This window comes from Pristiophorus japonicus, unplaced genomic scaffold, assembly GCF_044704955.1.
Source record: "Pristiophorus japonicus isolate sPriJap1 unplaced genomic scaffold, sPriJap1.hap1 HAP1_SCAFFOLD_219, whole genome shotgun sequence".
Classification (NCBI taxonomy): Eukaryota; Metazoa; Chordata; class Chondrichthyes; family Pristiophoridae; genus Pristiophorus; species Pristiophorus japonicus.
In genome coordinates this window covers 369,729-441,817 of record NW_027251897.1, presented here as the reverse complement: position 1 = coordinate 441,817, position 72,089 = coordinate 369,729, and the positions used below count along the sequence as shown (strand labels likewise).

At 47.5% G+C, this 72,089-nt stretch overlaps 2 non-coding genes across 2 annotated transcripts; one reads left to right on the top strand and one right to left on the bottom strand.

Annotated features, from left to right (window-relative positions):
• Positions 1-41,811: 41,811 nt before the first annotated feature.
• On the bottom strand, positions 41,812-41,883 carry trnaw-cca (transfer RNA tryptophan (anticodon CCA)). Its single transcript has one exon. It is a non-coding gene; the product is annotated as a tRNA-Trp (tRNA).
• A 10,137-nt stretch (positions 41,884-52,020) lies between these two features.
• Positions 52,021-52,094, top strand: trnan-guu (transfer RNA asparagine (anticodon GUU)). Its single transcript has one exon. It is a non-coding gene; the product is annotated as a tRNA-Asn (tRNA).
• The last annotated feature ends 19,995 nt before the right edge of the window (positions 52,095-72,089 follow it).

Sequence of the window (72,089 nt, the reverse complement as noted above, 5' to 3'; positions counted from 1 at the left end):
TATGAGGAGCTGTGAACAGTGGTTCGGGAGCATCTTAACCCGAGGGAGAGCTTGCTGATGGTGCGGTATCGGTTCTCCAAGTGCCAGCGATCTGACGGTCAGGAAGTGGCGAGCTACGTCGCCGAGCTAATGCAACTTGCAGGACAATGTGAGTTTGATGGCTGCCCGGAGCAAATGCTCAGAGACTTTTTTGTACTAGGCAAGAGACCATCCTACGAAAAATTTTGACTGGAGAGACACCGACCCTCAATAAGGCCATTGCGACAGTACAGGCGTTTATGTCCATCAGTGATAACACCCAACAAATCTCTCAGCACACAAGTGCTAGCAATGTTCATAAATTAACTGGAACTGTGTTTGCGAGCAGAAATGTACAGGGCAGAACCCACGAGTTTATAACTGCCAGCAGGCCTCAGGTGATCCAGATGACTCAGAGTCCCCAACAAAGAATAAATGCAAGGCAATTCACAGCTTGTTGGCGTTGTGGAGGCTTCCATTCAGCCTATTCATGACGCTTCAAAGGGTATGTTTTCAAGTGCTGTGGAACAATGGAGCACCTCCAATGAGCTTGCAAACGAGCTGCAAGCTCTGCAAAACCTGCTAACCACCACGTGGCGGAGGAAGATCGTTCCATGGTGGATCAAAGCAATTTAGAGCCTTCGAGAGAGGAGGCAGATGCTGAAGTACACGGGGTGCACACATTTTCGACGAAATGATCGCAGCTTATAAAGTAGTCCACGGTCCCTGCCAGCAACAAATCAAAAGTTTAACCCTTGCTCTGTCCAAGGCAAAGGCAAGGTATTCCTAATAAACCCAGGTACGGCCCGGGTAAACCTGGAAGAGAAGGAGGAAACTGTTCAACCACCACCTGTGGTGCCGGTGACTATTCCGGTTCGGCAGCAGGAGGGGTGAACGAGTTGTGGGGCGGACAGAGATAGCGGACCACCACCACCTGTGGCACCGAGTTTGAGCTTGGCTTGGCAGCAGGGAGGAGGGGCAGGCGAGCCAGAACAGGAAGGGCCAGAACCAGGGCCAATGTGCGCGGTCCGGCAACAAACGTTTGGCCCGCGCACCGGTGCTGGGGGTGTGGGGCCCCTTGAAAGTCAGTTTGTGGTTCCCCACACGACCCAACAGCTTAGGGCTATGATAAGTCACCTGGGAAAGCTCACCCCAAAGGGGGACACCTCGGTCCACTTTATGGAAGTGGAACAGGCAGGGGATATTAACGCGTGTGATGATGCCGAGATAGCAAAGATGCACCTCCTTTCACTGGACAGCAAGCTGTACAGGTCCCTCTCTGCCGAGAGCAAAAGGGGGCAGAGGATATGTGCCGCTGTCCAGGAAGATATTCGAGAAGCCATGGTCTGTAATGACGGGAGTCCCTTCTCCAGACCCATGGAAGTGTAGCGCAGGGAAGAGTTCTCCAGCCCCTGCCCAAAAGACCGAGGCTGAGAAGCCAGCCCCTCCCCACCCGTTTGATACATTTCTGACTGCGCTGCGAACAATGCTGGATGGCTCTGGGAGGGTAGCCACTGCCACCGGTACCGAAATTCCATCTGCCCCATCCCAGCCAAAACAGTGACTAGAACAGACACAGCCTGTCCACCTGTGTTCCCTCGAGTACGATGCGTGGGGGAGACCGACCGTTCAGATGGAGGTGGAAAAGGTGAAAGGGACTGACCTGCTGGATACCGGTGCATCAAGCACCCTTGTCTATGTAAATAACCCCGCCGCCTCACCTCTGTCTAGCGGGGTCCCCTAGAGCTTAGTGGATTTCACAGGCACCGAGAAGATTGGCTCTTTCTCCGTTCCGTTCTCTATTCGTTTCGGAACACTCCACACCAAATGGACTTGTGTCCTGATGAAGTGGGAACAGGAAGGGAGAGGGATCCTGGGGGCTGACTTCATTCGAGGCCATGGGATCCTCGTGGATTTAAGAAACCATTGTCTTTCGGGGTCAGTATGTATGGGACAGGAGAGTGATGTGATGGTTATCCCAGAAAAATGGGGAAAAGGGACGGTGTGTACCATGAAGCCAAGGAGTGTTACAACCTTGAATCACTGGTCAGTAACACTCCAATGGAGTACCAAGAGTATGTGAGGGCAAACCTCGCAGCTTTTGCCACTCACAAACATGACTGTGGGAGGATAAACGGGGTCGAGGTTAGCATAGATGGTGACCCTATAACCCGACCGTAGAAACAGTATAACTTCCCTAGGGAGGCGGAGGCAGACATGGAAACAGCCTTGGGTTCTTTAGTGAAACAGGGGTATTGAGACCAATAGCTACCCATGTGAACTCTCCGTTGTGGCCGGTTAAGAAACGGGACAACACCTGGAGAGCCACGGTGGACTATCGAGTACTCAACCGTAACATCCCCGACTGTGCACCCACGGTTGCTGCCGTTGGATGACCTCATTGGAAGTATCCCAGCCTCCGCGACCACCTTCACAGAGCTGGATATTTCCAACGGGTTCTGGTCCATACCTTTAAGAAGAGAAGGTCAGTACAAGTTTGCTTTTACCTTTAAAGGACAGCAATACACTTGGAACTGTCTCCCTCAGGGCTTCCACAACAGCCCCAGTATTTTCCATCAATGTCTGGCCAACTGTTTAAAGAGCTTCAGCAGACCCCAGCAGCTGGTACATTATGTGGACGACCTGCTCCTGTTCACCGATGAGGGGGAGGAGCATGGTCCACTGCTGGCTGAACTGCTGGAGCTGCTGAAAGAAGAAGGGTTTAAAGTGAATCCCACAAAGGCACAGATCGGTCTGAAGGAAGTAAAATTCCTGGGACTGGCTGTGCGCGCTGGGGAAAGGGCCATTGACAAAGCTAGAAGGGAAGCAGTGCAGAAGTTACCAGCTCCCGACACAGTAACAGAAGTAAGATCTTTCCTCGGGCTAACCGGGTACAGCAGAGGCTTCATTGAGGATTACGCAGCCACAGCAGCCCCTCTGCTCCGACTCCTACACAAGGGAGTGGAGTGGGAATGGGACGAAGGTTGCGAGGCAGCATTTATCCAACTCAATAAAGACCTGAAGACCGTGCCAGCTCTCGGGGCTATTGATGGGGGTAAAGAGTTTTCCTGGAGGTAGCAGCCAGTGGGGACAGCCTGAGTGCAGTACTGCTCCAAGAGCGGCACGGCCGGCTGAGACCAGTGGTCTACTCCTCCAGGATACTCATGGATGTGGAGAAGGGATACTCCAACTTTGAGAGGCACCTCCAATTACTCACTGGGCTGTGAAAAGATCACTGATCTTCACAGGGGATCCCCTATCACACTCCTTACCCACCATACGCCCATCCAAATGCTCCTGGATGGGAGAATCAAGGACGGGACAGAGAGCAGTGCCCGCATTGCTCGCTGGACCCTACTCCTCTCCCAGATGGACTTAAGGGGTAAGAATCTCTGCGAGCCAAGACTCGCAGCCAACATGATCTATCCAGGGATCACCCACCGGTGTTCAATAGAAGGGGTATGGGAAATTAGCATAGGTTTTCGGGCTGGGTTACATCCCACAAGCCGAGAGATCTTTGTGGACGGTTCAAGAACGGATTTGCAGGTGAACGACTCACAGGCTGTGGAGTTTATGACCCAGAGGCAGGCATTGCCCTGGTGATTAAACTCACCAGTACGATGAGTGCCCAGCACGCTGAACTGTCTGCGGTGGTGTATGAAGTCACACACCCCGAAGAATTCCCCACCCGACACACGATTTTCTCGGACAGTATGTTCACATGCAATTCGTGTCTGGAGTACTTGGCTATCTGGTCCCGTCGCGGATACACATCTGCAGACGGGAGACCCCTGGCAATTAAACCCCGACTGGAAAAGATCATGACAGCCGAGGGGAAGGAAGGGAAGATCTATATACATAAAGTGAAGGCACATTCCACCACTGAACCCTGGAGCGAGGGAAACCAGCAGGCTGACATGTTGGCCAAGCAAGGTGCGCGCACGGGCAAGCTCGACGATCCGTACAACTCAGGCCCCATCGCAGCAGTCAGGGGCAGGATTGGGATGACAGGGAGGGCAGGGGTAGCATTGTCTCCGGACCTAAAAACGGTTCAGATCCAAAACCCCGTCCCCAAAACTGTCCTGAACACGCTAGAAAAAGGGGATAGCGTAGACAGCCTGTACAGAAGAAATGCGTTTCAGTGGGGAGCAATGGGTAGTTCCCCAACAACAGCGGAGAGAATTCCTCCAGCTGGCCCACGAGGGTCCAGGAGCAGGACACCCTGGATCTGAGACCACTTGGCAATGGGTGGTACAGGCAGGGTGGTGGCCAGGACTCAGGGAAGACGTCCGCGAGTTCTGTGCCAGCTGTCTGGTGTGCGCTGCCAACAACCCCGACGCCCAGAAAAGGAAAGTGTCTATGGGACATATGGACTACCCCAGTACGTGGATTCTGACCAGGGGAGCCACTTCACCAGGCAGGTGATGCAGGAGACCATTAAGGTGCTCAGCATCAAAGGGAAATGGCATGTCGCCCACAACCCGCAGTCATCCGGGCCTGTGGAGCATTTAAACCGCAACATCAAAGAAAGACTGCGAAAAGAGACAGGGGACTCACCCAAGAGGTGGGTAGAGGTCCGACCACTGGTCCTCATAGGGATCCGGGCCAGCCAGTCAAAGATCACGGGGTACTCCCCGTATGAGCTCATGACCGGCAGAGCCAGGCGAACCCCCACCCATGTATTAGCCCCGGTACTCACGGAAGGTCAGCTTTGGGAAGCGAGCCGGGACAGCTTTGTCAGGAACCTGTTTGAACACATTAAACAGATTCACTGGCAGGCTGCTGACAATATGGGAAAACAGCATTGGAGCAACTGACTGCTGCTGGAGCCCCGCAAACACCACGAATGGGAGATAGGGGACCAGGTTATGGTCAGCAACTACGCTCGAGGAGGGTTTTATGAGGCACTGTAAATTGGGCCGTACCACATTGTCGACAAGGCAAGCCCCATGGTCTGTGCCGTGAAAATGCCTTGCCGTACAAAGTGGTTCCACATAAACCAGTGCAAACTTTTCAACCCCGGGACAGCAGCTAAACGTAAGGGACAGCCAGGAACAGGGAACCGTGTTAAAGGCAGGGACCCTCAGCCAGCAGCCCCCGACTGTGGAAATCCCACAGGGGACATGGCAGACCCACAGACTGTACCCAGAGTGGCGATGGACTGAGTTACTGGAGGAGCTATCCCCCCAATCATTTGGGACTTGGACGCACCCCAGGGGTCAAAACCCTGAGAAGGACTCTCCGCACACCACTGCCTAAGGCACCGTGGTCACCAGCGCCCCAATTTAAGTGGTTCAGCCCCGGGAGAGGGACCTACCGTGAAAGGGTACCTAAGATCAGGGACCAGCCTGCGAGCAGGGACACCCAGCCGGTAGCCTCGGGCGACGAGGGACCCCCAGAAGAGATAGTGGTGGACCAGCCACTAATTGGGGGTCTCCAGCCCACGGCCCTCAACCAGGCAGAACCCCCAGGGGACAAAATGAACCAGGCAGCCACCCCCAAAGGAGCGGTGTGCTGTATCACCGGAGGGGACATTCCCCCAATAGTGTGGGACTCAGACCCACCTCCGGTCAGGACACTCCAGGTCCTGCGGTACAGTCCGACCTACTACCGGCCTCGCTGGAAACACAGAGGCCAGGGAAGAAAAGAGAAGGACAGGAATTTACCTGGCCACCCGGAGATGGGTGGCAGATGTACATAAATAATACGATATGTGTTAAGGGATGTTTAGTAAGAATCTAGCGTAGTGTAGATTATGCGTGTAATGATTTCAGGGTACCACAACCGAAAAGAAACCACACGTATGGAAGGTGTGAAACGAGTAGAATAGGATAAGGATGTTTATATGAATATAGAAGTTAAGAGTTTCAGCCGACAGCCGGTGACTAAATAGTGACATATGTATTGGGGAAAGGAAAAGACCCCACCTTGTCGGCAGTAAAAGAGGCACTACAAGATCGATAACAACATGAACAGGGTCCTGTTCCTGCTCACCCTGACAAGGATGAGCAGTGACAGCTGAGGAGACGTGGAAGAATCCCCCATTTATGGTCTCAGGAGAGAGAGCACCGATCGTGACTGCAGGAGGTGGCACCCCGGGTGTGGAAGAGCTCGCCGTGTACGCCCACGAGGGAAGGTGGCCAGGGTGGATGGGGTCTCATTCCACCCACTACTCCAGCCAGGAAGGGTTTACCTCTGGGGAGGCCTCCGTTCCATGCCCCAGGATACGGGTCGTTGCTGCGTGGGTCAGTGTCACGGAGGGAAAACGTGTCTGTTTGACTTGTAAAGGAAAGATTCCCCTGGGTAGATGGTGCTGGCTCAGGAAGCTGAGCAAGGATGTGGGGGATCAGCACTCTGACTGGGAAAGACTCGGGAATGACATGTACCGTACCATCACGGGGACACGGGGAGGAGTGAAGGTGTGTTAGAACAAGTGGTAGGAGTCTGAACAGGGAATTTACGTCTGCCTGTGGTGGTCAGAGGAGATCTGTCCTGCAGACATATCAATCGCCTTTGCCAGGCAATGGCAAGATGAGGGGGAAGGGATGGGGTGGGATTCCAGCCTACACGGGTGTGTGGTCCCACACACCCCGCTCCCAATTAACACCACCGAACTTATAGCACACATTATGAAACCCCTGCCCACGACCCCGCCAGTGAGAACAATAATAGAAAGGTGTCCGACCACCACCAAGTGACCAGGGAACAGATTATTATTGGTACCAACCGAAAAGGTGTTATACCAGGGGCTACATTATGCAGTAGCTTCAGTTATTTTAAACTTTACCGAGGTGCAAATACCAGACTGGTGCCCGAAGGAAACAGAGCAGCTATACCAGGCCCTACTCAGAGAAATGTTCAAGAACTTTTATGAGTTAGAATTTGAGAATGTAGACAAAACAGATATATACATCCTATACGCTAGGGACACCATGGGCACGGGAAGACCTAGAAGTGGCACCTTGAACGACATTTTAACTGCATATCATGCAGGATCCTCTGTGATAAATAGCCTGGACGATATAGAACTACACATGCAGATAAATGGTCTAAAGAACCAACTGAGAAACATCATGAAAGAAGAAAACACAGGAGAAGGCTCAGAGCTACAGGAGGACCAGGCTATGATGATCCATTGAAAGGAAATCGTGGTTGAGCTGGAAAAACATGCACAGACAGGGAATGCACTCATATGGGAGGATAGGAATGCTTCTGACCAGGTTGCACAGAACGAGGTGTGTGTGCTGTACGGGGCATGGTTGTTGGGCGAGGGCCGCAACAACCTGGAGGATTTAAAACAAGGTTTAGTCCCCTACTGGATCAGTAACAAGCACCTCGCAGCCCTCCACCCGTACAGTAACTCACTAAGCCCGTGCCAACTCGGCCTAGCTTCTGAAACTTACCCTGTCCCAGTCGATCGCGATGTTCTAATCACACCATCATGGGGATAGTACTATGGATGTCGGTCATGGGTGGGACAGCCCTTCCCACACTGTATACAGGGTGGAGAACATTGGAGTCATTCAAGGAGGTGCACATTTTCATTTCACAGCAGTCCCACCCTATGTCATAAAGTGGGAACACGCTGTGACGGGTACTGACCTCTCCGGGTGCACACATAATACTGTGTCCCCAGCACTTGAACACCTATTCTAAACCACAGTGTGGGTTTAAAGCTGCTGGTGCACAGTCTATCAACTGTACCATGGAGGTAATGGCACAAAACCATGTCTCTCCACAGGGAGCATACATCGGGGGTGGGACATATTGTGTCACCACAAGTGCGCCCCACTACCAACATGGTCACTTCTGGTGTCCGGTCAGTGACAGCAGTTTTTGCTTTCAACCCGAGGCAGAAATTCAAGTGTCCCAGGAACGGATTGTCCCCATTCCTGAACCCTCCACTGTTCACCTCACTGTGAGAGAAAACATCACAAACCTGCAGGATGATGTTGTACATTTGGCGATGAAATTCCCCCACTACCCGAACAACTAACTGCTCTGCTAGCAGCTGTAGTAAACTCACAAAAACATTTCGATTCTCGAGAACAGAAAACAATTGAGATAGGGAGAAAGATTCTCGAGATCACAATTCCACCTTGGTGGGACATTTTCAGAAATATAGAAGTTCCTGCCGGGATCAGAATAGCTTCCCACTTTTTGGTTGTCTGTCAACTCGCGATTATTCTTTACTTATGGTGTCTCACTTGTTGAGTGAAACGCAGAGGCCGTCAGGTCAGGCTGTACGCTCCCTGGCCAAACTTGGGGATCGCACAGGGAGGAGTAACACCATACGACCATGAACTCATCCTTTTTTGGCGTGGAAGCAAGTCATCCTCGTTTCGAGGGACCGCCTATGATGATGATGATGATGGATACATTAACGTCCCGACAGCTCATTGACTGCAGGAGTGGGACCGTGTGGCGCTTCAGAAGATATGTCAAAAAGACAAAGTCACTGATTCCGTCTCATGTGCTCCTCCAATCAGGAATAGCAACAAACTAAAAATGCTTAATAATGGTTACACCTTATCTCCACATAAAATACATGGTTGGCCTGTTGGTCTAGAGGTATGATTCTCGCTTTGGGGTTGTTATTTGAAATATGCGAGAGGTCCCGGGTTCAAATCCTGGACGAGCCCTCATTTTGCCGCGAATTTTGAATTTGCATCGAACATTTGCAAAGAAGGACTTGCATTTCTGCAGCGTCTGTCAGGAACTCATGATGCCCCAAAGTGCTTTACAGTCGTTGAGTTTCCTTTGAAATGTTGTCACGTGAGGAAAGATGTGCCCAAGTCACCTCACACGCACCTCAACTCTTTGTGAAGGAGATCATAGAATCATAGAAGTTTACAGCACGGAAGGAGGCCATTTCGGCCCATCGTGTCCGCGTCGGCCAACAAGAGGCTATCCAGCCTCATCCCACTTTCCAGCTCTAGGTCCATAACCCTGCAGGTTACGGCACTTCAGGTGCACATCCAAGCACTTTTAAAATGTGGTGAGGGTTTCTGCCTCTACCATCCTTTCAGGCAGTGAGTTCCAGACCCCCACAACACTCTGCGTGAAGAAATTTCCCCTCTAAACTTTCTATCAATTACTTTAAATTTATGCCTCCTTGTTGATGACCCCTCTGCTAAGGGAAATAGGCCCTTTCTATCCACTATATCTAGGCCCCTCATAATTTTATACACCTCAATGAAGTCTCCCCTCAGGCTCTGTTCCATGGAAAACAAATCCAGCCTATCCAATATGTCCTCATGGCTAAGATTCTCCACTCCCGGCAACAGACTCGTAAATCTCCTCTGTATCCTCTTCAGTGCAATCATGTCCTTCCTGTAATATGGCGACCAGAACTGCACGCAGTACTCCAGCAGTGGCCAAACCTGCCCCAGCGACCCCATCTCTTGTATTCTCTTCCTCGGATTATAAAGGCAAGCATTCCATATTCCTTCTTAACCACCTTATCTACCTGGCCTGCTACTTTCAGGGATCTGTGGACATGCACTGCCTGGATTCTGTGGAGGACCCAGCAGAATGGAAAACTGCAAATGTAATGCCCCTATTTAAAAAAGGAGGAAGACAAAAAGCAGGAAACTATAGACCAGTTAGCCTAACGTCTGTGGTTGGGAAAATGTTGGCGTCCATTATTAAAAAAGCAGTAGCAGGACATAGAAACATAGAAACATAGAAAATAGGTGCAGGAGAAGGCCATTCGGCCCTTCGAGCTTGCACCACCATTCAATAAGATCATGGCTAAGCATTCAGCCCAGTACCCCTTTCCTGCTTTCTATCCATATCTCTTGATCCCTCTAGCCTTAAGGGCCACATCTAACTCCCTCTTGAATATATCTAACGAACTGGCATCAACAACTCTCTGTGGCAAAGAATTCCACAGGTTAACAACTCTCTGAGTGAAGAAGTTTCTCCACATCTCGGTCCTAAATGGCTTCCCCCTTATCCCTTATACTCTGACCCCTGGTTCTGGACTTCCCCAACATCGGGAACATTCTTCCTGCCTCTAACCTGTCCAGTCCCGTCAGAATTTTATATGTTTCTATGAGATCCCCTCTCATTCTTCTAAACTCCAGTGAATGCAGGCCCAGTCGATCCAGTCTCTCCTCATATGTCAGTCCTGCCATCCCGTGAATAAGTCTGGTGAACCTTCGCCGCACTCCCTCAATAGCAAGAACATCCTTCCTCAGATTAGGAGACCAAAACTGAACACAATATTCCAGGTGACGCCTCACCAAGGCCCTGTAAATATGCAGTAAGAGCTCGCTGCTCCAATATTCAAATTCCCCAGCTATGAAAGCCAACATGCCATGTGTCTTTTTCACCGCCTGCTGTACTTGCATGCCAACTTTCAATGATTGATGTACCATGACACCCAGGTCACGTTGCACCTCCCCTTTTCCTAATCTGTCACCATTCAGATAATATTCTGCCTTCACGTTTTTGCCACCAAAGTGGATAACCTCACATTTATCTACACTATACTGCTTCTGCCATGTATTTGCCCACTCACCTAACCTGTACAAGTCACCCTACAGCCTATGAGCATCCTGCTCACAGCTCACACCGCCACCCAGCTTAGAGTCACCTGCAAACTTGGAGATATTACAATCAATTCCGTTGATTCCACCTAAATCGTTGATGTATATTGTAAATAGCTGGGGTCCTAGCACTGAGTCCAGTGGCATCCCACTAGTCACTGCCTGCGATACTGAGAAGGATCCATTTATCCCTGCTCCCTGCTAGATGTCTGCCAACCAGTTCTCTACCCACGTCAATAAATTACCCCCAATACCATATGCTTTCATTTTGCAAACTAATCTCTTGTGTGGGACCTTGTCAAAAGCTTTTTGAATGTTCAAACACATTACATCCACTGGTTTTCCCTTGTCCACTCTACTAGTTGCATTCTAAAAAAATTCTCGAAGATTTGTAAAGCATGATTTCCCTTTCATGAATCCATGCTGACTTGGACCGATCTTGTTACTGCTTTCCAAATGCGCTGCTATTTCATCTTTAATAATTGATTCCAGCGTTTTCCCCACTACTGATGTCAGGCTAACTGGTCTATAATAATACATTTTCTACCTCCCTCCTTTTTTAAAAAGTGTTGTTACATTAGTTCCCCTCCAGTCCATAGGAACTGATCCAGAGTCGATAGACTGTTGGAAAATGATCACCAATGCATCCACTATTTCTAGGGCTACTTCCTTAAATACTCTGGAATGAAGAATATCAGGCCCTGTGGATTTATTGGCCTTCAATCCCATCAATTTGTCTAACAAAATTTCCTGATTAATAAAGATTTCCTTCAGTTCCGACTTCTCGCTAGACCCTCGGTTTCCTAGTATTTCCGGAAGGTTATATGTATCTTCCTTCGTGAAAACAGAACCAAAGTATTTGTTCAATTGGTCTGCCATTTCTTTGTTCCCCATTATAAATTCACCTGATTCTGACTGCAAGTGACCTACGTTTGTCTTCACTAATCTTTTTCTCTTCACATATCTACAGAAGCTTTTGCAGGCAGTTTTTATGTTCCCTGCAAGCTTCCTCTTATACTCTATTTTTCCGCTCCTAATTAAACCCTTTGTCCTCCTCAATTGAATTCTAAATTTCTCCCAGTCCTCAGGTTTGCTGCTTTTTCTGGCCAATTTATATGCCTCTCCTTGGAATTAACACTATCCCTAATTTCCCTTATTAGCCACGGTTGAGCAACATTCCCCGTTTCATTTTTTTCTCCAGACAGGGATGTACAATTGTTGAAGTTCATCCATATGATCTTTAAATGTTTGCCATTGCCTATCCACCGTCAACCCTTTAAGTCTCATTTGCCAGTCTATTCTAGCCAATTCACACCTCATACCATTGAAGTTACCTTTCCTCAAGTTCAGGATTCTCGTCTCTGAATTAACTGTGCCACTCTTCATCTTAATAAAGAATTGTACCATATTGTGGTCACTCTTCCCCAAGAGGCCTCGCACAACAAGATTGTTAATTAGTCCTTTCTCATTCCACATCACCGAGTCTAGGATAGCCAGCCCTCTAGTTGGTTCCTCGACATATTTTTCAAGAAAACCATCCCTAATACACTCCAGGAAATCCTCCTCCACTGTATTTCTACCAGTTTGGTCAGCCCAATCTCTATGTAGATTAAAGTTGCCCATGATAACTGCTGTACCTTTACGCATCCGTAATTTCTTGTTTGATGCTGTCCCCAAACTCACTACTACTGTTTGGTTGTCTGTGCACAACTCCCACAAGCGTTTTCTGCCCGATGGTATTCCGCAGCTCTATCCATACAGATTCCACACCATCCAAGCTAATGTCCTTCCTTACTATTGCGTTAATTTCCTCTTTAACCAGCAACGTTACCCGACCTCCTTTTCCTTTCTGTCTGTCCTTCTTGAATGTTCAATACCTCAGGATGTTGAGTTCCCAGCCTTGGTCACCCTGGAGCCATGTCTCTGTAATCCCAATTATATCATATTTGTTAATTGCTGTTGATGCAGTTAATTTGTCCACTTTATTACGAATACTCCTCGCATTGAGGCACAGAGCCTTCAGTCTTGTCTTTTTAATACACTTTCTCCCTTTAGAATTTTGCTGTAATGTGGCCCTTTTTGATTTTTGCCTTGTGTTTCTCTGTCCTTCACTTTTATTTTTCTTCTTTCTATCTTTTGCTTCTGCACCCATTTTACTTCCTTCTATCTCCATGCATAGGTTCCCATCCCCCTGCCATATTAGTTTAACCCCTCCTTAACAGCACTAGCAAACACTCCGCTAGACATTGGTTCCAGTTCTGACCAGGTGCAGACTGTCCGGTTTGTACTGGTACCACCTCCCCCAGAACCGGTTCCCATGTCCCAGGAATTTGAATCCCTCCCCACTGCACTACTCATCAAGCCACATAGTCATCTGAGCTATCCTGCAATTCCTACTCCGACTAGCACGTGGCACTGTTAGCAATCCTGAGATTACTACCTTTGAGATCCTACTTTTTAATTTAACTCCTCGCTCCCTAAACTCAGCTTGAAGGACCTCATCCCGTTTTTTTCCTATATCGTTGGTACCTATATGTACCACGACAGCTGGCTGTTCACCCTTCCCCTCCAGAATACACTGCAGCCGCTCCGAGACATCCTTGACTTTTGCACCAGGGAGGCAACATACCATTCTGGAGTCTCGATTGCAGCCGCAGAAACATCTATCTTTTCCCCTTACAATAGAATCCCCTATCACTATAGTTCTCCCACTCTTTTTCCTGCCTTCCTGTGCAGCAGAGCCACCCCTGGTGCCATGGACTTGGCTGCTGCTGCCTTCTCCTGATGAGTCATCTCCTCCAACAGTACCCAAGATGGTGTATCTGTTTTGCAGGGGGATGACGCCAGGGTACTCCTGCATTACCTTCCTTCCACTGCTCTTCCTGATGGTCACCCATTCCCTATCTGCCTGAGTAACCTTTACCCGCGGTGTGACCAACTCACTAAATGTGCTATTCACGACATCCGCAGATCGCGGATGTTCCAGAGTGACTCCATGCGCAGCTCCAGTGCCGCAATGTGGCCTGTCAGGAGCTGCAGCTGGATACACTTCCTGCACATGTAGTCATCAGGAACACTGGAAGCGCCCCTGACTTCCCACATAGCACAGGAGGAGCATGACACGTGTCCGAGCTCTCCTGCCATGACTTAACCATTAGATTACTTAATTTGGCAACATGCCAAAGGTTTCTTGCTGCTAAGAACAAGAAGAAAGACAAAGAAACAGAAAACTACTCACCACTCAACCAGCCAATCACTTACCCTCTTGGCTGTGACGTCACCCTTTGTTTACTTGTGACTTGTTTCTTACTTTTCACCCTGCACCAGCTGTAGCTCGCTGCTCGCTGCTCCTCCAGCCGCTGCTCCTCCGACTGCCGTCGATCCCCGGACTCCCGCTGGGCCTTTATAGGCCGCTGCTCACACCTCCTCCGGTCACTGCTCCTCCGACCTTTGGAAAAAAATAATTCAGTCAGGCAGAGTCTGCATAGATTTATGAAAGGGAAGTCATGTTTGACAAATTTGCTGGAATTTTTTGAGGATGTAATGAACAGGGTGGATAAAGGGGAACCAGGGGATGTGGTGTATTTGGACTTCCAGAAGGCATTTTGACAAGGTGCCACATAAAGGATTACTGCACAAGGGGTTGAGGGTAATATATTAGAATGGATAGAGGATTGGCTAACTAACAGAAAACAGAAAGTCGGGATAAATGGTTCATTCTCTGGTTGGTAAACAGTAACTAGTTGGGTGCCGCAGGGATCAGTGCTGGGACCCCAACTCTTTATAATCTATATTAACGACTTGGAAGAAGGGACCGAGTGTAACATAGCCAAAGATTGGAGGAAAAGCAATGTGTGAGGAGGACACAACAAATCTGCAAAACAACATAGCCAGGCTAAGTGAGTGGGCAAAAATTTGGCAGATGGAGTATAATGTTGGAAAGTGCAAGGTTATGCACTTTGGCAGAAAAAATCAAAGACAAGTTATTATTTAAATGGAGAAAAACTGCACAGTGCTGCAGTAACAGCGGGACTTGCGGGTACTTGTGCATGAAACACAAAAGGTTAATATGCAGGGACAGCAATTGATCAGAAGGCCAATGGAATAGAAACATAGAAACATAGAAACATGGAAACATAGAAACATAGAAACATAGAAAATAGGTGCAGGAGTAGGCCATTCGGCCCTTCTAGCCTGCACCGCCATTCAATGAGTTCATGGCTGAACATGCAACTTCAGTACCCCATTCCTGCTTTCTCGCCATACCCCTTGATTCCCCTAGTAGTAAGGACTTAATCTAACTCCTTCTTGAATATATTTAGTGAATTGGCCACAACAACTTTCTGTGGTAGAGAATTCGACAGGATCACCACTCTCTGGGTGAAGAAATTCCTCCTCATCTTGGTCCTAAATGGCTTCCTCCTTATACTTAGACTGTGTCCCCTGGTTCTGGACTTCCTTAACATTGGGAACATTTTTCCTGCATCTAACCTGTCTAACCCCGTCAGAATTTTAAACGTTTCTATGAGGTCCCCTCTCATTCTTCTGAACTCCAGTGAATACAATCCCAGTTGATCCAGTCTTTCTTGATAGGTCAGTCCCGCCATCCCGGGAATCAGTCTGGTGAACCTTCGCTGCACTCCCGCAATAGCAAGGATGTCCTTCCTCAGGTTAGGAGACCAAAACTGTACACAATACTCCAGGTGTGGCCTCACCAAGGCCCTGTACAATTGTAGCAACACCTCCCTGCCCCTGTACTCAAATCCCCTCGCTATGAAGGCCAACATGCCATTTGCTTTCCTAACCGCCTGCTGTACCTGCATGCCAATCTTCAATGACTGATGTACCATGACACCCAGGTCTCTTTGCACCTCCCCTTTTCCTAATCTGTCACCATTCAGATAATAGTCTGTCTCTCTGTTTTTACCACCAAAGTGGATAACCTCATATTTATCCACATTATACTTCATCTGCCATGCATTTGCCCACTCACCTAACCTATCCAAGTCGCTCTGCAGCCTCATAGCATCCTCCTCGCAGCTCACACTGCCAACCAACTTAGTGTCATCCGCAAATTTGGAGATGCTACATTTAATCCCCTCGTCTAAATCATTAATGTACAGTGTAAACAGCTGGGGCCCCAGCACAGAACCTTGCGGTACCCCACTAGTCACTGCCTGCCATTCTGAAAAGTCCCCATTTACTCCTACTCTTTCCTTCCTGTCTGTCAACCAGTTCTCAATCCATGTCAGCACACTACCCCCAATCCCATGTGCTTTAACTTTGCACATTAATCTCTTGTGTGGGACCTTGTCGAAAGCCTTCTGAAAGTCCAAATATACCACATCAACTGGTTCTCCCTTGTCCACTATACTGGAAACATCCTCAAAAAATTCCAGAAGATTTGTCAAGCATGATTTCCCTTTCACAAATCCATGCTGACTTGGACCTATCATATTACCTCTTTACAAATGCACTGCTATGACATCCTTAATAATTGATTCCATCATTTTACCCACTACCGATGTCAGGCTGACCGGTCTATAATTCCCTGTTTTCTCTCTCCCTCCTTTTTTAAAAAGTGGGGTTATATTGGCTACCCTCCACTCCATAGGAACTGATCCAGAGTCAATGGAATGTTGGAAAATGACTGTCAACGCATCCACTATTTCCAAGGCCACCTCCTTAAGTACTGTGGGATGCAGTCCATCAGGCCCTGGGGATTTATCGGCCTTCAATCCCATCAATTTCACCAACACAATTTCCCGGCTAATAAGGATTTCCCTCAGTTCCTCCTCCTTACTAGACCCCCCGACCCCTTTTATAACCGGAAGGTTGTTCGTGTCCTCCTTCGTAAATACCGAACGAAGTACTTGTTCAATTGCTCCGCCATTTCTTTGTTCCCCGTTATGACTTCCCCTGATTCTGAATGCAGGGGACCTACGTTTGTCTTTACTAACCTTTTTCTCTTTACATCTCTATAGAAACTTTTGCAATCCGTCTTAATGTTCCCTGCAAGCTTCTTCTCATACTCCATTTTCCCTGCCCTAATCAAACCCTTTGTCCTCCTCTGCTGAGTTCTAAATTTCTCCCAGTCCCCAGGTTCGCTGCTATTTCTGGCCAATTTGTATGCCACTTCCTTGGCTTTAATACTATCCCTGATTTACCTTGATAGCCACGGTTGAGCCACCTCCCCTTTTTTATTTCTATGCCAGACAGGAATGTACAATTGTTGTAGTTCATCCATTCGGTCTCTAAATGTCTGCCTTTGCCCATCCACAGTTAACCCCTTAAGTATCATTTGCCAATCCATCCCAGCCAATTCACGCCTCATACCTTCAAAATTAGCCTTCTTTAAGTTCTGGACCATGGTCTCTGAATTAACTGTTTCATTCTCCATCCCAATGCAGAATTCCACCATATTATGGTCAATCTTCCCCAAGGGGCCTCGCACAACGAGATTGTTAATTAATCCTCTCTCATTACATAACACCCAGTCTAAGATGGCCTCCCCCCTAGTTGGTTCCTCGACATATTGGTCTAAAAAACCATCCCTTATGCACTCAAGGAAATCCTCCTCCACCGTATTGCTTCCAGTTTGGTTAACCCAATCTATGTGCATATTAAAGTCACCCATTATTACTGCTGCACCTTTATTGCACGCACCCCTAATTTCATGTTTGATGCCCTCACCAACATCACTACTACCGTTTGGAGGTCTGCACACAACTCCCACTAACGTTTTTTGCCCTTTGGGATTCTGCAGCTCTACCCATATAGATTCCACATCATCCAAGCTAATGTCCTTCCAAACTATTGCCTTAATTTCCTCCTTAACCAGCAATGCTACCCCACCTCCTTTTCCTTTTATTCTATCTTTCCTGAATGTTGAATACCCCTGGACGTTGAGTTCCCAGCCCTGATCATCCTGGAGCCACGTCTCCGTAATCCCAATCACATCATATTTGTTAACATCTATTTGCACAGTTAATTCATCCACCTTATTGCGGATACTCCTTGCATTAAGACACAAAGCGTTTAGGCTTGTTTTTTTTACACCCTCTGTCCTTTTAGAATTTTGCTGTACAATGGCCCTTTTTGTTCTTTGTCTTGGGTTTCTCTGCCCTCCACTTTTCCTCATCTCCTTTCTGTCTTTTGTTTTTGCCTCCTTTTTGTTTCCATCTATCTCCCTGCATTGGTTCCCATCCCCCTGCCATATTAGTTTAACTCCTCCCCAACAGCACTAGCAAACGCTCCCCGAGGACATTGGTTCCGATTCTGCCCAGGTGCAGACCGTCCGGTTTGTACTGGTCCCACCTCCCCCAGAACCGGTTCCAATGCCCCAGGAATTTGAATCCCTCCCTGTTGCACCATTGCTCAAGCCACGTATTCATCTGAGCTATCCTGCGATTCCTCCTCTGACTAGCACGTGGCACTGGTAGCAATCCCGAGATTACTACTTTTGAGGTCCTACTTTTTAATTTAGCTCCTAGCTCCTTAAATTCATTTCGTAGGAACTCATCCCTTTTTTTACCTATGTCATTGGTACCAACGTGCACCACGACAACTGGCTGTTCTCCCTTCCTTTTTAGAATGTCCTGCACCCGCTCCGAGACATCCTTGACCCTTGCACCAGGGAGGCAACATACCATCCTGGAGTCTCGGTTGTGGCCGCAGAAACGCCTATCTATTCCCCTTACAATTGAATCCCCTATCACTGTCGCTTGCCCACTCTTTTTCCTGCCCTCCTGTGCAACAGAGCCAGCCACGGTGCCATGAACTTGGCTGCTGCTGCCCACTCCTGATGAGTCATCCCCCTCAACAGCACTCAAAGCAGTGTATCTGTTTTGCAGTGGGATGACCACAGGGGACCCCTGCACTACCTTCCTTGCACTACTCTTCATGCTGGTCTTCCATTCCCTCACTGGCTGTGGACCCTTCTCCTGCCGTAAGACCAACTCGCTACACGTGATACTCACGTTATTCTCAGCATCGTGGATGCTCCAGAGTGAATCCACCTTCAGCTCTAACTCCGCAACGCGGACCGTCAGTAGCCGGAGGTGGACACACTTCCCGCACATGTAGTCGTCAGGGACACTGGTATTGTCCCCGTGTTCCCACATGATACAGGAGGAGCATATCACATGACCGAGCTGTCCTGCCATGACGTAACCCTTAGATACACTTAAATTGCCGACAACAATGTTAAAAGTTACTGACTAATAAAGAAAAAGAAAAACTACTCACCAATCAGCAGCCAATCACTTACCACGTTGGCTGTGACGTCACCTTTTGATTTCTTTCTACTTCTTTTTTGACTTCTCTCAGCTGGAGCTGCACAAGTCACGCCTCTCTCGACTCCCGCCTCTCTCGACGCTCCCCGGACTGCTGAGCCTTTTATAGGCCACTGCCTCTCTCGACTCCCGCCTCTCTCGACGCTCCCCGGACTGCTGAGCCTTTTATAGGCCGCTGCCTCTCTCGACTCCCGCCTCTCTCGACGCTCCCCGGACTGCTGAGCCTTTTATAGGCCGCTGCCTCTCTCGACTCCCGCCTCTCTCGACTCTCCCCGGAAGGCTGAGCCTTTTATAGGCCGCTGCCTCTCTCGACTCCCGCCTCTCTCGACGCTCCCCGGACTGCTGAGCCTTTTATAGGCCGCTGCCTCTCTCGACTGCCGCCTCTCGAGACGCTCCCCGGATGGCTGAGCCTTTTATAGGCCGCTGCCTCTCTCGACACCCGCCTCTCTCGACGCTCCCCGGGTCCTGTATTCTTTTTTAGTAACCTTATCAACTTTTCTACCCACCTTCAAATATTGCTGTGTGTAAATCTCTCGGTCACTCTGTTTCTGCATCCCCTTTAAAACAACACCATTTAGTTGAAGATTCCAAAGATCACCACCGTGTGTTTCCCAGACCTTACACAGGGGACATAGAAACAGGAGGAGGCCATTTAGCCCCTCGAGCCTGTTCCACTATTCAGTGAGATCATGGCTGATCTGATCTTGGCCTCAGCTCCACTTCCCTACCATCTCCGCCTAACCCTTGACTCCCATATCGTTCAAAAATCTGTCTACCTCCACCTTAAATATATTCAATGACCGAGCCTTCACAGCTCTCAGGGGTAGAAATACAAAGATTCACGCCCCTCTGAGGGAAGAAATTCCTCCTCATCCCCATTTTAAATGGGCAACCCCTTCTTCTGAAACTATGTCCCCTCGTTCTATATTCCCCCACGAGGGGAAACATCCTCTCTGCATCTACCCTGTCTAGCCCCCTCAGAATCTTACACCTTTCAAAGATATCATCTCTCACTCTGCTAATCTCCAATAGGTAGATCCCAACCTGTTCAACCATTCTTCATAAGACAACCTTGTGAACCTTCTGTGAAATGCCCTCAATGTAAGTTTATCCCTCCTGAAATGAGGAGAGCAAAACTGTACGCAGTACTCCAGGTGTGGTTTCACCTGTGCTCTGTACAGTTGTAGCAGGACTTCCGTACTTTTATATTCCATCTCCCTTGAAATAAAGGCCAACTTTCCATTTGCCTTCCTAATTACTTGCTGTATCTGCATGCTAACTTTTTGTGATCAGGAAGGCCAATGGTATCTTGGCCTTTATTGCAAAGGGGTTGGAGTATAAAAGCAGGGAAGTCCTGCGACAGCTGTATAACGTATTGGTGAGGCCACACCTGGAATACTGCATGCAGTTTTGTTTTCCATATTTACGAAAGGCTATACTTGCTTTGGAGGCAGTTCAGAGAAGGTTCACTAGTTTGATTCTGGAGATGAGGGGGTTGACTTATAAGGAAAGGTTGAGTAGGTTGGGCCTCTACTCATTGGAATTCAGAAGAATGAGAGGTGATCTTATCGAAACGTGTAAGATTATGAGGGGGCTTGAGAAGGTGGATGCAGAGAGGATGTTTCCACTGATGGGGAGACTAGAACTAGAGGGCATGATCTTAGAATAAGGGGCCACCCATTTAAAACTGAGATGAGGAGAAATTTCTTCTCTCAGAGGGTTGTAAAACTGTGGAATTCCCTGCCTCAGTGAGCTGTGGAAGCTGGGACATTGAATAAATTTAAGAGAGAAATTGAAAGCTTTTTAAATGATAAGGGGATAAGTGGTTATGGGGAGCGGGCAGTGAAGTGGAGCTGAGTCCACGATCGGATAAGCCATGATCTTATTGAATGGCGGAGCAGGCTCGAGGGGCCGTATGGCCTACTCCTGCTCCTATTTCTTATGTTCTTCTGTAAAAGGACTCCCAGATCCCTCTGCTCCACAGCATTTTGTAATCTCTCCCCATTTAAGTAATTATTAGCTTTTTTTGTTTTACCGACCAAAGTGGATAACCTCATATTTCCCACATTATACTGCAGCTGCCAATTTTTTGCTCACTCACTGACCCTATCTATATTGCTTTGCAGATTGTTTGCGTCCTCCTCACAACTTGCTTTCCCACCATATCTTTGTATCAGCAGCAAATCTGTCTACATTACAAACATGCAGAGCCCAGAACAAATTATTTTGCACCCTGGCGATGTTTTCCCATTGCCTTTGAAGGCGTATATCGCAGATTACCCAGAATGAAACCGTACATTTAAGATTTATACTATGAAGGAAAATTGCACCTTATTTTATTAGTTCGAGGTGTTTCATTAATTGATTTGACATGCTGTATTTGTTTGAGGTGCTGTGGAAAAATGGATCCTTACTCATTGCTGACTCTAAGTTAGAACAAATGAGTGTTCGACAGTAAAATGAGCACTGCACTTTAATTGGGAATTACATATCCAGAGTTATAGTAGGCAGCCGCATACCGCAGTGAAGTAGAGCAGACCCGAGAGACTCAGCTAACATTTGGAAAGTAATCACTGAATTAACACAGAAGAGTGCAAAACATTCATCAGAACAATATACAATCAATACAATGAGTCTGATTGTGCTTGAAGGAACATGGCCATTGGAGAGAGAGCATCGTTTCCAATTACATTATTTAATAAGTCTGATCAACATTTTCCAGTTTGGGGACGTTTAGCTTCAATTTCGGAATTTTGCATTTAAACATATTCGATGTCATGAGGGACTTAAATCAGCGGCCGTAATGTGCTTGTTCAAACAACTGAAACTAATTTCAACTCTGTTGCATCTTGACTGTCCCAGTGGGGAGCCCACAGGATATAATTGAAAGGCTCCGGGAATATTTCAGAGTTTAATTCAGAGAGATTGCCTAAAGCATGAAGAGGCAGCATCGCTTAACACAGAAAATGCCTGATACGTCCTTACTACACAGTATAAATACACACGAGGCCCATGCTAGAGAGAAGGTCAGTCTGTGACCTGTCCTTTATTCCTTCACACTCAAGTGATGAAGGTGGGTGGAGCTTCCCCTTTTATACCTGAAGGTCCAGGTTAGGAGTATCTCCCACCTAGTGGTCAGTGTTCTCACGGTGTACAACTTAGGTCAGTTTATACATGGGTTACAATGCTGGTTGAATACATGACATCACCTCCTACCCCAAAGTCTTATTGGGATCACAGGTTGAGTCTCTCTGGTGGTTTACGCTCCCTTGTAGAGCGCCTGAGTTGGGGCTCCAGTTGTTGGGCGCTGGCCTGATTGTCTGCTGTTTGCAGTGCTCAGGCCTGTCCGGACTGCCCACAGTGACTGGGCTCTCCTCCCTTTGGTTCCGGTGTTCGGTCACCTGTGCTTTAGTGAACTCTATATCGTTCTCTTCCTCTGCTTCTTCTATGGGGTTGGTGAACCTCCTTTTTGTTTGATCCACATGTTTGCGGCAGATTTGTCCATTGGTAAGTTTAACTACCAGAAACCTATTTCCCTCTTTGGCAACCACAGTGCCTGCGAGCCATTTGTGCCCTGCAGCGTAGTTGAGGACAAAAACAGGATCATTTACATCAATACATCATGCCCTCGCATTCCTGTCATGGTAGTAATATTGTGACTGGCGCCTGCTCTCGACAATTTCTTTCATGGTGGGGTGTATAAGGGATAATCGGGTATTGAGCGTCCTTTTCATTAGTAGCTCTGCGGGTGGAACCCCTGTGAGCGAGTGTGGTCGGGATCTATAGGCCAACAGGAGGCGTGATAAGCGGGTTTGTAGGGAACCCCCTTGGAATCTGAGCATCCCCTGTTTGATTATCTGCACTGCTTGTTCTGCCTGGCTGTTAGAGGCCGGCTTGAACGGTGCCGTTCTAACATGGTTAATTCCATTGACTGCCATGAAGTCCTGGAATTGAGTGCTTTTGAAGCACGGGCAATTGTCACTGACCAAGATGTCCGCTAGACTGTGGGCGGCGAACATTGCCCGTAGACTTTCTACCGTGGCAGAGGATGTGCTTGAATTTAAAATGTCACACTCGATCCATTTGGAGTAGCCGTCTAATACAAACAAAAACATTTTCCCCATGAAAGGACCTGCGTAGTCCACATGGATGCGTGTCCAAGGCTTGGCCAGGGGCTAAGGGGGGCTTCCCTTGGCGCATGGCCCAGCTGGGCATATGTGTTGCACCTGCGAACACAAAGTTCCAGATCTGCGTCTATCCCTGGCCACCAAACGTGTGACCTGGCAATTGCCTTCATCGTGACAATGCCCGGGTGCCCATTGTGGAGTTCTCTGATGAACACCTCTCTGCCCATCTGGTGCATGACTACGCGGTTTCACCACAGTAGGCAATCGGCTTGAATCGAGAGTTCATCCCTGCCCCTGTGAAATGGTTTAAATTCCTCAGGGCATGCCCTGTACGTGGCTGCCCAGTCACCATTCAGGACACATTTCTTGACTAGAGACAATAGCGGGTCTCTATTTGTCCAGGCTTTAATCTGACGGGCTGTCACTGGTGAGCCTTCGCTTCCGAAATCTTCAACAGCCATGACCATCTCAGCACCATGCTCGGTAGCCCCCTCAGTGGTGGCTAGTGGGAGCCTGCTGAGTGCATCGGCTCAGTTTTCAGTGCCCGGTCTGTGCCGAATTGTGTAGTCATAGGCGGCTAACGTGAGTGCCCACCTCTGTATGCGGGCCGATGCGTTTGCATTTATGGCCTTGTTGTCGGCCAAAAGGGACGTTAGGGGTTTGTGATCTGTCTCCAGCTCAAATTTTCTGCCAAACAAGTACTGGTGCATTTTCTTTACCACATATACACATGCGAGCGCCACCTTTTCTACCATCCCGTAGCCCCTTTCTGCCTGGGACAGGCTTCTGGAGGCATAAGCTACCGGCTGTAACTGATCCTTGGCATTGACATGCTGCAACACACACCCGACACCATAGGACGACAGATCGCACGTTAACACAAGTTTCTTACATGGGTCATGTAGCGTTAACAGATTGTTGGAAAATAACAAATTGCGTGCTCTATTAAAAGCCCTTTCCTGGCTGTCCCCCCAGACCCATTCACGACCTTTGCATAGGAGCACGTGCAGTGGCTCCAGCGGCGTGCTCAATTTGGGAAGAAAGTTGCCAAAATAATTCAGGAGCCCCAGCAACGAACGCAGTTCCGTCGTGTTATGGGGTCTGGGTGCTCTCTGGATCGCTTCCGTCTTGGATGCAGTTGGGCTGATCCCGTCTGCTGCTGCCCTCATCCCCAGGAATTCTACCTCTGGAGCTAGGAAGACGCACTTCGCAGTTTTCAGTCGCAGCCCTACCCGGTCCAGTCTGTGTAGCACCTCCTCCAGGTTGTGGAGGTGTTCTTCAGTATCGTAACCCGTAAAGAGGATGTCGTCCTGAAAAACCACCGTCCCTGGAATCGACTTGAGGAGGTTTTCCATATTTCGTTGGAAGAGCGCGGCGACCGAGCGAATCCCGAACGGACATCTGTTGTACTCAAACAACCCCTTGTGTGTCGTGATGGTGGTCAGCTTCTTCGACTCACTCGCCAGCTCCTGGGTCCTGTAAGCTGAGGTCAGGTCCAATTTTGAAAAAAGTTTGCCACCGGATAGCGTCGCAAAGAGGTCCTCCGCTCTCGGTAGTGGGTACTGGTCTTGGAGTGACACCCGATTGATGGTGGCCTTGTAATCGCCACATATCCTGACTGACCCATCCGCCTTGAGCACCGGCACAATCGGTCTCGCCCAGTCACTGAATTCGACTGGCGAGATGATGCCTTCCCTCAGGAGGCGGTCCAATTCGCCTTCTATCTTTTTCCGCATCACGTACGGCACCGCTCTGGCCTTGTGGTGTACTGGTCTGGTGTCCGGGTTTATGTGAATCACTACCTTGGCCCCCATGAAAGTGCCAATGCCGGGTTGAAATAATGAGTCAAATTTGTCCAGGACCTGTGAGCATGATACTCGCTCCACAGAGGAAATTGCATTGACATCGCCCCATTTCCAGTTCATGACAGCAAGCCAACTCCTCCCCAGTAGTGCGGGACCGTCCTATGGGACAATCCAGAGTGGCAACCTGTTCTCTGAATCTTTGTGGGTCACGACTACCGTGGCGCTGCCTTGCACCGGAATGATCTCCTTGGTGTCAGTCCGTAGCTGTGCGTCAATCGGCGATAATTTTGGCCTCCTGGCCTTGGATGCCCACAACTTTTTGAACTGTTTGATACCCATCAGGGACTGGCTGGCACTCGTGTCTAACTCCATTGATACTGGGATGCCATTGAGGAGCACTTTCATCATTATTGGTGGCGTCCTGGTGTATGAACTGTATACGTGCTCCACATGAACTCGCTGAACTTCAGCTTCCAGCGATTTCCCCCAGTGTCCATTTCTGCAATTTCTGCAGGCATTTTGCTCATCTCTACAAACTCCGGCTGAATGTATGCCTCCACGCCTCCAGCATGAGTTACGGTTTGAAACAAAAGGTCCCTTGCCAGTCGATCGTCCCTGACTGCCCCTGTTATTGTCCTTGAGTGCACTATTAACAGGTGTTGATGGCCCCATTACTGGCCGCATTGTCTCTTGCAATGGCGTGAATCGCTGTTTAGCTTGCCATTGTCTCTGTCGAACTCCCCCTCTGGGTTCGACTACATGTTGGGGCATGCCTGACTGCCCTTGTCTGCCTGGAGAACTGTGTGCTGCTTTAACAATGTTGAATCTCTGTCCCAACCATTCCTTAACACAGTACCTCTCGTCTGTTCTGCTAGTGGCCATGCTCGCGTGGTTTAAATCCCAGTTTCTTGTCGCCATTGATACGTCCTTACTTCACAGTATAAATGCATACAAGGCCTATGCTTGAGAGAAGGTCAGTCTGTGACCTGTCCTTTATTCCATAGCACTCAAGTGATGAAGGTGGGTGGAGCTTCCCCTTTTATACCTGAAGGTACAGGTTAGGAGTGTCTCCCACCTGGTGGTCAGTGTTCTCACAGTGTACAACTTAGGTCAGTTTATACATGGGTTACAATGCTGGTTGAATACATATTCTACGTGATCCTTGCAGTCACTACTCTTCCTGGTCAGTGATTGTAGTCATTGACGTTGTGTAACTCTGTGTGTGATCCATATTTGGCCTTGTTCTGTATCTGACAATGTAGTGATGACCATTAAATGATAGGGGCAGTGACATAATTTCAATAAATCGGAAGTCCACATTAGCCAAATTCCCATTGCTCATTTATGCCGTTCCTTTAACAGAAACCGTAACTCTGTACTCTGCAGACACGCAAATGATGAAGTTATTGCTGTCGTTGGAACACTTTGTATACTTGCACCTGCCCTCGGCACTAAAAGCTCTCTAAAGTTTGTTTCTTACTGGGATTCGCTGTCACAATAGAGTTGTGAGAACTGAGAGGCACTGGGCAGACTGCAATATCTGACCGGACTAAATCTGTATTACTGGGACTATCTGTCATTGTACAACACTATTGAGTGTCGTTCATTGACTGGGGTCGAACATCTGACCATAGTGGCCATGCAATTACTGGAATTCTTTGAGGATACAACGAGCATGGTGGATAGAGGTGTACCGATGGATGTGGTGTATTTAGATTTCCAAAAGGCATTCGATAACGTGCCACACAAAAGGTTACTGCAGAGGATAAAGGTACGCGGAGTCAGAGGAAATGTAATAGCATGGACAGAGAATTGGCTGGCGAACAGAAAGCAGAGAGTCAGGATAAATGGGTCTTTTTCTGGTTGGAAATCAGTGGTTAGTGGTGTGCCACAGGGATCAGTGCTGGGACCACAACTGTTTACAATATACATAGATGACCTAGAAGAGGGGACAGAGTGTAGTGCAACAAAATTTGCAGATGACACTAAGATTAGTGGGAAAGCGGGTTGTGTAGAGGACTCAGAGAGGCTGCAAGGAGATTTGGATAGGTTAAGCGAATGGGCTAAGGTTTGGCAGATGGAATACAATGTCGGAAAGTGTGAGGTCATCCACCTTGTGGAAAAAAAACAGTGAAAGGGAATATTATTTGAATGGGGAGAAATCACAACATGCTGTGGTGCAGAGGGACCTGGGGGTTCTTGTGCATGAATCCCAAAAGGTTAGTTTGCAGGTGCAGCAGGTAATCAAGAAGGCAAATGGAATGTTGGCCTTCATTGCGAGAGGGATGGAGTACAAAAGCAGGGAGGTCTTGCTGCAACTATATAAGTTATTAGTAAGGCCGCACCTGGAGCACTGCGTGCAGTTTTGGTCAACTTACTTAAGGAAGGATATACTAGCTTTGGATGGGGTACAGAGACGATTCACTAGGCTGATTCCAGAAATGAGGGGGTTACCTTATGATGATTGATTGAGTAGACTGGGTCTTTGCTCGTTGGAGTTCAGAAGGATGAGGGGTTATCTTTTAGAAACATTTAAAATAATGAAAGGGATAGACAAGATAGAGGCAGAGAGGTTGTTTCCACTGGTAGGGGAGACTAGAACTAGGGGGCACGGCCTCAAAATACGGAGGAGCCCATTTAAAACCGAGTTGAGAAAGAATTTCTTCTCCCAGAGGGTTGTGAATCTGTGGAATTCTCTGCCCAAGGAAGCAGTTGAGGCTAGCTCATTGAATATTTTCAAGTCAAAGATAGATAGATTTATAACCAATAAGGGAATTAAGGGTTACGGGAAGAGGGCGGGTAAGTGGAGCTGAGTCCACGACCAGATCAGCCATGATCTTATTGAATGGCGGAGCAGGCTCGAGGGGCTAGATGGCCTACTCCTGTTCCTCATTCTTATGTTCTTATGTTGTTATGTTCTTATAACACGGCGATGAGAATTGTACAGTGTACTGCAAGTGTGGTCCAAAGAAAGTTTGGTACCAGTTCAACAGAACTTCACTACTTTTCAACACTATCCCTCTTGAATTAACCCTTGGTGCTCCATTTTCTTTTTATGGATGTATAACCCGCATCACGACCTTTACTGAGTATTTGTATTTCTACTCTGAGATCCCTTTGCTCCTTGACCTCACTTAGATTCTTATTCTCACGTAGTATTTGACCTTATCTTTCTTACCAAAGTATATGACCTCACTCTGTCTGTGTTGGATTGAATTTGCCAATTCAATGTCCAGTCTACAAGATTATTAATGTCTTGTTGTAGTTTGTTGCAGTCCTCCTCAATAATGTCTATCAGCCCCACCCCAATTTGGCCTCATCTGAAAGTGTAGAAATTGTTTTTTTGATTCCAAAGTCTAAATGGACAATTTAAATTGTGAACAGCATTGGTCCCACACTGATCCTCATGGGAGCCCACTTTACACCTTCTGCACTCAGAATAACAGTCCTTTACTTCTGCTTTCTGTCTTGGGGTCAGCTCGCTATACATTCCACGACTTGTCCCCTAACACCGCAAGCTCTGACCTTATTCATTATTCTAATATGTGGTACCTCATCAAAGACTTTTTGGAAATTTAAGTATATTATATCGACCACATTACCCTGGTCTACTCTTCCTGTTACTTCTTCAATGAAATCAAAGAAGTTGGTCAAGCAAGACTTTTGCTTTTGAATCCACGCTGATTATACATAATTATATTTTTGGTTTATAGATATTCTTCAATTCTCTACTTTAGTAGGGATTCCATTATTTTCCTACACCGAAGTTCCACTGACTGGTCCATAGTTCCCCGGACATGTTCTATCTTCCATCTCAAATATATGTATTACGTTAGCTATCCGCCATTCCTCTGACACGACACATTTTTCAATCTAATCATTAAATATTTGTAATAGTGCTCCTGCTATCTCTTCGCTGAATTATTTTAAAGTGTATGGATGTAATCCATCCAGACCACGGGTTCAATCCTCCTTTCATTTGGTTTTTCATTTAATATTTCTCCTCTTTACTTATTGCAGTTATATAATTTCCCATACATTCTTCCACCATCATGTCCATCTGCCCTGTGTCCCTGGTAAATACAGAGGCAAAGTAATTATTTCATATTTTATGTCATTTTTCCATCGGTTCATGTGATTTAATATTGTCCATCGATTTATGGCCCTATTCCCATCCGACATTCTTTTTTAAATGAATGTGCCTGTAGAAAGTTAGATGAGCGATTATGTTATCGGCCACCTAATAGTGGGAAGGATAAAGAGGTGTAAATTTAGGTAAAATGCAGAAAGATTCAAGATCTGTCGTGCTAATGTGGGACTTCAACGTAAACTGGGAAAATAACCATGCAAAGGGAAAATGCAGGGGAGGATTTCCTGAAATCTGTATTAGAACTTTCTCCATCAGTATGTTTCCAGCACGATGGGGAAGAAAGCAGTTCTGGATCTCGGAAATGGATTAAGTAGAGCATGTTTCTGTGGAGGAGCATTGAGGAAACAGTGATCACAATATCATTAGGTTTAGAGTAGTTATGGAAAAGGAGAAGGTATAATCATGTGTGAAAATACCCAACTGTAGGAGGACTAATTTTATGAGTTGAAAGGGACATTGGGAGACTTTCAAAAATGAGATAGATCGGGTAACGACTAGACACGTTCTCATGCAGGGTGCAGAAATAGCATGATAGCTAGCTACAGCTCGGTGGATGAATGAAGATCAACTAAAACACAAAAACGGAAGCTTGTGATAAACTTCAGGCTCATATTTCAGTAGAGAACCAAGCAGAATACAGAATGTACAGAGAAGGACTATCAAAGGAGGAGGAAGTAGAATCAGCAGAAAAACAGGATATTCGCCCATAGTACTTATCTGAGGAAGGACACACTTGCCTTGGAGGTGGTGCAACAGAGGTTCAACAGATTGATTCCTGGGATGAGAGGGCTGTCCTATGATGAGAGATTGTGTAGAATATGCCAATTCTCTCTGGGGTTTCGAAGACTCGGAGGTGATCTCGTTGAAACATTCAATATTCTAAAGGGGATTGACAGGGTAGATGTTGAGAAGTCTGGCTAGCTCAGTCGGTAGAGCATGAGACTCGTAATCTCAGGATCGTGGGTTTGAGCCCCATGTTCGTCGATAACAGTTCATTAAAATTTATGTTGCTGTCACAGGAAAACATCATTAATGAACCCATTTTCTTCTTTTGCACAATGAAATAAATGCGAACTGAGGGAGAGCTGATAATTTAATCATCTGTTCTGTGCTCTGCATAAGAACACAAGAACCAGGAGCAGGAGTCGGCCATTTGGCCCTTCGAGCCTGCCTTCTTTTGCACTGAAACAAATTATAACCGTGAGTTTAAATTAGCATTGCGGGATATTTACAGGGCACCTTTCAATGCTTCACAAAACCATTCCTTTCGCTACAGCCACCCGGGATCGTTTCCCGGTTTGGGAAGTAACTTTGATATCACTGTTTGTAATTGAAGTGGAGTAATTTTATTATGTTAGATGGATGTCCCAAAGCACTTCAGAGTGGTGTCAAAACAATGAGTTTGCAATAAAAACACTAAATGTCAGGAGTGGGATTTTAACCCACGCCTCCAGACGAGACTGCGACCTGAACGCAGCACCTTAGACCGCTCGGCCATCCTTACTGTTGATGCTTCAGTTGCAAGTTATTACTCGGGAAAGTTTCAGACCGGGTGCTTGTTCAGTGTTGCTGGAAGGCCCAGTGATCGGGATATCCTCTCCCCCGGGGTTTTCCTGAGCCTGTGATCGGTGCACGGGGAGGTTTGGCCCGGGTCTGAGGTAGCTTGCATCCCAGGGATGGACAATAACTCTCTGAGCTCTGGCACTGGGGAATAGCGAATAATTAATGAGCCGTTTGTGGGTTTCAAATGCAACTTAGATCTGATGGAAGAAACCGATAGTGTTGTTTCACAGAATGAAAGAAATGCAAACAGGGACAACCGAAATTTCAATAACTGAACTTTAATAATTAGTGAAACTTTAACCCTTGATGAAGTTTTATCTCCAATCTGATTTTACACATTCTGTATTTGAGTAGATTAGTTTTAAAATGTTCATTGCTCATGCGACAATGTACCCTTAACTGCTTTTGATCAATTTATTGCAGGCAAGTTTTTGCTTCACAAATAATGTTTCCGCCCAGGCTCGCAACAGAGACCTTTCACATGTGAGGCAAACATGATAACCGCTACACTACGGAAACTGCTGCTTAGCTCAGTGCCCAGAGAGAAGTGTTCAGCTACAAGCTGAAATGCTCAATCCCTCTCTCTGCAAAAAGTTCCTTTCACAAACATTTCTCTGACCAAAACTGCACCAAACAACAATGTTCTCCTTTCAAAGTCAGTAAACTCCCCAATTTCCACGTCTGCAATTTTAAGGACAAGGACTGAAAGCCCTTTGCGATCAGAAAATTGCCGGAAACCCCTGTGGTTAATGACAGGGCTTTTGATGGTTGATTTCCGTACACACCTTGTGTTATGTATTTAACCCTTGGCCACCTGTATCACACCACCACCAGAGGGCCGACCTGTTGGAGCCCCAAGGGATTCCAGCATCCATTGGGAGCATGGTATATAAGCACTCTGGAGTCCTATTAAAGGAGCTAATGTCACACTTACTCATTGTTCACAGTACTCAGTTTCATTCTTTATTATGAGCGTATCAATTGGCGACGAGACAATGAACAACCACACGAAAATGCAAGTAACATTTGGTATAACTTGATAACAGCACAGCTGGCATGGTTGCGGAATATATTCGTGCAGCCAAAACGCACAATGACAACCTGGAACTGCACGGCACCGAATCCTCAGGGAAAAACAATTATAGGCTTTGTCCCTGAATGGGCTACGATCCACCAACCTTGCAGTTAATAGCTGAATGCACAAATCCATTGCACCACAGAGACTGATAGATGCACATATTGCAAGACATCCCTGTGATACCTTCACAGAGCACAGCACACACAGCTTCCTAACATGCAGACTGCTCTCTCGGAACTCTCCGGAAAGAGCCTGTTCTGTTTAATGATTAACTGTACAGGTGCAGTACACAATACGTCCACATCCACAGTGTGGTGCTACAAGCATTACATGCTTACAGACATTACAATCCCAAACTAGGGTGTAAGTCAGTTAAAGCTTCAGATTGCTCTGACCGGGATGGAACTTGTTCACTCTCAGTTGTACTTTTCCCAAATAAAGGGTGGGACATTCATTGTGGATGTGTGGAAGCAGTCTGGTCCCGCACACTGCAGACACTTCCATGTCACCGCCAACCAGCTCTCCCACAACCGGTGTGATCTACCTTCCAGCCTTCCGGTGCCTTGTCTGTGACGAAGTATTCTGATTGTCCCGAAGCCGGTATCCTTTGTCATCAATCGGGTTTTAAGTTGTTTCGGTAATTTTTACCTGCTGGACAGTCGAGGCACAAATTGTAGAGTGGAAAACTTGCGTGGACCCCGGTTTTCTAGTGGTTGATTTTCCTGGTTGTGTCCGTCGGTCGCGGTGGTCCGGTTGATGCCTGTAACCAAGTCAGTTGGTATTGATGTTCCACTGATTGGTTTTTTGAAATTCTTTTCTCCGATGTCGTGATGTCTCTTCCTGTGTTATCTCGCCGTTTGCTCTCGATCTTGATCTTGTTGTTCCAAAGTAATGGTCAGAAAAATAGATTGCTCTTGGTACGATAGGCACCCAGTTATACTCTGAGAGGCTGCTTAATCTTCGTGCCAAATCTAACGTTTCTTTTGTTTAAGTTTTGCTGCCCATTGATTTAAGTGGTCTTCTTTGTATATGTTTTGGCGGACTAGCTAACTGAGACTTGATTAAATGTTTTAATCTGGTGTTGATACACTTTGGGATGGTGATACTCCTTATTTATGAACTGATGAACTCTTGTCCATTGTAATAGCACTGCTTTGGCTTCGGGAAGTCTGGGCTGAGCCAGATATTTCTATACATGTTGAAAAGGTGTTGGAATATGGATGTGATATTTGGGTCCTGTGGGTGGGATGGATAATGTTTCTTCCGTGGTCGATTGTTTAAATGCTAATGTTTTCTGGGAGCCTGACTATGGTTGAAGAGCTCCCCTAGACAAACTGATTAGCTACAATATCCAAACTCTAAATCCCACCCCTCTGTCACTGCAGCTTTTCCCCACAGGCCCAAACATGCCTTTTAAAATCCCAAACTTGGTTAAGAATTGTACATTTCCTCCATATGCTTTTTAGAATCCCAAACTTTATGTTTAATAGTCCTAAATCGAATTTCCTTTTCAGTGAGTCTAAACACTGGGGGGTTTCCATGAATTTTGGAATCTACATTGGCAGTCCCTCGGAATCGAGGAAGACTTGCTTCCACTCCGAAAGTGAGTTCTTTGGTGGCTGAACACTCCAATACTAGAGCCACAGACCCGATCACAGGTGGGACAGATAGTCGTTGAGGGAAGGGATGGGTGGGACAGGTTCTGCTGTCTACACTTGATTTCTACTTGCACTCGGCGTTGAGACTCGAGGTGCTCAGCGCCCTCTCGGATGCACTTTCTCCAATTAGGATGGTCTTGGGTCAGGGACTCCTGAGTGTCAGTGGGGATGGTGCACTTTATCAGGGAGGCTTTGAGTGTGTCCTTGTAGAGTTTCTGCTGCCCACTTTGGCTCGTTTGCCATGAAGGAGTTCCGAGTAGCGCACTTGCTTTGGGAGTCTCGTGTCTGGCATGCGGACTATGTGGCCTGCCCAGCGGAGCTGATCGAGTGTGGTCAGTGCTTCAAAGCTGGGGATGTTAGCCTGAATAAGGCTGTTGATGTTGATGCATCTGTCCTCCGAGAGGATTTGTAGGATCTTGCGGAGACATCGTTGGTGATATTTCTTCAGCAACTTGAGGTGTCGACGGTACATGGTCCATGTCTCTGTGCCTTACAGGAGGGCAGGTATTACTACCGCCCTGCAGACCATGAGCCTGGTGGCAGTTTTGAGGGCCTGGTCTTCAAACACTCTTTTCCTCAAGCGGCCGAAGGCTGCACTGGCGCATGGAGGCCGTGTTGAATCTTGTCGTCGATGCCTGCTCTTGTTGATAGGAGGCTCCCGAGATATGGGAAGTGGTCCATGGTGTCCAGGGCCGCGCCGTGGATCTTGATGACTGGGGGGTAGTGCTGTGCGGTGAGGACAGACTGGTGGAGGACCTTTGTCTTACGGATGTTTAGCGTAAGGCCCATGCTTTCATACGCCTCAGTAAATACGTCGACTATGTCCTGGAATTCAGCCTCTGTATGTGCGCAGACGCAGGCCTTGGTGAGGCCTCACCTGTAATATTGTGTACAGTTTTGGTCTCCTAATCTGAGGAAGGACATTCTTGCTATTGCGGGAGTGCAGCGAAGGTTCACCAGACTGATTCCCAGGAGGGCAGGACTGACATGTAAAGAAAGACTGGATCAACTAGAATTTTCTTCACTGGGATTTAGAAGAATGAGAAGGGATTGCAGAGAAACATATACAGATCTGATGGGATTGGACAGGTTAGAGGCAGGAAGTATGTTCCCGATGTTGGGGAAGTCCAGAACCAGGGGTCACAGTCTAAGGACAAGGGGTAAGCCATTTAGGACCGAGATGTGGAGAAACTTCTTCACTCAGAGAATTCTGAACCTGTGGAATTCTCTACCACAGAAAGTTGTTGAGGCCAATTCGTTTGATATATTCAAAAGGGAGTTAAATGTGGCCATTACGGCTAAAGGTATCAAGGGTATGGAGAGAAAGCAGGAAAGGAGTACTGAGGTGAATGATCAGTCATGATCATATTGAATGGTGGTGCAGGCTCGAAGGGCCGAATGGCCTAATCCTGCACCTGTTTTCTATGTTTTTATGCTTCTATGTTTCTATGCAAAGCAAAGAAAAAAATGGTTGAAGTATCGACTCTGCCTCAGTTAGCATTTCTTTCATTGTGCAAAAGAAGGTGAGGGGTTAATTAATGATGCAATCCCGTGAAAGCAACACAAAAGTTGAACAAACAAACATGCCGTGACTGGCAGGTGAGCGCTGCTTCTGACACCCGGTGGGAATGGGCGGGGATTTTAAAGCCTCTTGTATTGTGAAACCTTCAGATAGTCAAACATTTCCGATGTGCTGTTTCGACCTCGTGGCGCAACGGTAGCGTGTCTGACCCCAGATCACGTCGAGGTCACTGTTCTTCAGGGTAATTCGGGAATTAATATTTTCTTTGCTGTTTGGCAAAAACCAGACCCTTGCTCCAAGGTCTGTCTCACTGTTTCCCCGGAGTCAGGCAGAGATACTCCTGCTGCCCTCATTTATTTCATGTGACAGGACACAAAAGTTGAAAATAAACCTGCAGTTGGCCACAAATTGACCTAAATAGTCAGGATGGCCGAGCGGTCCAAGGTTCTGTGTTTAGGCCGCAGTCTCCTCTGGAGGTGTGGGTTCACATCACACTTCTGACACTTCCTGTTTTTAATCATTAAGTGAAACTCCTTGTTTGACACCACGACCAACGCCTAAAAAGTTGGATTTTGCAGTCCACCTGCTCGCTTAACACTTCCGTCTGACCTGGTGCTGAAAGTGGAGATGTTTCCGCAGTGTAGCGGTTAACACGTTCGCCTCACACGCGAAAGCTCACCAGGTGGGATTATTTTCTGGAGCTTTCTCCTCATGCATGCTCAGGGGCGAGTTTGTTCTCCTGTGAAATGTCATAAGATCATAAGCATGTAAGGATTAGGGGCCAGAGTAGGCCATTCGGCCCCTCGAGCCTGGTCCAGCATTCAAGAAGATCCTGGCAGTTCCTCGACAGCAAGTTTAAACATCTGGGGCAGAGCTGTAATCAACGACAAAAAGGTGCATTGTGCAGAAGCCCAGATAAATCAGTCAGTAGATCATGAGATACTAAATCTCAGGGTCAGAGGTGCGAGTCCACGTTTGGTGATTATTTTTCATCGAATTATATAATCAGAAGTTTACAGCACGGAAGGAGGCCATTTCGGCCCATCGTGACCGTGCCGGCCAATAACAGGCTCTCCAGCCTAATCCCACTTTCCAGCTCTCGGTCCATAACCCTGCAGGTTACGGCACTTCAGGTGCACATCCAAGCACTTTTTAAATGTGGTGAGCGTTTCTGCCTCTCCCACCCTTTCAGGCAGTGAGTTCCAGACCCCCACAACCCTCTGCGTGAAGCAATTTCCCCTCAAATCCCCCCTACACTTTCTACCAATGACTTAAAATTTATGCCCCATGGTTGTTGATCCCTCTGCTCAGGGAAATGGGCCCATTCTATCCACTATATCAAGGACCCTCATAATTGTATACACTTCAATGATGCCTCCCCTCAGCCCACTTTGTTCCAAGAAAAACAACCCCAGCCTATCCAATCTGTCCTCATAGCTAAGATTCTCCACTCCCGATAACATCCTCGAAATCTACTCTGTAAGTCTCCAGTGCAATCACAGTCTTCTTCCTGGACAGCGGTGACGAGAACTGCACGCAGTACTCCAGCTGTGGCCTAACCATTGTTTTATATTCAAGCATAATCCAGGCCTCGGCTAATAAAGGCCAGCATTCTGCATGTCTTCTTAACCAGCTAATCCACCTTGCCTGCTACCTTAAGGGATCTGTGGACATGCACTCCCAGGTCGCTTTGTTCCTCTACAATTCTCAATGTCCTACCATTTAATGTTTAATCTCTTTCAATTGTGTCTGTAAGCACTCAAGTAATGACTCCATGAGGCAAGGTATTGTACTTGAACTGTGGTGACCTTAGTCCATTTATTGCAGTTCCTGAGTGAGGGTACAGTATGGTGAGCTCCGTTTTATACCTGGTTACCTGTCGTGTACAGGTGATCCCGAGGTCTCCACCAGTTGCACCCTCTGGTGGTACAGGCATAGTGTGTACAGTGTGAAGTTACATCCAGTAGTATTATGTAACTGTACATTGAGTGTACAGGGAGTATACTTATACTAAACAGACACAACATCACTCTCCCCTTAGTCTTGTGCCACTTGCCTTTGCATTGTGTGCTCTGGCCCGAGATTTGATTGCCCAAAGCCCTTGCATCTTGTCAATGCTTTGGCTTGGTTCTCTCCCTGTGGACCCCCAAGTCCTTATTACCACGACATTGGGAAATGTTCAGCAGTGGATGGTTGGAGGTTGCAGTGGGGGTTGAGTGGGTTCTGGGTGTGATCCATGTGTGTCCATGGCTTCATACATCCATTCCCCCGGCTGCACCCTCCGCCCCCCCCATACATAGACCATGTGTGTGGCTCAACACCTGCATGTGCAAACCTGTACAGACAGAAAGAACAAAAAAACATCGGATTAGTTACATCACTGTTTGGGTTCTGCAGTAGTGGAACAAGTACATTTTACAGGTAAGGTACATACGTGGTATCACAGTCTTGCCCCTGGGTTGTGTAGGTGCAGGTGGGTGAGGACACTACTTCCAGAGTAACCAGACTGTGTCCAGGTTGTCTGATAGCGGCGCTGTGTCCCCTGCCAACTGGGTGGGCTCAGATCGCTCACCTGGCTGAGTCTCAGAGCCTTTACCGTTGCCTAGTGATGGGCAGAGCCACATAAGTGTGTGGCCTCCTTGTCCTCCTTTGAGGGCTGCGGTGTCTCCCTGCTGCTCTTCAGCGATAATGGGAGCCTGGTCATCCCAGGTCCTGTTGGGAGGTCAGGAGGGTGCTATCCGCTCGCTCCCAGTACTGGCCCTGGTGGCCAGAGAGTTAGAGCCGATCGGGTGCAGGGTACCGGTCGTGGTGCCTTTGCCGTCCGCTGATGACTGGCCCTGCAGCTGGTATGCTCCCTCTGTGTGTGGCCACACTCCCTGGGGTATCACATTGGTCCCGGAGGGGCAGGCTACATGGTCGCGGAACCTGGGTGCTGACGGGACGTTGCCCTTGGTTTTGTCGGCATGCTTGTAAATCCCAGCATCGCACGTCATCACTTCGTTTACTCTCACAATACTTTGGTTCTGACCGCAATTGCCCGACTTATCATGATTAGTTACATTTACAAACTTGAAATTGTCAGTTACATCTTTTACATTTGTATCACCATCATCGCTATATAAAGAGTGGAAATGTCCCTTTAATTGTGATGGGTTGCCGGTCTCCTTTAAGAGGGTCTTTCAATCTTTACCCCAATCCAGTTCGCCGCTCGGCGTCACGTGTTGCTCCCTTGTGGTCTGGCTGCCGCCATCTTGACTTCAGGTCCTTCACCTCGTGGTTCAGACGCAATCTTCTTTCTCTCCATGAGGTAGGCTGCGGTGATCCTTTTGTCCCCAGGTTCTGCCACGGAAGACAGGAAGTTATCTTCTGCGTGAATTTTCTTCTCCGGAGTCCTGCCACTGGAGCCTGGAAGGTGAGGTCTGGTTGTTTGGGCTGGATCATCTCGCCGTTGGGTTGAGCGGTCTGTGTCGTCGCCGCACAGTCGAGTTGGGCGGTTGGTTTTTCAGGTGTTGTGCTGGATCCAACTTCGGGGCCATGGGGGATGTCGATCGCTGGAGGTTGGAGCTATTCCCAGCTCCAATTGATCTTTTTCATCCACCTTCTTCCTAATAGCTTTGGACCATCCCCAGCAACGGTCCACAAATGTAACCTGTGCATCTCGCCACCATGGGACACCTGGACATCCACGCTGCCAACGACTGGGATGTATCGTTTGTGTAGGTGAGCAGTTTCACTTCGATCGGGATCATTTTAGGTCGTTCGATTGGATTGTCCCAGAGTTTCTCAAAGGCTGCCTGATTCATCAGTGACTGGCTCGCCCCTGTGTCCACCTCCATCGTGACTGGAACATCGTTGACTTCATCTTCCATTTTCAACGGGGAACTCTCGGTGGTGCAGGTAAACACTCCGTACACCTCATTGTCGCTGGACTCCGGATGATCAGCCAACTCTCCATCGACTCGGTGAGTATGATTTCTCTTGCATATTCGCTGGAGGTGGCCCTTCATGTTACAGCCTTTGCAAGTATAGTCTTTATAGCGGCACTGGTGGGCCCTGTGATTTCCTCCACAGCGCCAGCATGGGGTTGGCCGGTTGGCCCCATGTGGCGGACTCAGGATTGTGGGACTCGGGGTTCTGTTCTCTCTTCCCTGAGAGAGACTGCTAACAGCAGCCCTGCCTCTAAAAGGCACCTTTCGGTTCACAGTACTTGCCGGGTTAGAGTCCTGGGGGTGAGACATCCACTTGGAATTGCAGGCCGAGATCATGAACGCCTGGCTCACGTTAATTGCCTTCTGCAGGGTGGCCGTGGTGTCCGCAGAGAGCAGCCTGTGGAGAAGGCCCTTGTGACCGATTCCAATAACAAAGATGTCCCTTAGTGCTTCGGTGAGGTGATTGCTAAAATCACATGGTGCAGCCAATCGTCTCAGGTCTGCAGCATATTTTGCGATTTCTTGGCGTTCGGATCCACCGGTGGGGAGAGAACCGGTGTCTGGCCGTGAGGATGCTCTCTTTAGGTTTGAGCTGTTCCTGTACCAACGTTACGAGCTCAAGATATGTTATTGTCTTCTCTGGGACTAGCAGGTCCCTGACAAGGCCATAGACGGTGGGCCCACAACTACTGAGCAGGATAGCTCTGCACTTATCAGCCAGCGAGGTCGGGTCGTCTCCCCACATGTCATTTGCAATAAAGAAGTGTTCGAGACTTTCCACAAAGGCCTTCCAATCTTCCCCATCGGCGAATTGTTCAAACGTGCCAAGGTTAGCCATTGTCACATGGAAATTCGTATTCTCGTCACCAGTTATTGTGTCTGTAAGCACTCTAGTAATGACTCCACGAGGTAAGGTATTGTACTTGAACTGTGGTGACCTTAGTCCACTTATTGCAGCTCCTGAGTTAGGATACAGGACTGTGAGCTCCCTTTTATATCTGGTTACCTGTTGTATGCAGGTGACCCCGAGGTCTCCACCAGTTGCACCCTCTGGTGGTACAAGCATAGTGCATACAGTGTGAAGATACATTCAATGGTCTTATGTAACTGTACATTGAGTGTACAGGGTGTATACTTATTTTATACATGCACAACAAAGATCATCGGTTAATTAATGGTGTTTTCCCGTAAAAGCAGGATAAAATTTAACAATGATTTAATTTCTGCATTTAGAAAGACATGGGTTAATCACGGATAGTCAGCATGGATTTGTTCAGGGAAGATTTTGTCTGACTCACTTGATTGAATTTTTTGAGGAGGTAACCAAGTGGATTGATGAGGGCAGTGCGTATGATGTAGTGTATAAGGATTTTAGCAAAGCATTCGCCAAGTTCCCACATGGAAGACTGGTCACAAAAGTAAAAGCCCATGGGACCAGGGCAAAGTGGCAAGTTGGATCCAAAATTGGCTCAGAGGCAGGAAGCAAAGGGTAATGTTTGATGGGAGTGTTTGGGAATGGAAGGATGGTTCCAGTGGTGTTCCACAGGGCTCAGTGCTAGGTTCCTGGCTTTTAGTGGCAACATCAATGATCTAAACTTAAATATAGGAGGTATGATTAAAATGTTTTCAAGTGATACTAATTTAATCCAGAGAAGTGTGAGGCTGTGCATTTGGGTACGTCAAACAAGGAAAGAAACACACATTAAATGGTCCGACATTGAGATGTGTGGAAGAACAAAGGGACCTTGGAGTGCATGTCCACAGATCCCTGAAGGTAGCAGGCCAGTTGGATAAGGTGGGTAAGAAGGCGCACGGAATGCTTGCATTTTTTGGCTGAGGCATGGGATAGAAGAGCAGGTTGGTTATGCCTGAAATGTATAAAACACTGGTTAGGCCACAGCTGGAGTACAGGAATTATGTGATTGTATGAGAGGGTACAGAGGAGATGAACGAGGATGTTGCCAGGCGTGGAGAATCTTAGCTATGAGGACAGATTGGATCGGCTGGGTTTGTTTTCATTGGAACAGAGGAGGCTGAGGGGAGACAACATTGAGATGCATAAAATGATGAGGGGCCGAGATATAGTAGATAGCAGAGGGGTCAACAATCAGGGGGCATATATTTAAAGCAATTGGTAGAAGGTTTAAAGAGGATTTGAAGGTAAAATTCTTCATGCAGAGGTTTGTGGGGGTCAGGAACTCGCTGCATGAAAGAATGGCGGAGGTAGATACCACATGTAAAAAGTATTTGGATGTGCACCTGAAGTGCCGTAACCCAGAGCTGGAAAGTGGGATGAAGCTGGATCGCCTCTTGTTGGCCGGGGTGGAAGTGATGGGCCGAAATGGCTGCAAACTTCTATCATTCTATAATTCGATGAAAAATGTAAATGTCCAATGTGGATGTCGAAACCACGACCCTGAGATTAAAAGTCTTATGTTCCACCGACTGAGCTCGCCAGGCTTCTGCCAAACATACCGTTCTCTCACTGATTGCAGACAGCCGCCTGTTGGCTCTGCCCCAGATGTTTAAACTTACTGTCGAGGAACAGCCAGGATCTTCTTGAATGGTGGACCAGGCTCGAGGGGCCGAATGGCCTATTCCGGCCACTAATTCTTACATGCTTATCATCTTATGAACTTTTCACAGGAGAACAAACTCGCCCCTGAGCATGCATGAGGAGAAAGCTCCAGAAAATATTCCCGTCTGTGAGGCGAGCGTGTTAACCGCGACACTGCGGAAACATCTCCACTTTCAGCACCAGGTCAGACGGAGATGTTCAGCGAGCAGGTGAGCTGCTGAATCCCAATTTTAAGGAGTTGGTCGTGGTGTCAAACAATGAGTTTCGCTTAATGATTAAAAATAAGAAATGTCAGAAGTTGGATTCAAACCCACACCTCCAGAGAAAACTGCGATCTAATCACAGCACCTTCGACCGCTCGGCGGTGTATGTGGCCACCTGCAAGTTGACTTTGAACTGTTGTGTCCTGTCACATGAATTAAATGAGGGCAGCAGGCGTATCTCTGCCTGTCACCGGGGAAACAGTGAGACATGCCTTGGAACAAGGGTCTGGTTATTGCCAAACAGCAAAGAAAATATTAATGTTGAAAGAACAGTGACCCCGACGTGATTTGAACACGCAACCTTCTGATGTGGAGTCAGACGCGCTACCGTTGCGCCACGAGGCCTACACGATGTGCTTGAGATGATCTTCTATATGAAGCTTTAACAACACAAGGGGAATTAAAATGCTCGTCCATTTCCACCAGGTGTCAGAAGCAACGCTCACCTGCCAGTCACCGTATGTTTTTTTCTTCAACTTTTGTGTTGTTTTCATGGAAAAGCATCATTAATTAACCCCTCACCTTCATTTGCACAATGAAAGAAATGCTAACTGAGGGACAGTCGATACTTCAATCATTTGTCCTGTGCTTTGGGGAGCGGGCAGGGCAGTGGACCTGAGTCCATGATCGCATCGGCCATGATCGTATTCAAAGACTGAGCAGGCTCAAGGGGCGTATGACCGACTCCTGCTCCTATTTTTTTTGTTCTTATGTTCTTCTGCATGTTAACCCATTTTACACACTGTATTGCCGATGTCACCAGGAATCTGGGGCAACTTTTGTCAAATTTAACAGCACCGGTTATTCCTTCCGTGCAGAGAAAATAGAATCAGTCGTGAAGATAAAATCCCATGGTGATCATTTTCAGATTCAACGCAGTAGGATTTCAAATAAAGTGAAAGAATTTTACAGTGAAAAGATTTGGAAGTTTTATTTGTATTTGTATCTTTAATTAAACTTTGTGGCGTCTGACTCCCGTTCATGCCTCTGCTGAATAAGAAAGGAGGGTTTGACGTTGACCAGACTGCACTGCCCCTGATATTTGTGAGCTCATCCTTTATATTCAGTGGTTTCTCGCCCTTTGATGGGCTGCAGTGTAGCGGATATCACGTTGGCCTCACACGTGAAAGGTCCCCGATGGATCCGTTTTCTCTCACTGAAAGTTATCTATTTATTGGTTAAATAAAGAGCAATTCAGGAATAAGGGAGCCCTTTTACCAGGAGTATAAATAGCAAATAACGACAGCAAACGCTGGAAATCTCAGCAGGTCAGGCAACATTTTCCAGGAGACTAAGCTCTCCTCCGATTGTTCCCTTATAGCAAGTTTAAACATAATGTTTCTACCCAGAATCAAACCCGGTACATTTCATGTATAAAGCAAATGTGATAACCACTACACGACAGAAACCTCTGGCAAAACAGTCCCAACAGAGGGGAGCTGACCAGTGAGCTCCCTCTGTGCTGATCAGGAATGTGTTGGCTCACCTGAAACAACTTCTGTCCCACACTGAAAGTTCTCAATCCTTCTCCTCCGCTGCCCTTTACAGAAATGTCACGGATCACCCAGCCACCGTGTTCACTTCCACATCCTCACAGTGGGGCCACAGAGGCTCCTACCGTCTCCCCGCGATCAGTGAACTCGCCCAGTTTACTACATTAAACCCGGAACACGTGCCCGGCAAAGGGCAGGGGAAGCCAGATAGTCTGTAAGCTTGGTCTATCGCAGAAAGTATTGGTATTCATGGTGATTATGCAATTATTAATCGTCTCACAGTCCTCAATTATTTTGATGCGATGAATTGATCGAGAATTGAAATCAGTTTAGTGCGCCGGACCTTAACCCCTCGACCACCAGGGAACGGGTATGATACATGTAGATATATTTATATATGAACCTGAATATCAACGGCTCGCTACCGAGACCTCATGGTGGAACGGGAGTGCGTCTAACTTTGAGTGAGAGAAATTGTTTCACAGTGATACCCATTTCATCTTTTGTTCCCTTTTAAACACTAGAAACTGAGACAGGGGGAATAAATAGGGAAATAAAAGCACAGGGATAAAGACAAGAGGAAGAGAGAAGGGGAAAGATACTGTCCCCACCCAGAGCTAATGCAGAAATCCCCCTGCTGCGCTCGGGGTGGCCACCCACAGCCTGGATACACAAACGGGAGAACACCAGCGGCAGGTCGGGCCATAAAAGGAACGGCGAGCGGCCCTGGGAGCAGCTTGGAGGTCCCGGGAGACTACTCCAGGGAGCAGTGCGAGCTGGTGCAGGAGGGCGGCGGCAGCGAGGAGTGACGTCATCAAGGTCCAGGTCTGTGATTGGAGCGTGGGCATATACAGCAGGAGCATCGAGAACGGGCCGAAGGAGCGGCGAGAGACTGTAGAGGGACGTGATCGGGGCCCAGGGGAGGCATGAGTTTGGGACCAGCGGCCCAGGGGCAGCACGGACCAGCCCACACTGTGATATGTGTGTGCACTAGGTCCGTGCAGCAGAGCTGTTCGCCTGTCGTCTTGGTTAACCCTTGCCACTGAACCAAGACCTTGATCTGTCAAGCCCATGTGATGGCTGTAGTGCAACGGCCACCACACATTAAAAAAATCCACGCACAGGCATTTTCCACCCTTTGGGATGTAGTTCGGGTCCTTCATTGAAACACCTGTGAACTCATCCTTTTTCGGCGTGGAAGCAAGTCATCCTCGTTTCGAGGGACCGCCTATGATGATGATGATGATGATGGATACATTAACGTCGCAACAGCTCAGTGACTGCAGGAGTGGGCCCGTGCGGCGCTTCAGAAGACATGTCGAAAAGGCAAAGTCACTGATTCCGTCTCATGTGCTGCTCCGATCAAGAAAAGCAACACACACTATAAATGCTTCAATAATGGTGACATCTTATCTCCACGTTTGCTAAGCAGGTGGTTTGTTGGTCGAGGGGTTTGATTCTTGCTTCGCAGTTGTTACTTGAAATTTGCAGAAAAATCCTGGCTTCAAATCCCAGACCAGCCTTGAGTTTGCATTGAAATTCTGCAAAGAAGGACTTACGTTTCTGCAGCGTCTGTCAGGAACTCATGATGCCCCAAAGCGCTTTACAGCCGTTGAGTTGCCTTTGAAATGTTGTCATGTGAGGAAAGATGTGCCCAAATCACCTCAACTCTTTGCAAACGAGTTCATAGAATCAAATACGATTACAGCACAGAAGGAGGCCATTTCGGCCAATCGTGTCCGCGCCGGCCAACAAGAGACTATCCAGCCTAATCCCACTTTCCAGCACTAGGTCCATAACCCTGCAGTTCAGGTGCACATCCAAGCACTTTTTAAATGTGGTGAGGGTTTCTGCCTCTACCATCCTTTCAGGCAGTGAGTTCCAGACCCCACAACCCTCTGCGTGAAGAAATATCCCCTCTAAACGTTCGACCAATTACTTTAAATTTATGCCTCCTTGTTGTTGATCCATCTGCTAAGGGAAATAGGTCCTTTCTATCCACTATATCTCAGACCCTCATAATTTTATCCACCTCAATGAGGTCTCCCCTCAGGCTCTGTTCCATGGAAAACAAATCCAGCCTATCTAATCTGTCCTCATGGCTAAGATTCTCCACTGCCGGCAACATCCTCGTAAATCTCCTCTGCACCATCTTCAGTGCAATCATGTCCTTCCTGTAATATGGCGACCAGAACTGCATGCGGTACTCCAGCTGTGACCTAACCTGCCCCACCGACCCCATCTCTTGTATTCTATGCCTCGGCTAATAAAGGCAATCATTCCATATTTCTTCTCAATCACCTTAGCTACCTGGCCTGCTACTTTCAGTGATCTGTGGACATGCACTCGCTGGATTCTGGGGAGGACCCAGCAGATTGGAAAACTGCAAATGTAATGCCCCTATTTAAAAAAGGAGGCAGACAAAAAGCAGGAAACTATAGACCAGTTTGCCTAACATCTGTGGTTGGGCAAATGTTGGAATCATTTATTAAAGAAGCAGTAGCAGGACATAGAAACATCGAAACATAGAAAATAGGTGCAGGAGTAGGCCATTCGGCCCTTCGAGCCTGCACCACCATTCAATAAGATCATGGATGATCATTCAGCTCAGTACCCCTTTCCTGCTTTCTCTCCATACCCATTGATCCCTTGAGCTATAAGGGCCACATCGAACTCCCTCTTGAATATATCTAACACACTGGCATCAACAACTCTGCGGCAGAGAATTCCACGGGTTAACAACTCTCTGAGCGAAGACGTTTCTCCTCATCTCAGTCCTAAATGGCTTACCCCTTATCCCTTAGACTCTGACCCCTGGTTCTGGGCTTCCCCAACATCGGGACCTGTCCAGTCCCGTCAGAATTTTATATGTTTCCATGAGATCCCCTCTCATTCGTCCAAACTCGAGTGATCTCTCGATCCCTTGATTCCCAGAGACTCGAGAAATCTATCTAACGCAGCCTTGAATATATTCAGAGACTCAGCATCCACAGGCCTGTGGGGCAGAAAATTCCAAAGATTCATATCCCTCTGAGTGAAGAAATTCCTCCTCATCTCTGTCTTAAATGGCCGACCCCTTAACCTGAGACTGTGCCCCCTCGTTCTAGACACTCCAGCCCAGGGAAAACAACCTCTCAGCATCTACCCTGTCAATCCCCTTCAGAATATTGTGTGTTTCAATGAGATCACCTCTCATTCTTCGAAACTCCGGAGAGTATCGGCCCATTCTACACAATCTCTCAACTTAAGACAGTCCTCTCATCCCAGGAATCAATCTGGTGAACCTCTGTTGTACCACTTCCCAGGCAATTATTTCCTCCCTCAAATAAGGAGACCAAAACTGTGCGCAGTACTCCAGGTGTGGCCTCACCAGGGCCCTATACAATTGTAGCAAGACTTCCTTACTCTTGTACTATGGGCTATATATTAGGTACTATGGGGCGAGTGCCCTGTTTTTTTTGCTGTTTCGATGGTTGTATAAAACGATTAAATTTGACAGTTGCTCGGCAAACATATTTGTATTTCCTTCAGTGTACTCCTTACTCTTCAAGGGTTAGATTTTCCCCAAGCAGTTTTGTCGGCGCACTGACCTCAAGTGCACCGATTTTGCACGCTGGAAACGGCTCGGGGAAAAACTCGCCCCATCCTGGCCGCTGTGTATAGTCCCCGGTGTCCTGGCGTGGTGTCGATGGTAAAGTGGGGGGCGGAGCCAAATGCCTGCGCCGAAAACACTGCCGGCACCTTCGCGCATGGGCAGCAGGGAGAGAAAACTTGGCACTTTGCCATTTTTAAACAGTGTCAAACTCGATGAAAAGCACAGCAGCTTCTCAGCTTCTCCGGTCGCTCGACGGGCTCTCCGCCCGTCCCTCCCCGATAAAACGCACAGCTCCAGCAGCTGCAACTTCTCCGGTCCACAAGCTCACACTTCTCCGGTGTGAAGAGGCAGTATTTCACCTTCTCTCTTCCTCTTGTCTATATCCCTCAGCATTGTTTTCTGGATTTATTCCCCCGGCCTCATTTTATGTGTTTAAAAGTGAACAAAAGATGAAGTGGGCGACACTCTGGAACAATTTCTCTCATTCAAATATATCTATTTAGTGAAGTGAAATAAAGAGCAATTAAAGAATAAGGGAGAAGCCACTGTCACCCTTTTGACAGGAGAATAAACTCGCCCATGGCTGTTCATCCACAGAAAGTTTAAACATAATCTTCCTGCACGTGATGCTTCCGCGTGGAAAGCAAACGTGATAACGGCTCCACTGCGGACACCGCACTGACCAGAAGTACAGCAGAGGGCAGCAGACCAGTGAATGCCTTCTGTGCTGATCGGGAATATGTTGGCTCACCTTAAACAACTTCTGTCCCTCACTGACAGCTGTCAATCCTTCTCCTCCACTGCCCTTTACACAAACATGTCACTGATCCCCACCCACCACCCCACATCCCCATCGTGTTATCTTCCATGTTAGCACAGTGGGGCCGCGGAGGCACCTACTCTCTCCCCGCGGTTAGTGAACTCAGTCAGTCTGTAAAATTAAAGGGGAACAAGTGTCCCGCAAAGGGCAGGGGAAGGAAGAGAGTCTGTAACCTGGGTTTAATTGTTTGTCAAAGGCTACCCGTCCTGTTGTGTATTTCCAGCAGTTTCCTACTTTCACAGGTGGAGATAACGGGGCTGTACCATGCTCCAAAAATACAATGAGGTCGGGATAAAAGTTCCTCACATACTCAGGGCAAATTAAATGATTGAAGTTCTACAATGGATTAATTAATGATGTTTAAATCAATGAATCTTTTTTTCCACATGAGATGCATGTAACTCTTTCTTCTAAGGTTTTAATTTTGATGGAAGTGCAATTTCCCTGGCCGGAAATCGACCCAGGGCCGCGGTGGTGAGAGCGCCGAATCCTAATCACTGGACAACCAGGGAATGCTGCATTGCTGCATCGCTGCATCGTAATGCTTGGTGTCATTATTGTCCTTTTCAATCCACTTGTTTCACACCGAAACACATCGTAACCGTGATCTGAATTTAACGCCACGTCATTCTTTGAAATCACCTTTAAATGATTGGGTAAAACCACTCCTTATACCACGAAAAACAGCTTCGATTCCAGGTCAGGGCGATAACTTCTGTAACAGCTTTTTTCAATTCAAAACCTTATAAAATTGAAGACATGCAGCTAATAAGAAAAAATAAGAATTAATTAAATCACAGTTAAATAACCGATAACCTTTTTCAGGATAAAATAAATATTAATATAGCTACTGAGGGACAGTAGTATCTTAAATCATTCATTTTCTCTTTACATGTGATGAATTTTTATCCCGATCTCATTTACGTGCTGTATGAGAAATTGTAAGTGTTTATGACTCAGTTGTAAAACCATTGATTGTGTGTGTGTCTATTCTTGACAGGAGGAGGACTTGAGACCAAAGTTCCAGTTCGATATATGCATCAATAGAATCAATTTTCACCAGTTCCTTTAAACCCAATAACATAATTTATTTTGATTGGACTGGATGGAGGAACATGATCCATGTAAAAAATTGTTATCGTTTTACTTGTGCTGAATGGTCATAAAAGTATTGGAGTGGGAACTCACTGGATAACAGCAAAGCTTGCAATGTTTGCGGAATATATTCGTGCAGCCAAAATGCACAATGACAACCCGGAACTGTGCGGCACCGAATCCTCGGGGAAAAACATTAAAAGGCTTCGCCCGGAGATGGGTTTGGATTACCCACCTTTCAGTTACCAGCCGAATGCGCTAAACCATTGGAACACAGATACACACTGCAAGACATGCAACACCAGGGTGTCAGTCAGTTAAAGCTTCAGGTTGCTCTGACCGGGATCGAACTTATCCACTCTCAGTTGTACTTTTCCCAAGTAAAGTGTGGGACATTCATTGTGGATGTGTGGAAGCAGTCTCGTCCTGCACACTGCAAACACTTCCATGCCACCACCAACCAGCTCTCCCACAACCGGTGTGATCTACTTTCCAGCCTTCCAGTGCCTTGTCTGTGACGAAGTATGTTTCAAAAGTTTTGGAATAGTTGGTTCCACGGTGTAATGGTGAGCCCTCTTGATTTTAAATCTAGCGATCTGAGTTTAAATCTCGGTGAAACCTAAATTCTTGTTGTCCCAGCTGCTGAAAATTTGGGACAAACAAGTGAAAGACACCTGGTGCTGGTGGGCAGTTTTGTTGCCTTTTTCATTGATGCTTGATCTACAAGTCTAGTTGTCAAATTGTGTGCTCAACCGTCAGTTATCTGCTACAAATCAGCGGAGGACAAATCACTTTGTTGTCCAATGCTGCCTTTGTCTGCACAATGTGTGCTGATATTATCTGTGCAATATGCATTCCGCAGGATGAATAAAAGCAATGCTTTTTGAAATGCAGGCACTGCATGTTTTGCACTCGATAAAACGTAGCATTTTCTTTTCATTAATTTTACATTAATGCATTGCAATGCCAACGCACTTTTTACGTGGCAAGATCGATAATTAGCAGAGCGTAATGAAGACATCGCAAAGTTTCTGTTTGAAGAATGGACTCAGTCGAGAATATTTTGTGGATTTTATTTTTCTGAGGCTATTTTCCCTGTGCTGGGGTCACCCTGCGCAGATATGTGAAAAAGCTGGTTTTGTTAAAAATCCAGAGACCGCATAGCAGTTCGCTGGGACAAAAGAGCTGTCAGTCATCCATTGACAAAAGAGCTGTCGGCCAGGAAGAGGGGCCACTGACAAAGCCACTCTAATTTGTAAAAGCACTTCTCACCTCCATCTCAGAAGGAGACACAGAACAATGAACCCACCAGCCTGGCCAGCCAAGGAGGAGCTGGGTCGTTCCCATCACTGACTAAGTACCCGTGCTTAGAAACAAAGGGGTTTTAAAGATTGGCGGGAAAGATAGGGGTAGCAAGACTCCCAGAAAGACAGGGTCCTTTCCACATTATTATTAGCTTGGAGCTTGGTGTGAAGCTTGGAGCTTGCAGCTTGCAGCTTGTGTCTAGAGAGAGCCCCCTCTCCCTCTCGCTCTCGCTCCACCGATCGATGTACCAGAGGAAGGGGCCGCAGTACTGCAGAAGAAGCCACCGAGACTGATGACCAGGCAGTGAATTCCCACAGCTGAGCTGAGCAAGGAAACGGGCTGCGTGTGGTGGTGAACATGGTCGCGAGTGTCCCAAGCCAGTACCCATATATCCCAGGCCAGCTGGGTAAGGGCTCAGGGTTTTCTCAGAAGGGAAGCTTTTCAGGGCTATTCTGGGGAGGGTAATTCATTGGTAGGGGTGGGGTTAGAATCCACCAGGGAATTACTGCGTGTTACTAGGTTCATTTCTGTACTGTATGTATGTTGTTTGTAACCGGGATTTTATTCTCCACAGAGAAAGTGATTTAGTTTAGCAGTGCATGTTTTAGACAGTGTATGTTAGACCAAATAAATATACTACGATTTATCACTGAAGCATCCCTTTCCGTGACTCATTTAATTTACACTCTGAATAATAATTCCCGGATCAAGAACTTTCGTAAGGTGGGGGCGATTCAAACCGTCCATCTGGCAATTGGGCGAGGATCACAAACACTTACAATATTTACTACAGGATATACTTGCTTTGGAGGCAGTTCAGAGAAGGTTCATTGGGTTGACTCCGGAGATGAGGGGGTTGACTTATGAGAAAAGGTTGAGTAGGTGGGGCCTCTACTCATTGGAATTCAGAAGAATGAGAGGTGATCTTATCGAAACGTTAAAGGTAATGAGGGAGCTTGATAAGGTGGATGCAGAGAGGATGGTTCCACTGATAGGGGAGACTAGAACTAGGGGGCATAATCTCAGAATAAGGGGCTGCCCATTTAAATCTGTGATGAGGAGGAATTTCTTCTCTCAGAGGTTGTAAATCTGTCGAACTCACTGCATCAGAGAGCTGAGAAAGCCACGACATTTAATAAATTTAAGACAGAGATAGATTCTTAACTGATAAGAGAATAAGGCTTATGGGGAACGGGCAGGGATGTGGACTTGAGTCCATGATCGGATCAGCCATGATCATATTAAATGGTGGAGCAGGCTCGAGGGGCCATATGGCCTACTCCTGCTCCTAGTTCTTAAGTTCTTATGTTCTGAATAGCGACACACAAAAAAATGCTTTGATCATGGTTACACCTTATCTTCACATTTGTCAAACAATTGGCTCGTTGGTCTCGGGCTGTGATTTCCCTTGGAGTTGTTAATTGAAATTTACGAGGGTTCCCAGAGGAGCCCTGATATTGCTCGCATATTTTGAAATTGCATCGAACTTTTGTAAAGAAGGACTTGCATATCTGCAGCGCCTTTCAGGAACTCATGACGCCCCAAAGCGCTTTACAGCCATTGAGCTATGTTTGAAGTGTTGTAGTTTGGGGAAAGATGTGCCCAGATCACCAAACATGTACCTCAACTCTTTGCAAAGAGTTTGGTGCAAATAATCAGGCGTCTCAGGGACTTGGACTTTCTTTGAATAAGTTCTGCTTGTACCTGCATTCAAGCTTGAAACAGCAACTGGGCTTCCATCTCACGGGACGTTTGGGGTTGATGTGCGTTGCTTTCAATCTTTGAAATTTCACCAAGCAAAGAAACGGTGAATCCAACTGTCCCTGTAAGCATTTATTTCCCGTTTAATCACAGGAATATCCGCAGTCAGGAGCTAAAAAGAAATTCAAACCTAATACTGGCTTCGGGACAATCAGAATACTTTGTCACAGACAAGGCACCGGAAGGCTGGAAGGTAGATCACACCGGTTGTGGGAGAGCTGGTTGGTGGTGACATGGAAGTGTCTGCAGTGTGCGGGACCAGACTGCTTCCACGCATCCTCAATGAATGTCCCTCCATTTATTTGGGAAAAGTACAACTGAGAGTGGACAAGTTCGATCCCGGTCGGAGCAATCTGAAGCTTTAAATGACTGACACCCTGGTTTTGGATGTCTTGCACCTTATACTTCCATCAGTCTCTGTGGCGCAATGGGTTAGCGCGTTCGGCTGTTAAGCGAAAGGTTGGTGGTTCGAGCCCACCCAGGGACGAAGTGTTTAACTGTTTTTCCCCGAGTATTCGGTGCCGCACAGTCCCAGGTTGTCATTGTGTGTTTTGGTTGCACGAATCTATTCCGCAAATGTTGCCAGCAGTGCTGTTATCCAATTAGTTCCCACTCCAATATTTTATGAGCATTCAGTTCAAGTAAAACGATAACAATTTTTTACATGGATCATGTTCCTCCATCCAGCCCATTAGAAATAAATTATGTTATTGGGTTTAAAGAAACTGGTGGAAATTGATTCTATTGGTACATATATAGAACTGGAACTTCGGTCTCAAGTGCTCCTCCTGTCAAGTATAGACACACACACAATCAATGGTTTTACAACTGAGTCATAAACACTTACAATTTTAAACCATTCTCATACAGCGTGTAAATGAGATAGGGATAAAACTTCATCACATTTAAAGAGAAAATGAATGATTGAGGATACCACTGTTCCTCAGTAATTATATTATTATTTATTTCATTCTGAAGAAGGTTATCGGCTAATTAACGGTGATTAAAAGAATTCTTACTTTTGCACGTTGGCTGCATGTCGTCAATTTTATCAGGTTTTGAATTAAAAAATGGGTTACAATGCTGGTTGAATACATGACCCCAAAGTCTTTTTGGGATCACAGGTTGAGTCTCTCTGGTGGTTTACGCTCTCTTGCAGAGCGCCTGAGTTGGGGCTCCGGTTGTTGGGCACTGGCCTGTGTGTCTGCTGTTTGCGGTGCCTCAGGCCTATCCGGACTGCCCACAGTGACTGGGCTCTCCTCCCTTTGGTTCCGATGTTCGGTCACCTGTGCTGGAGTGAACTCTGTATCGTGTTCTTCCTCTGCTTCTTCTATGGGTTTGCTTAACCTCCTTTTTGTTTGATCCACATGTTTGCGGCAGATTTGTCCATTGGTTAGTTTAACTACCAGAATCCTATTGCCCTCTTTGGCAATCACAGTGCCTGCGAGACATTTAGGCCCTGCAGTGTAGTTGTGGACAACAACAGGGTCGTTTACACCAATATATCGTGCCCCCGCATTCCTGTCATGGTAGTTATATTGTGATTGGCGCCTGCTCTCAACAATTTCTTTCATGGTGTGGTGTATAAGGGATAATGGGATTTGAGCATCCTTTTCATTAGCAGCCCTGCGTGTGGAACCCCTGTGAGCGAGTGTGGTTGGGATCTATTGGCCAACAGGATGCGTGATAAGTGGCTTTGTAGGGAACCCCCTTGGATTCTGAGCATCCCCTGTTTGATTATCTGCACTTTTCGTTCTGCCTGGCCGTTTGAGGCTGGCTTGAACGGTGCCTTTCTGACATGGCTCATTCCATTGCCTGCCATGAAGTCCTGGAATTCAGTGCTTGTGAAGCACAGGCCATTGTCGCTGACCAAGATGTCCGGTAGACCGTGGGCGGCGAACATTGCCTGTAGACTTTCTACCGTGGCAGAGGATGTGCTTGAATTTAAAATGTCACACTCAATCCATTTGGAGTGAGCGTCTACTACAACCAAAAACATTTTTCCGATGAAAGGACCTGTGTAGTCATCATGGATGCGTGACCAAGGCTTGGCGGGCCATGGCCAAGGGCTAATGGGGGCTTCCCTGGGCGCATTGGCCAGCTGGGCACACGTGTTGTACCTGCGAACACAAACTTCCAGATCTGCATCTATCCCTGGCCACCAAACGTGTGACCTGGCAATTGCCTTCATCATGACAATGCCCGGATGCTCATTGTGGAGTTCTATGATGAACACCTCTCTGCCCATCTGGGGCATGACTACGCGGTTTCCCCACAGTAGGCAATCGGCCTGAATCGAGAGTTCATCCCTGCCCCTGTGAAATGGTTTAAATTCCTCAGGGCATGCCCTGTACGTGGCTGCCCAGTCCCCATTCAGGACACATTTCTTGACTAGAGACAATAGCGGGTTTCTATTTGTCCAGACTTTAATCTGACGGGCTGTCACGGGTGAGCCATCGCTTGCGAAAGCTTCAACAGCCATGACCATCTCAGCGGCATGCTCGCTAGCCCCCTCAGTGGTGGCTGGTGGGAGCCTGCTGAGTGCATCGGCGCAGTTTTCAGTGCCCGGTCTGTGCCGAATTGTGTAGTCATAGGTGGCTAACGTGAGTGTCCACCTCTGTATGCGGATCGATGCGTCTGCATTTATGGCCTTGTTGTCGGCCAAAAGGGACGTGAGGGGTTTGTGATCTGTCTCCAGCTCAAATTTCCTGCCAAACAGGTACTGGTGCATTTTCTTTACCGTATATACACATGCGAGCGCCTCCTTTTCTATCATCCCGTAGCCCCTTTCTGCCTGGGACAGACCTCTGGAGGCATAAGCTACCGGCTGTAACTGACCCTTGACATTGACATGCTGCAACACACACCCGACACCATCGGACGACGCATCGCACGTTAACACAAGTTTCTTACATGGGTCATATCGCATTAACAGATTGTTGGAACATAACAAATTGTGTGCTATATTAAAAGCCCTTTGCTGGCTGTCCCCCCTGACCCATTCGCGACCTTTGCTTAGGAGCACGTGTAGCGGCTTTAGCAGCGTGCTCAATTTGGGAAGAAAGTGACCAAATAGTTGGGGAGCCCCAGGAACAAACGCAGCTCCGTCGTGTTACGGGGACTGGGTCTCTCTGGATCGCTTCCGTCTTGGACGCAGTAGGGCTCATCCCGTCTTCTCCTACCCTCATCCACAGGAATTCTACCTCTGGAGCTAGGAAGATGCACTTCGCCTTTCTCAGTCGCAGCCCTACCCGGTCCAGTCTGCGTAGCACCTCCTCCAGGTTGTGGAGGTGTTCTTCAGTCTCGTAACCCGTGATGAGGATGTCGTCCTGAAAAACCACCGTCCCTGGAATCGACTTGAGGAGGCTTTCCATATTTCGTTGGAAGATCGCGGCGGCCGAGCGAATCCCGAACGGACATCTGTTGTACTTAAACAACTCATTGTGTGTCGTGATGGTGGTCAGCTTCTTCAACTCTCTCGCCAGCTCCTGGGTCATGTAAGCTGAGGTCAGGTCCAATTTTGAAAAAAGTTTGCCACCGGATAGCATCGCAAAGAGTTCCTCCACTCTCGGTAGCGGGTACTGGTCTTGGAGTGACACCCGATTGATGGTGGCCTTGTAATCACCATATATCCTGACCGACCCATCCGCCTTGAACACCGGTACAATCGGGCTCGCCCAGTCACTGAATTCGACTGGCAAAATGATACCTTCCCTCAGCAGGCGGTTCAATTCACCTTCTATCTTTTCCCACATCACGTACGGCACCGCTCTGGCCTTGTGGTGTCCTGGCCTGGCTTTCGGCTTTATGTGAATCACTACCTTGGCCCCCATGAAAGTGCCAATGCCGGGTTGAAATAATGAGTCAAATTTGTGCAGGATCTGTGAGCATGAAACTCGCTCCACAGAGGAAATAGCACTAACATTGCCCCATTTCCAGTTTATGACAGCAAGCCAACTCCTCCCCAGTAGTGCGGGACCATCCCCCGGGACAAACCAGAGCGGCAACCTGTTCTCCGAATCTTTGTGGGTCACGATTGTCGTGGCGCTGCCAAGCACCGGAATGATCTCCTTGGTGTATGTCCGTAGCTGTGCGTCAATCGGTGATAATTTTGGCCCTACTGGCCTGGGACGCCCACAACTTTTCAAACTATTTGTTACCCATCAGGGACTGACTAGCCCCCGTGTCTAGCTCCATTGATACTGGGATGCCACTGAGGAGCAATTTCATCATTATCGGTGGCATCCTAGTCTATGAACTGTATACGTGCTCCACATGAACTCAGTGAACTTCAGCTTCCAGCAATTTCCCCCAGCCTTCATTTCTGCAATTTCTGTAGGTATTTTGCTCATCTCTGCCAACTCCGCCTGAGTTTGTGCCTCCATGCCTCCAACATGAGCTGTTGTTGGAAACAAAAGGTCCCTTGCTCATCAATCGTCCCTGACTACCCCTGTGACTGTCCTTGAGTGTGCCATTAACAGGTGTTGATGGCCCCATTACTGGCCACATTGTCCCTTGCAATCGTGTGAATCGCCGTTCTGCTTGCCATTATCTCTGTCGAACTCCCCCTCTGGGTTCGACTACATGTTGGGGCATCCCGATTGCCCTTGTCTGCCTGGAGAACTGTGTGCTGCTTCAACAATGTTGATTCTCTGTCCCAACCATTCCTTAACACGGTATCTCTCGTCTATTCTGCTAGCGGCCATGCTCACATGGTTTAAATCCCAGTTTCTCGTCGCCATTGATACATCCTTACTATACAGTATAAATGCACACGAGGCCCATGCTTGAGAGAAGGTCAGTCTGTGGCCTGTCCTTTATTCCTTAGCACTCAAGTGATGAAAGTGGGTGGAGCTTCCCCTTTTATACCTGAAGGTCCAGGTTAGAAGTGTCTCCCACAAGTTCACCACCTAGTGGTCATTGTTCTCACAGTGTACAACTGAGGTCAGATTATATATGGGTTACAATGTTGGTTGAATACATGACAATAAGCACTTAAAATTTTAAACCATTCTCCTAAAATACAGTGTGTAAACGAGATAGGGATAAAAGTTCATCACATGTAAAGAGAAAATTAATGATTGAAGCTAGTAAAAGATCCTCTCGGAATAAGTGATCACAGTATGGTTGAATTTGTAATACAGATTGAGGGTGAGGAAGTAGTGTCTCAAACGAGCGTACTATGCTTAAACAAAGGGGACTACAGTGGGATGAGGGCAGAGTTGGCTAAAGTAGACTGGAAACACAGACTAAACGGTGGCACAATTGAGGAGCAGTGGAGGACCTTTAAGGGGCTCTTTCAAAGTGCTCAACAAAAATATATTCCAGTGAAAAAGAAGGGCAGTAAGAGAAGGGATAACCAGCCGTGGATAACCAAGGAAATAAAGGAGAGTATCAAATTAAAAACCAATGCGTATAAGGTTAGTGGGGAAATAGAAGATTGGGAAAATTTTAAACGACAACAAAGAATGACTAAGAAAGCAATAAAGAAAGGAAAGATAGATTACGAAGGTAAACTTGTGCAAAGCATAAAAACGGATAGTTAAAGCTTTTACCGATATATAAAACGGAAAAGAGTGACTAAAGTAAATGTTGGTCCCTTAGAAGATGAGAAGGGAGATTTAAAAATGGGAACTGTGGAAATGGCTGAGACCTTAAACAATTATTTTGCTTCGGTCTTCACAATGGAAGACACAGAAACCATGCCAGAAATTGCTGGTCACAGGAATGTGGGAAGAGAGGACCTTGAAACAATCACTATCACTAGAGGGGTAGTGCTGGACAGGCTAATGCGACTCAAGGTAGACAAGTCCGCTGCTCCTGATGAAATGCCAGGGTATTAAAAGAGATGGCGGAAGTTATAGCAGATGCATTCGTTATAATCTACCAAAATTCTCTGGACTCTGGGGAGGTAACAGCGGACTGGAAAGCAGCTCATGTAATGCCTCTGTTTAAAAAAGGGGGCAGACAAAAGGCAGGTAACTATAGGCTGGTTAGTTTAACATCTGTAGTAGGGAAAATGCTTGAAACTATCATGAAGGAAGAAATAGCGGGACATCAAGATAGTAATAGTGCAATCAAGCAGACGCAGCATGGATTCATGAAGGGGAAATCATGTTTAACTAATTTACTGGAATTCTTTGAGGATATAACGAGCATGTTGGATAGAGGTGTACCGATGGATGTGGTGTATTTAGATTTCGAAAAGGCATTCGATAAGGTACCACACAAAAGGTTACTGCAGAAGATAAAGGTACGCGGAGTCAGTGGAAATGATTTAGCATGGATAGAGAATTGGCTGGCTAACAGAAAGCAGAGAGTCGGGAGAAATGGGCCCTTTTCGGGTTGGAAATCGGTGGTTAGTGGTGTGCCACAGGGCTCGGTGCTGGGACCACAACTGTTTACAATATACATAGATGACCTGGAAGAGGGGACAGAGTGTAGTGCAACAAAATTTGCACATGACACATAGATTAGTGGGAAAGCAGGTTGTGTAGAGGACACAGAGAGGCTGCAAAGAGATGTAGATAGGTTAAATGAATGGGCTAAGGTTTGGCAGATGGAATACAATGTCAGAAAGTGTGAGGTCATCAAAATTATCGTAATTTTCCCTTGGTGGTCGAGTGGTTAAGATCCCGAGCACTAAACCTCTTTCTATTCTCAATCAGTTTATCGCATGAAAATAATTGAGGTCTGTGAGAGGATTAATAATTGCATACCTCGGGAGCCTATTATCAGCGAGGGCAGGCATCGACGACGAGGTTCAACACTGCCTCCAGTGCGCCAGTGCAGCCTTCGGCCGCCTGAGGTAGAGAGTGTTCGAAGATCAGGCCCTCAAATCTGCCACTAAGCTCATGGTCCACAGGGCTGTAGTGATACCTGTCCTCCTGTATGGCTCAGAGACATGGACCTTATACAGTGGACACCTCAAGTCGCTGGAGAAATACCACCAATGATGTTTCTGCAAAATCCTGCAAATCCCCTGGGAGGACAGACGCACCACAGTTAGCGTCCTCGATCAGGCCAACATCCCCAGCATCGAAGCACTGACCACACTCGACCAGCTCCGTTGGACGGGCCACATTGTTCGCATGCCTGACACAAGACTCCAAATGCAAGCGCTCTACTCGGAACTCCGACACGGCAAGCGAGCCCCAGTTGAGCAGGGGAAACGTTTCAAGGACCCTCAAAGCCACTTCATAAAATGCAACATCCCCACCAACATCTGGGAGTCCCTGGATAAAGACCACCCTCAGTGGAGGAAGAGCATCTGGAGGGTGCTGAGCACCTCGAGTCTCATCGCCGAGAGCTTGCAGAACACATGCACAGGCAGCGGAAGGAGCGTGTGGCAAACCAGTCCCACCCACCCTTTCCTTCAACCATGGTCAGTCCAACCTGTGACAGAGACTGTAATTCCCGTATTGGACGGTTCAGTCACCTGAGAACTCACTTTTAGAGTGGAAGCAAGTCTTCCTCGATTTCGTGGGATTGCCTATGATGATGATGAATTGCTGTAATCACCATTAATAACCCCATTACTTTCTGTTACACACTGAGTTTACAGACTCTCTGGCTTCTCCTGCCCTTTGCGGGACACTTGTTCCGGGTGTAACTTTACAAACTGGGTGAGTTCGCGGCCCCTTATTCTAAGATTATGCCCCTAAGTTCTAGCCTCCCCTATCAGTGGAAACATTCTCCTTGTCAAGCCCCCTCATAATCTTATACATTTTGATCAGATCACCACCTATTCTTCTGAATTCCAATGAGTAGAGGCCCAATCTACACAACCTTTCCTCATAAGTCAACCCCCTCATCTCCAGAATCAACCGAGTGAACCTTCTCTCAACTGCCTCCAGAGCAAGTATATCCTTTCGTAAATATGGAAAACAAAACTGCACGCAGTATTCCAGGTGTGACCTCACCAATACCCTGTATAACTGTAGCAAGATTTCCCTGTTTTTATACTCCATCCCTTTTGCAATAAAGGCCAAGATTACATTGGCCTTCCTGATCACTTGCTGGTGATCTAGTTTGCTAGATATGAAGGCCAGCTTAACATTAGTCTTATTTGATTATTTTCTGTACCTGACCATGACATTTACATAAAAACATGTTGACTCTGTCGAATCATGTTATAATTTTCAAAGTGCCCTGACACCACTTCCTTAACAATGGATTACAGCATTTTCCCGATGACTGATGTCAGAGTAACTGTCCTGTAGTTCCCGGTTTTCTCTCTCCCTCTTTTCTTGACTAGCGATGTTACATTTTCTACCTTCCGATCCGCTGGGACTGTTGTAGAATCTGGACATCGTGGTGCAAAGGTTACGGGTCTAACTCCCGATCAGGAGGCTGCGTGTTCAAATCAGTTAATTTAGCTGTTGTTCTTCCGGAATTGATATTGTGTTTGCTGTTTCACAATAACCATACCCTTGCTCTAAAACCTGTCTCACTGTTTCCCCAGGGGCACGTTCATGTTACAATATACATTCTGAATCAGATGCCTGAAGTACAATGTGTAAAATGGGATATGGTTTAACAGTTAACATGCAAAGCACAGAACCAATTATTCAATTATCGACTTTCCCTCAGTTAACATTACTTTCACTGTGCAAAACAAGCTGATTGGTTAATTAATAAAGTTTGCCCGAGAAAGCGACATAAAATTTAACGATAATGATTCGCCCAACATGGGGCTCAAATCCACAATAGTGAGATTAAGAGTCTCATGCTGTATCTACTGAGCTAGCCAGGATTATGTAAATCCCATGTCCCTGTCGGTGATTGCAGCCAGGCGCCAGTTGGTTTCGCCCCATTTCCCGGTGTATCCCGATCCTGTCTGTCTCTCTGGCTCTGTTCAATCTGTGTGTGGCCACCTCCAGTTTGATTTTGAACAAATACCTGTGTTTGTGTATTCAGTAAAAACAGAAAATGCTGGAAACACTCAGCAGGTCGGGCAGTATCTGTGGAGGTGGGGAAGTGGGAATAATCGATGGGTTTGTTTGCGGCTTTGATCTGTTGCTGGGAAGTGAGGCAGCGCTGCAGGATGCTTTTTTTCGAGGTGCAGCAGAGGTTTCCTTCGTGTAACGGTTATCACCTTCGCTGCACATGTGAAATATCCTCGGTTTGAGCATGGACAGAAACATTATTTTGGAGAATATTTTTCTGTGGAATAAATTTTTTTAAAGTAGCCCGATGTTCCTTTTATCATGAGCGATGAACATCTTAACTCACTCTCCTAAGATGCAGTGTGTGTAAAATCAGACAGGGGATAAAACTTCTTCAATGATTAAAGTTCCTTAACTCAGTAAAGTTCAGTTATTGAAGTTTCCATCAATTCATTGCATAAACATAATTGAGGTGTGTGAGAGGATGAATAATGGGCTTTAATCGTTAATGAGCCCATTACTTTATGTTATTGACCCAGGTTACACACTCTCTTGCTTCTGAAAGAGTTGAGATGCGTGTGGGGTGATTGGGGCAGATCTTTCCCCACATTACAAGGCTCCATCGGTACTTCATTGACTTTAAATCACTTGAGGATATCCTGAGTTGTTGAAAGGCCACGTAAAAATGCAAGTCATTCTTTGCAAAAGTTCTAACCGCAAGTTCAAACTTCGCCGGCAAATGGAGGCTCACCAAGAATTTGTTCTGACACACGACAAAGTCCTTAAAACTGGGATTCAGCAGTTCAGCTGCTCGCTTAACATTTCGGTCTGACATGGTGCTGCAAGTGGAGATGTGTCCGCAGTGTAGCGTTTAACACGTTCGCCTCACACACGGGAAAGCTCACCGGGCAGAAATATTTTGTTGGAACTTTCTCCTCAAGCTTTTTCAGGGGAGAGGTTGTTCTCCAGTGAAAGGACATAAGATCATAAGAACGTAAGAATTAGGAACAGGAGTCGGCCATTTTAATGTTTTCAAAGTGATTTCAGTTGGGGACCTTTGGTGTGTTTTGGGAACATGATAACCGCTACACTACAGACACACGGTGGTAGATGTTGTCTTAGGAACATAACCAGAGGTCTAACCAACACAGCTGGCCGATACTTCAGGAGCTGGTTTTAAGAGAATAGAATGACGGTGCTATATTTAGGAAGGCTGTGAGAGTGGCCGGAATTGATCTCGTATTTCCCAGACTTTATACACAGGAACATAGGAACAGGAGGAGGCCATTTGGCAGCGAGTGGTTGGGATCCAGAATGCGCTGCCTGAAAGGGTGGCGGAGGCAGAATTAATCTTATCTTTCAAAATGGATTTGGATAAGTATCTGAAGGTACAATATCTCAGAGGTGCGGGTAAAGGCCGGAGGAGTGGGACTAGCTGAGAGTCGGCACGGGTTCGACAGGCCGAACGGACAACTTCCGTGCTGCAACCATTCCATGATTCTATATTATGTTTAAACTTGCTGTGGATGAACAATCGGAGGGGAGCTTAGACTCCTGGTAAAAACGCTGATGCTGTCTGGCCAGCTGAGATTTCCAGCATTTTCTGTTTTTATTTGCTATTTATTCTCCTGGCAAAAGGGTTCCCTTATTCCTTAATTGCTCTTTATTTCACTTCAATAAATAGATAACTTTCAGTGAGAGAAAACGGATCCACCGGGGACCTTTCGCGTGTGAGGCCAACGTGATATCCGCTACACTGCAGCCCATCAAAGGGCGAGAAACCACTGAATATAAAGGATGAGCTCACAAATATCAGGGGCAGTGCAGTCTGGTCAACGTCAAACCCTCCTTTCTTATTCAGCAGAGGCATGAACGGGAGTCATACGCCACAAAGTTTAATTAAAGACACAAATACAAGTAACACTTCCAAATCTTTTCACTGTAAAATTCTTTCACTTTATTTCAAATCATACTGTTGTAAGGGATGGTTTGCAGGGGGTCAGCTTTCCATTCTGATTTTATATGAGCGGTTCCGAATCGCTCCCACACCCTTGGTTCTGGACCCTGGAATTATGAAGGGACTGTGACAGACTAAGACAGACAATCGGTTTCAAGGTAGGAAGCAGGTATGGCTTTATTGTGTTTAAAAAGAAGTAAAAGGCACACCTTTAATAACACACACAGACCAGTACACACTGAGGGGTACAACACATTGAATAAATTGTCAAATTACAGCCTGTGGGGAAAAGAATACAGCTTAAACTCTAAATGGGGCAAAAAGGAGAATGCAGATACATTTACACAAGTTATCCCAGCCTCCCACCTCCCAATTTCCCTAACTGACGAAGTTATAGCTCTGGGGAATTCAGGGGCTATGCTCACCAATCCCCTTTTTGACAGTTCCAACTCCAGGGTTCACCTTCGTTGTCCCTGAGGTTCGCCTTAGTTGTCCACGTTATGTAGTCTGTACCCCTTGGTAGCGTAGGACCAGCTAGTAGAGTGGAAAAATCTTCAGTTTTGTCGGGTTGGTTCCGGTTGACTGTTGGGTTGGTCGCGATGGCCCGCAACTTTCCAATAGTGGTTTTGACAGCCTGTTTGCTGTTGTGGTGCTGTCCTTCTGGGATTTAGAGATTCCTTTCGCCGATGTTTCAGGATCCCACTGTTCGATACTGGTGTAGAACTTATGCAACGAGACTGCTGACTTAATAGTGTCTCTTGAAGCACACCTAACTGCCAGAACAGACTTCAATTATACTAAAAAAGGCTCCTTTATCTTCCATCAAATCTAGCTCAGTTCTTTGTTTCGATTTTTCAGCAAGCTAACTGAAACTTGATTAAGTGGTTTTAATCTGGCGTTAATAGGCTTTTCGAAGTTGGTGAGCTCTCCATTGTGCTAGTCTGGCCTGAGCCAGATATTTCTATGCCTGTTGAAAAGGTGTTGGAATATGTATCTGACATTTGGGTCCTCCGGGTGCAGTGATAAATGTTTCTTCCATCGTTGATTGTTTAAATGCTAATGTTTTCAAGGGGCAAATTTCGAGGGTATACAGTTCCCAGACAATTTGATTAGTTCCAATGTCCAAACTGGCCCTTTAGATATTGAACCCACCCCTTTTCTTGCAGACCCAACATACACCTTTTAAAAATCCCAAATTCGATTAAAGTTCGTAGTTTCTTCCATGTGCACTTTAGGATTTCAACCTTTCTGGTAGATAGTTCCAAATTAAATTCCCTTTCCTATGAGTCCACTGGGCTGTGGGGGTGGTCTCCATGAATGCACCCGCTTTTATCCCCTGCAGGCCTCATCTGCCCCTTTAAAATTCATTTGTGTCCCAAAGTTTTCCTTCCATTTTAATAGTCCAGAAAGGGATTCTTCTCCTCTGCAGGGGAAAGGTACCTGGAATCTTTGTGAGATATTGGTAAATTCTACACTGTGTTGAATCTGAAAATGAGCACCGTGGGATTTTATCTTCACCACTGATTTCCTGCATTGTTTCACAATGCAACATTAAGTTGTGAAAATACTGGCAAAACTGAACCCCTGATTATTTCCCGTCGGGGTCACATTGCTTTTGGATAATTCCAGAATTAATATTTTCTTTGCTGTTTAGCAATAACCAGACCCTTGCTCCAAGGTCTGTCTCACTGTTTCCCCGGTGTCAGGCAGAGATACGCCTGCTGCCCTCATTTATTTCATGTGACAGGACACAAAAGTTCAAAATCAACCTGCAGATGGCCACATACAGCATTAAATAGTCAGGATGGCCGAGCGGTCTCAGGTGCTGTGTTCAGTTTGCAGTTTTTCTGGAAGCGTGGGTTCAAATCCCACTTCTTCATTACAGTCATTAAGCAAAACCCATTTGCTTGGCACCACGACCAGCTCCTTAAAAGTAGGATTCAGCAGTTCACCTGCTCGCTTCATATTTCCGTCTGACCTGGTGCTGAAAGTGGAGATGTTTCCGCAGTGCAGCGGTTAACACGTTCGCCTCACACGCGAAAGCTCACCGGGTGGGAAATTTTCTGGAGCTTTCTCCTCATACATGCTCAGGGCCGAGATTGTTCTCCTGTGGAAGGTCATAAGATCATCAACATGTAAGGATTAGGAGCAGGTAAAAATACATCTCCTCACCCCACATCCCCCGTCCCGGATGTTTCCTTTTACCAATTATCTTATGTCTGTGTCCTCTGGTTACCGACACTCCTGGCCATGGAAACAGTTTCCCCATAATTCTGAAAACCTCTATTAAATCTCCCCTTGACTGTGATTACTGGGGTTCAATGTGGGGAAGATTCAGTTCATCCACTTTGCACCGAAGAATGATCGACCAATGCATGATCTAAAAACATTATGTGAGAGAAGATTTTTTTCTGTGCAATAACCGGTCCTGTTAATTTTAACAAAAGTTGCACTGGGTTCCTGGAGTCATAAGTGATACATCCTTACTGTACAGTATAAATGCACACGAGGCCCATGCTTGAGAGAAGGTCAGTCTGTGACCTGTCCTTTATTCCTTAGCACACAAATAATGGAAGAAGGTGGAGCTTCCCCTTTTATACCTGAAGGTCCAGGTTAGGAGTGTCTCCCACAAGTTCACCACCTAGTGGTCATTGTTCTCACAGTGCACAACTTTTCAGAATTTTCATGCGTTGCACCTTATAAAAATTCCAAATTCGATTAAAGTTCGTAGTTTCTTCCATGTGCACTTTAGGATTTCAAACTTTCTGGTAGATAGTTCCAAATTAAATTCCCTTTCCTATGAGTCCAAACACTGGGGGTAGGGGGGAGGGGGGTCTCCATGAATGCACCTCCTTTTATCCCCTGCAGGCCTCGTCTGCCCCTTTAAAATTCATTTGTGTCCCAAAGTTTTCCTTCCATTTTAAAAGTCCAGAAAGGGATTCTTCTCCTCTGCAGGGGAAAGGTACCTGGAATCTTTGCGAGATATTGGTAAATTCTACATTCCCCGCTGTGATACCATATCACTTATGGTATCATTCTTCGAGCTGAGCAAAGTTCCTGACTCCCAAGAGATAATCTTCCCCGTAAATTAGCTAAACTAATACCCAAAATGCATAACACTTATGCAACATCACCATAGATGCACATTTTTCCCTTTACAGGTACAAACTTTTTACATTTATACCCTCCCAGCTTGGAGGGGGTTCAATCACTACAATTGCATTTCAGCACAGTTACGTTTCATTTCAGTTACATTATATTCACCAGCATATCGGCAACGTACAACCACATTACAGAAGGGAAAAAAACAGAGATTAAAACTAAACAACATCAATTGGTCTCCTGAGGTTTGTCCATCACCCGGTAATGTCTAGATCCTGCCCTTGAGAACTGCTCTCAGGCTGGCTGACACACAAGACAAACTAAACCTTAAAATGTAAAATGGTGCAGTCAGCTGCCTTAAACTAAAATTAGAGCTATGTACAACCGCCACCCGTCTCCGGGTGGCCTGGTTACTCCCTGTCAGGCCCATGCCTTGTGCGGACTGATAGCCGCCTGGATGCTAGGGTTTCCCCGCAGCCGGTGAGCTGGAGACCCTTGTCTCTGGGACAGCTCGATGCTACTGCTCCTGTGAGTCCCTCACTCTGGAGGCGGCTGGCTGGGGGTCCCTACTCTGAGCGGCCTCTGTACTTCTGACCTTCGGCGTTTCGTGTCGGGCTGCCCTTCTCCTAGGGTAGAATCGCTGAGGCTCAGATGCCGGTGACCATGATATCTTTGGCCGTGGTGTACGGAGGGTCCTTCTCAGGGCTTGGGTTACTGGGGGTGTGTCCGAATCCCAAACGATGGGTGAGATAGCCCCTCCAGTACTGCAATTCACCGTCCCTATAGGCACGGTTTCTGAGCCTGCCACATTCCCTGTGGGCCCTCCACCGTCGGGGGCGGCCAACGGAGGATCCCTGTCCTGAGGACAGTTCACACATCCCGGCTGCCCTCTGTGGTTGGCTGACCCTGGGTTGTACAGCTTGCACTGGATGCTGTGGAACCACTTAGTACAGCGGGGCAGCTTTATGGCATCGACCATCGGGCTTGCCTTGTCCTCAATGCTGTATGGCCCCATATATTATGCTTCAAAAACCCCGACCCGAGCATGGTTCCTCACCATGTCCTGGCCTCCTATCTCCCATTCGTGGTGTTTGCTGGGTTCTAGCAGCAATCGGTTACTCTGATGCTGTCTGCCCATGTTACCAGCAGCCTGCCAGTGAATCTGTTTGAGGTGTTCAAACAGGTTCCTGACAAACCGGTCCCGGTTCGCCTCTCTGAGCTGACCTTCTGTGAGCACCGGGGCTAGGACAATGGTGGGGGTCCGCATGATCCGGCCAGTCATGAGCTCAGATGGGGAATACCCGGTGCTCTTTGACTGGCTAGCTCGGTTCCCCATTCGGACCAATGGTAAGACCTCCACCCACTTTTGGGGTGAGTCTCCCGTTTCCTTCCGCAGCCTTTCTTTAATGGTGTAGTTTAAAAGCTCCACATTACCCGTTGACTGTGGATTGTGGGCAATGTGCCATTTCCCCTCAATGACGAGCAGGTTAAGGGTTGCCTGCAATAACTGCCCGGTGAAATGGCTCCCCTGGTCCGACTCCACATACTGTGGGAGTCCCCACCGGTAGAACACTTCCCTCACTAGAATCTTAGCTGTCCCTAGTGCGGTGGCTGTTCGGCAGGGGAAGGCTTCAACCCATTTTGAGAACACGTCCACCAGGACTAGGCAGTATTTGTTGCCTCCCTGGGCGGTGGATAGGGGCCCGATGTCGTCACTTTGGATTGACTGCCATGTTCCCTCTACCCTCCTGACGTGTGCGAGGGACACCTTCCTTTTCTGGGGGTCAGGGTTGTTCGCAGCACACACAAGGCAATTCACACAGAACCCACGGACATCCTCCCTGAATCCCGACCACCGTTGCCAGGTGGTCTCAGGCCCGGGATGTCCTGCTCCTGGACCCTCATGGGCCAGTTTTAGGAATTCCCCCTGGTGCTGCTGTGGCACGACCCATTGTCCCTCTTTAAACAGCAGGCCTTCCTTAACGGTAATGGCTGCTGTGCCGTACGGACCTTCTACTCTCTCTCCTCTAGCTAGCACATTCAGGACTGCTTTCAGGACCGGGTCCTGTGCCTGAACTGTTTTTAAGTCCGGGGCCAAAGCTATCCCTGTACTCTCTGCTGCCCTGTTCTTATTCTTGACCGCTGCTATGCGGCCGGTGTCATAGGGGTCCCAGAACTTTCCCGTGCGGGCACCTTCTTTGGCCAGTTTGTCAGCCTGTTGTTTTCCCTCTGCACGGGGTTCAGTTTTTGAATGGGCCTTCACCTTATGTATGTAGACCTTTCCATCTTCCCCCACCGCTGTCAATATTTTCTCCAGCAGGGGCTTGATTGCCAGGTGTCTCCCGTCAGCGGACATGTATCCGCGACGGGACCAGATAGCCAGGTACTCCGTACATGAATTGCAGGTGAACATACTGTCCGAGCAAATCGTGTACGGGGTAGGGATTTCCTCGGGGTGGGTCACCACGTACATTACGGCGGACAGTTCAGCGTGCTGGGCGCTCATGGTGCTGGGGAGCTTGATTGCCAGGGCAATACCTGCCCTTCGGTCATAGACTCCGCACTCAGTGAGTCGCTCGCCAGCAGATACTGTGCTGGACCCGTCCACGTAGATGTCCCGGCTTGTAGGGTATAACCCCACCCAAAGGCCAATGTTCACCTCCCATACCCCTTCTATGGAGCACCTGTGGGCTTTCCCTGGATAGATTAGGTTGGCTGCAAGCCTTGGCTCGCGGAGGCCTTCTACTCTGAGGTCCATCTAGGAGAGGAGCAGGGTCCAGCGAGCAATGCGGGCACTGCTCACCGTCCCGTCCTTAATCCTCCTATCTAGGAGCATCTGAGTCGGTGTGTGGTGGGTTAGGAGTGTTAGAGGAGACCCTCCCGTGAAGATCAAGGATCTTTTCATTGCCCAATGTGTGGCTTGGAGGTGTCTCTCACAGTTGGAGTACCCCTTCTCTACATCTGTGAGGATCCTGGAGGAGTAAACCACCAGCCTCAGCTGGCCGTGCCACTCTTGAAACAGCACTGAGCTCAAACTGTGCCCGCTGGCTGCCACCTCTAGGAAAAACTCCTTTCCTACATCTATCACTCCTAAGGCTGGCGCGGTCTGCAAGTCCTTCTTGAGCTGATTAAATGCTGCCTCGCAACCCTCATCCCAGTCCCACTCTACCCCCTTGTGTAGGAGCCTGAGCAGAGGGGCTGCGGTGGCTGCATAATCCTCAATGAAGTCTCTGCAGTGCCCAGTGAGCCCTAGAAAGGATCTTACCCCTGTCACTGTGTTGTTGGCTGGTAACTCCTGTACTGCCTCCCTTCTAACCTTGTCAATGCCCCGTTCCCCAGCGCGCACAGTCAGCCCCAGGAATTTGACTTCCTTCTGGCCGATCTGTGCCTTATTCGGGTTTACTTTAAACCCTTCTTCTTTTAGCAGCTCCAGCAGCTCAGCCAGCAGTGAGCCATGATCCTTACCCTGATCGGTAAACAGGAGCAGGTCATCCACATACTACACCAACTGCTGGGGTCTGCTAAAGCCCTTTAAACAGTTCGCCATGCATTGGTGTAAAATGCTGGGGCTGTTGTGGAAGCCCTGGGGAAGACAGTTCCACGTGTATTGTTGGCCCTTAAAGGTAAAGGCGAACTTGTACTGGTCCTCCCGTTTTAAAGGAATGGACCAGAACCCATTTGAAATATCCAGCACCGTGAAAGTGGTCGCGGATTCTGGAATACTTCCTATGAGATCCGCTATGGCTGTTACAGTGGGTGCACAGGCAGGGATATTCTTATTTAGTACTCGATATTTCACGGTGGCCCTCCATGAGTTGTCCGGTTTCTTAACCGGCCACAGTGGAGAGATCACATGGGTAGCTATCGGTCTTAACACCCCTTGCTCTACCAGTGATCCCAGCGCCGTTGTCAGGTCTGCCTCTGCCTCCCTGGGGAAGTTATATTGCTTTTGTGATCGGGTCATGGGGTCCCCTACTATACTAACTTCCACCCCCGTTACCCTGCCACAGTCATGTTTGTGGGTGACAAATGTTGCAAGGTGTGCCCGTACATATGCCTGGTACTCCACTGGGGTGTTACTGACCAGTAATTTCAAGTCGTAACCCTCCTTTGGCTTCACGGTACACAATGTTACCTTGGCCCCTTTTTCTGGGATCACCGCCACCTCACCTTCCCTGTCAGTCACTATGGCTCCCCATAGACAGTGGTTCCTGACATCCACTAGGATCTAGTGGCCAATGATAAAATCAGCACCCAGGATCCATTTTCCCTTCTGCTCCCATTTCATCAGGACACACTTCCATTTGGTTTTGATTGTCCCCAACTGAATGGTGAGCGCGATGGAAAATGAACCAGTTTGCTCATTGCCTGTGAACCCCACTAGACTGTACGGGACCCCGTTCGATAGAGGTGAGGTAGCTGGGTTATCTGCATTTACAAGGGTGCTGGAAGCACCAGTATCTAGCAGGTAGGTCCCTTTCACTTTCTCCACTTCCTCATAACGCACGGTCTCTTCCAGGCATCGTACTTGAGGGAACACAGGTACACAGGCTGCGCTGGCTCTAGTCATGCATCTGGGTGGGTTGGAGCAGAGGGTTTTACCGAACCGGCTACTGCACCGGTTGTGATAGTTACTGCTCCCTCTCCGTTTATGAGTGTCTGTAGAGCGGCTACGAGTGTCTCTTATGAGTCGGGTGTTCCTGCCCCGGCCTTACGGGCTGGGGCTGGAGTGTTCCTTCTCTTCGTCTCTTTCCATGGGTTCCTACAGTCCTTCCTCCAGTGCCCACTTTTCCCACACCCAAAACACTCGCCCGCTTTGTGGGGAGGATAACCACCTTCCTGATGCCACTCTCTCTTGCTTTGGCTGCGTTTAATCTCATGGACCCTCCCTTTGGAGAAGGGCTCCTCTGTCCCTCTACTGATCCGGTAAGCCAGTGTCAACTGTCTGATCACTGGCTCCTCGGTGGTTCTGGGATCTCTTGGATCGAACCAGACCTGGGCTTTTGCCTTTACTCCAGGTAAGCTGTTTGCCACCAGGCTGCGGAGCCAGTGAGCCAACTCGTTCGGGGTCAGGTGGGCCCGGTCAAGAACCCCACTACAGGCCCTTTCGTAGACCGGCCACAACCTGTCGGCGAAAGCCTGTGGAGTCTCCCCATGGAGCTGTACTGTCTTCTCCACTCGGGAGAAAAGACTCCCGTCGTTCATACCCATGGCCTCTGGAACCTCCTCCTTAACCGTAGCGTACGTGTTTCGCCCCTTTCTGCTGTCTGCAGAGAGGGAATGGCACAGCTCGGTGTCTAGTGAGAAGCTTAGCCTGCTCTGAATTATCGCACCCATTAATATCCCCTGTGTGTTCCACTTCCAGGAAGTGTACCGAGGGATCCCCCTGTTGGGTGAGCTTACTTAGGTGGCCTATCATAGCCCTCAGTTTTTGGGTGTCGTGGGGAACTACGAAGTTATTTTCTCGGGGTCCTGCTGCCCCATAAGCATCAGGCGGGCCAAACTTCTGCTGCCGGACCGGGTGCATTGGCCCTGGTTCCGGCCCTTCTTGTATTGGCTCGCCCTCTTCCCTCTGCTGCCAAACCGAGTTAAAACTCAGGGCTGCCGGTGTTTGTAATTCGCAATCCTTGCCTGCCCCGCACTCTGGCTGACACCCCTGCTGCCCCGGGCCATTCCTGGGAGCTGCAGGCGGTGACTGAGGGGTTTCTCCTTGCTCTACCAGGTGTTCCTAGGCTAAACCCGGGTTTATCAGGCACACCATGCCTTTAGCCCGGGATAGAGCAAGGTTCAAGCTTTGGGTCTGCTGCTGGCAGGGGCCGTGGTCTCCTGCCTCAAATTCCCTGGTACTGGCGACCTTATAGGCTACCTGAATGTCTCTCACCCTCTCCCCGTACTCTTTAACTTGCTTGGCGAGGCAGGAATTCTCTTCCCGCAACACCAGTTCGCTATTCTTGGCTTCAATAATCTGACACTGCAAAAGGTCCAGTTGGGTTTTGTGCCTTTCTTTAGTGAGCTCTCTACTTTCCTTTAACTGTCCCACCTCAGTCCACATCCTTTCCCCGACTGTGGCCCTTGCGCTGGACCTCTCTTCTGCCTGTCTCAATATTCCCTTTAATTTCTCATTCTCCTCATTTAGACGCCGGATCTGTTGCTGAAGGCAAATGAGCCAAATGGCCTTCTCTATCGACGTTTTATGGTCCTTGCTCTCAGTCCATTGAGCTGCAGCATCTTCTGGACGTTCAGCATACAATAGATCGAGTACCCACTCCTTAGCCACATTTACCCTCTTAAACACATACGAGGAAATCCCCTCTTCCATTTTGCTTCGTTTCCTGAAACCAGTCTCTCTCTTATCACGTCCCTTGTACCAGTGTCCCATCTGGGTCGCCATTATGTAAGGGGTGGTTTGCAGGGGGTCAGCTTTCCTTTCTAACCTTATATGAGCGGTTTCGAATCGCTCCCACACCCTTGGTTCTAGACCCTGGAATTATGAAGGGACTGTGACAGACTTGGACAGACAATCGGTTTCAAGGTA